Below are 72,089 nucleotides of genomic sequence, written 5' to 3' on the forward strand. Positions count from 1 at the left end.
GCATAGTATCTTTTTAAGCCTAGAAAAACACCTTTTCTTTTAATTTTTGGTTTTCACTTTGAGAAGAGTGAAGTGCAGTTGTGTCAGGTGGTCCCAGACCCCTTAACTTTTGATAGAGGTGAATATATTTAAAAATATGGCTAGGTATGATATACCATAGAATCACAGAAAGGTTTGGGTTGGAAGAGACCTTAACAATCCCCTAGTTCCAACACCCCCGCCATAGGTAGGCACAGTTTTCACTAGACCACGTTGTTTAGAACCCCATTCAACCTGGCCCTTGAACACTTTACAGGGATGGGGCATTGATATTCATCAACATCAGTACAACACAACGGTTTCTTGGCAGGTGGGACATAATGAAGGATGTCTGCTAGCTTACTGCAGCTGCTTTCCATAGAATAAAACTGATCTGCTACGCCTTTCACATGGAAGTGGCAATACATGGTCAGAAAAATAGATTTTCCAAGAAAAAATTAGCAAACAAGAATGAAAATTCCTTATTCTAAACTTCAAGTGTTCACCTGAAAACCATAAAAAATTGAATGTTCAAAACTTCCTCCTCCCTTACATCTCTAAGTTGTGTTTTCCTAAAACTTGAAATACATTATGCTAGAGACTCACATATTTTTCAGCAGGACCTCCTTGATCACCTTTCACAGAAGACCCACAATAATTCATTTTGACCACACAAGTCAAATGAAACTAACTGCAGGAAGCTTTACTCATCCCCAAATCTGCTTCAGGCTGCAAATTCCTCCTTGAAGGAGCTGGGTAGCAGTGAGAGTCATACAGCCTGCCAGACTCCACAGGAGGTGGGTGCACCATCCTAGGGCAAAGGAAGGAAACTGGAGCAGAGCATTGAATCTGGATCCCTTAGTCCAAAGAGCAACTGTCCGAGTATGTTATTTCACAAAGATCACTCCTGCCATTCTTTTAATATTCAGTCACCCAACAGGAGACTGAGTAGTTTTTATATACCATGGAAACAATGGTATATTTATCTCATACTTAATCAACAAAGGCAAAGAAGGATGCTACAAGGGCAGGCTATTCAAACATAAGTGTAATGTTGGATGTCAAACAATAGCATATTGTAAGTAATACCAAAAAGGGTTTACTCCTATAACAACATTTAGGGAAAACATATGATAACAATAAAAACTATTTCCACAACCTTTTCACCACTTGTTCCATGTGGGAATGATAAGTGATACTCCTGCTCTCCATTTTTAAAGAAATATTCCTCATGAATTATATATTACAAGCTTTGTGCACTAAGCCTCTGTTATGTGTGTGTTCACAGTTACTATTTTTCTGAAACAAAAATTATGTTACGAATATCAGTGTGTAAACCCCACTTGAGCTCATTTAAAGCCATTTCAAGGGGCTGTTTCTAGCCTAGAGATCTACTAGAACTAAGGGAACAGTTAGTTTTGAGTCATCTTCCCCTAGCTGCCATCTGGGCACAAATATTGCAATTTGTTTTTTTCTAAATCAACATCGGATGGATCATTAAATAACATACATTCATTAAACAGATCGTGGTCATGATCTGCATGAAGAAACTGCCAAGAACATATATTTGAGTAGTGTTGCTCAGTTCTGTGCTCTGGCTTATACTGTTAAGCCTGCGTCAATTCACAGCAATAGTTTTGCAAAGTGGATGAGGAATGGATTTTGTTTTATTAAAAGATTCCTCCAGCGGCAAGACACATGCCTCTACTGGTAGGTTCAATGAGCAGAAATATTCAGCATCTTGCATTTCCATGCTTTTCATCAGTAGTCCACAAAAGCTTTTGCAAACTTGGATTACGTCAGTCGTTTCCACAGACCTTAAAAGAGGTAAAAATGTATCATGGCTCTGTTACAGATGGCTAAACTGATGCAAAGAGTGCTCGAGGGCATGATTATATGAGCTGCAATCACACCTTTGATGGCAGCATGGTCATAAAGACTTGCTCCAGCTCATACAGTCAAACTGTGGCAAAGCTTGACACAAAATCAACAGCAATCCCTTTGTTCTAGTCTGGCCTCCTTGGGCTGGGTTTCATTATGCTGCTTTCCTCATATCCCTTTCTCTTAAATACTGAACTAGATCAGACAATGAGATTTTTATGAAATGTAAAGTCTTCTTCTCAACTCCCTAAATAATTTTTAAAAGATGGATGGTTCAGTGACGGTATGTTGTGTTACTACTCTGCCTTCACATTTCAATTAACAAGGCTGCTGTTTCTTTCTGCTTGTCCCTGTATTTCATGTTCCTGAAAATAGCTTTTAAATATGATATTTTTGCCTGCACAAAAAGCAGCAATTTCAGCAGGGCAGAAAAACACAGACGGAAGCAGTATTTTCCTGCTCCACTTTTCTTTCCTCTTCACCAGTCTCAGGGTTATACTCAATTTTATCTGGAGTTGAGAAATGTAAGGAAGACTGGGCTTTGTTGTTGTAACATTGCTTTCTATATTCCTTGTTTTATTTAAGATTTTGAGCTTCAAATCAAAGCCACACATTTGCAAGTGGCCAGACCTAAGTGCCCCTTAGCCTTTCCTAGCCTGGGGCAATCTGGCAAAAGGTTCTTCTTCACACCAGATTATATTTTTACTGGTTTATATTTAAATTCAGAGTTGATAAAGGGTCACTTTTTTTTTTTCCCCCACTATAAATCAAGATACCTTGATTTTTGGAATTAACTCCAAATTGTTGGTCTGGATGTGAACTTCACAGTGACTATCTCTTCTATCCTGGCTGACATTTTCCCATTTATTTCTTTTTCTGTTTCATCCATTCATTGGCTGATGAGCTTATAAATACATTTCATCTGCTTTTACTTTGCCTTTTAAGCATACACCAATACTGAACATGTTGACTTGATTATGTCCAGAGGCAAAATCCATGCATGTTTTTTAAGTCACATCAATAGCTTGAAACTTGACTTTCTGCTCCTTTGGTCCATCAGAATAATCAGTGGGTCACCTCCTCCTACACTCAGAGTAAATAGTGTCATGTAGAATAAATGCCATCTTTGAAAAGCAATTAACACCATCACTATTCACAGCCAAATGGAGCAGAGGGCAGAACAGTGCGGGAAAGCGGTAAAAAGTGACCAAGTGCTCTCCTGCTCCCTCCCCTTGTGTATTTCACAGGCTGCAGGATCTTCCTTCCCTCACCCTCCCAGAAGACCTCTGTCCTTCCCAATTTCTACTGCTGCATAGCAACTTATTCTTTCTGTGAGGTGCTTCAGTTTTACTCACAGCCTGTCCAGGCACTGACATCTCCTACCTAAATTAAGACTTCCTTCCTCTAACTTCAGTTTCCAGGCACCCTTCTTGAATAGAGCCACTTGGCTCAACTCATGCAGAGCTTTAAAACCCCTGCAAGGATTGCAAGATATTTTTTCAAATCTCTGGTGGCAGTGGTTAGATATCTCAGTGATTTTTAAAAGGTGCACTTTGTCGGCATCTTTGACCTTTGCCTGGTGAGACCCCCACAGGCTCAAGATCCAAGACGGATAATGCTCTGTGAAGGTAACCCATGGCCAAGGAGTTCATGGGTGTGGAAAAGCATGATGACATGGCACCAAGGTCGTCATCACTTGCAGGAGGCAGCTGCTACTTGGGCAGTGTTCCCAAAGTTGTTCCAGACAAAAATCCCAACTAGCCAGGACCTGGAACTCAAAATTGCTCAAATGAGATACGTGAGTTGGGAAAAAGCTGAGTACACCCATCTGTTGAAGTTTCCCTCTGCAGCAGGGCAGCAGTGAGCTGCAGGAGTCAGACTGGAAAGGTAACTCCTTATCCAGCACAGCTACAGCTGCACTAAAATGATGCACAGAGCTGAATGTGGGAGGCACAGGGAACGTAACACGTCCTGCAGTGTATTATCACAAGCTCTTATTCTTCTTGCCTTCCTCTTGAAGACTTTTTAAAAAGGGAATGATTTGAAAGTATCTGTCCTAAAAGAAGAAATGTAAAAGCTGTAGTACATTATTGGTAAGAATTGCAGATAAGAATCAGATTGTAAAAAGTGGTTAACTTCTGACATAGATTAAAATTACATTTTGCATTATCTTATATTAAAATTACATTTTGGATTATCTTCACTTTCCCAGATGGTTTAGCAGATTTGAATCCTTCAAAGAAGCTAAGTCTCTTGTAGGCAACAAGCTTGTTATTTCAACAAGCTTGGTCAAATGATAACTCTGATTTTAATGCAAGTACCACATTCCTCCTATATCAGCAATTGCAGACAGAGAAATTGATCCACATCCCAGAGAAAGCACAGAAAGTTTACCATTGGTGACAGAGGGCTTTGTATTAGGCATTCATTTTGTATAAGGTCCCAGCCCCGTTTAATGTATGTACCAGAAAAGATGATTATAAATGTTCTCCAAATGAAGTTTCCTATGAAAAGCATCAATTCAGCCTCCATGATATCCACAATGCTGCATGCTGCTGGAATAACAGGATGCAAAACATCCTCTTGAAAGTGTATGAGTGCTCCTTCTCTGCTGTGAGTTTGGCAGTGTGTGTTTAAGCTGCTGCTGAGAGCTTTCCTGCAACTTTCATCAAAGGAGAGATTGGGTCCTAGTTCAAAGAAAAAAATCTAAATCGGGCCCCTTTGCAGACTAGAAAACCATAGTTGGTTTTACTTTGTTTACATTTAATTACATGATCTGTTGCATTCTGGTCATGAATGGCATTAAAATAGTCTATCAGTAATAATAAGCAAACAGATCAAAAGAGTGAAAGAAAATGAAAAATGGGCCTAAACTGCTAGAATTCCCAGATGAAATGATAAATAAATCCCTTGTCGTTCCTTACAAGTTTTTGCAGATTTCAGCAGCAAAGGCATATAGAGCTGAGGCTCTGACAGGGAGCTTGGCCCATCTTCCCACTGGCCTCCATGGTACTAGATGTTGGTTTTTCCAGCTGCTTGTCAGTATCTGTAGTACAGTGGCTTCCTTAAAAGAACCTTTCCAAGGGAAGAAGTACTAGACTTGTGCTATATATATATATTTTATTATGTGTGAAGATAACTTTGAAAGCTCCATAACTTCTATTGTTCCCCCCCCACACACACACATTCATGCAATCAGTAAAAGTTGCATTTAACTCAATCCCAGCAAAGCATAAGGGGCACTGATGCCTTTCCCAGATAAAAACAGACCAGATGCTTTGTGGTACAAAATTTCTATTCCCAGATTTTCCCCCGGCACCCTCTTCTCACAGCATAGAGCATGTGCTTTCACCATCACATTTAAGCATAACTGCACCTTCATCCCCATCATCACTTTAGCAGTTCCCCAGAGAGAGGTCCCAGAAGGGACCTTCAGCTGTTTCTTTCATACAGCTGTTGTTTGCTACCTCCTTCCTCCTCTTCTTCCTCCTTCCTTGTCCGTTCTACACCTGCCCTCTTTTTCCTGCCCTATTCCCCAAAGTGCCCTTTCTTTTCCATGTATCTGCTCCCTTTCTAAGTAGGCTTCCCAGGTCCACAACAAGAGGAGACACCAGTGTGGGTTTTGACACCGTCCTTACCCGAGCAGACGCTGCCTGCAGATCCCATTGCATCTTGCAAGCTTGAGTGACATGTCAGTGCAAGTACAGTGCCTTGACATGATGGCACAGTGCTCTCTGCAGTGTGGGCTCCAAGATCTCACTGACAGGCATGGATCTGGATGCCAAGACAACCCATCAGCAAAGGGTGCGATGTTGGCTGCTAGTAAGTAGCATGGCCATGTCATGATGGTGGGTTCCTGCGTTTCCCAAAATGCATGATCTGAACAGGACTCTGCATGAAAGCAGCTCATCTTTAAATCCAGCACTCAAACAGCAACACAGTTACAGGCACAGAGGCCAGGATGTAACAGAGCATCCCTCTGGAAGAGCTCGGCTCATGCGATTTGAGAGCAAGCATGTCTCTCTACCCAACTCTATGCTTACCTCTGTGTCCTCAATGGGGACAGTTTGGCTTTATATATCTACAGAGCACTGGCAGGCCAATAGTGTGGCTTACCACAGTGCTGTTCTCCTGCCATGCAATCCCATTGCATTAAAATCCCACGCAGAGAGAACGAGCGAGTGCATTCTCACACCAACCAGAATGCGGCTGGCCTGGGAGGGTGGGTAGATGCCAAGTCTACAGGAAGATTAAAAATACACTGTACCCACTATTGATATGTTCTTGCAATATATGTAGTGCAGCAGTATGTCACCTGGCCCGGCTGCTTCATATTATTTATATCTGTCTACGTGGCTGATTCATGGCTCCTGAAAACTTATTGCCACAAACTTGTTTTGAAAGGAATGCAGTGTCCCACTCCCCCAGCAGCTCCTGCTGAACCTCTCCTTGTCTCATTTATTAATTCATTCCCTGCCAAGAACAGCACGGTGATGTAATAACAAAATGTGCTTTGAAATCAACATGATATAAAGGACTTCTGCAAGGCTTCAGGCCGGCAAAGCACTTAAACACATGCGTGACTTTAGGCATGCGAGCAGTAGTTCTGTTGGTTTCAACAATGCTACACGTGCTTAAGTGCTTTCCTGGATCAGGACCCACATTTGACAGACAACTCAGGTTGTGCCTTAAACAAAGAACCTCTTTGACACAAGATTTTTCGCAGCAACCCTTGGAACCATGTGTAGCACCAACGCTGAGTCCACAGGAGCTGACAGAAGGACTCCCATCAATTTTGGTGAGGTAGTGTTTTTGCTCTCTGTTCTGGAGCTGGGTGCATGTTGGCTGTTCTGCCCTTTTGACGAAGTAAAAAAAAAAAAAAAATGACACCATTAGTTTTTGTCAAAAAATCAGAAATAAAAATAGCTGTCTTTTATTGTTTACAGGTTGTGTGTATGTGGTAGCTGTGCAGATTTTAGCTGTGTTATTCTTGCAGGAAAGTCTAAAGAAGTGATTATCTTGTCTAAAAATATAGACTTGTCAAGGTTGAACAGTTATGTTCGATGTCATCGTAAGCAAAACTGACATTTTATTTACTCATTTGTACCACCAGAGTGTCAGCTCACCAATGATTAAAGCTGTCAGTAGAATCAACAAATAGTGTAAAAACAGAGAGCTGCCAGTCCAAGTTTCTGTTTAACTGAACATTTTAGTTTAAGTGAAGCTTTGCCTGGATGTTTTGATGGGTTTGTAGCTTATTTTCACTAATTAATTTCCATCGCTATTATCCTCTGGAGGCAAACGACATAATTGACAAATAAAATGGCCCTCAGTCAGTCAGTCAGTCAGTCAGTCAGTTCTCCAGTGCAACTGGTCATGAACTTCCAACTGATCTGTAATTTTGACCAGAACAATTTTTTTTTTATGCAGTTCAGATTTCATCAAGGAGTGGAAAGTCACCTATCTAAAGAAGAGATTAATCTGGTTTAATCTCAGAAAGGTAACATGCTTGAGCTTGAAAGAAATGACCTGCAGTGTTTACCTGTTGAGAGACGGACACTGCAGAGGCTGTTAGAAGATTTGCCTCAGTCTGTTTATTAAAGAAGAAGGGAGAAGAGGAAAAACAAGGGGAAAACTACACTGGCTTTTAAGATTTCTTCTAAAACCTCAAAGCTTTGTTGTTTCTTTCACACACAAAATTTAGCGCTGGAAGCCCTTAAAGCCAGGTTCTGAAGAATAGTTTGCTCTTCTTGCCAATGAGAGAGAAGATTTTTCTTCTATTACATGGAGTGAAATATCACTAAATCCAAGATGCATGAGAAGATAGATATAGGACTACTGCTGAAAATGGGTTGCCAGCGTGGTGTTCCTAGACAGAGAAATATCACTGCATTCTGTGTATTGTAACATGTGTGACTTTTTGAAAGCCACTTCCATGACAGATATTGACTTCCCTGAAGGAGATCTCCATCAATAGAATTAAATCTGCATGTGCTTTTTAATAGAAGAAAGAGGATGCACTTGTTGCAATATATTTATTGAGCAATTACTCAGGCAAGCATCAAAGCTATCAATAAGGCAATCCTATTTGCATGCAGGCAAGTCTGATTTGGCAGGGGTGTGTGTACCTGTGCCTAAAGGCATGGCTCTACCGAACTGCTTCTAAAAGGAAAACTGTGCAGGACTGCTGTGTGGCACCACCAGCGTTCAGCGTTTGCACTTCACTTCATCTGCCGACCTGTTGGTAGAACCTGCCCTTTTATCACAACACTTACATTATATCTGGTCAAAAATAGATCACAAGTATGTCACTGAATGTTGGATGTTCACAGGCTGGTTTCCACCACAGTAGCAGATAAGATTTTTGTGGCTTCAAGTAGTCACACCATAGGTACTTTATGGTATTCGGAGCTGAAAGTTTATCTCATTCTTCTCAAAAATCCAGAAGCCAGGGAGAACTTAATTTCTTTTAAAAAGTCATCTTAATGCTTTTTACTGTATAAAATGTACTTGCAGTCACTACTTGCCATGCTTATAAAATCTCCTGGAACAAATAAAAGCCATCTGCACATCTAAAACAGAAACCTCTCCTTTTACTAACAGAATATTACATAAAATTATTGAAGAAGGTTAAGACTAAAAATTATTCCATGTTTTCCAATTATGGAGCAGTTTTAATTTAAATTTTAATGTGCACAATTCTGCCTCACTTGTATTCTTGGACCACAAGTTACAGTAACATTCACAACGTGTAAGCAATGTTTTTGTATTTGCAGCTAAGTATGTAAAAAACACCAAGGCATGGCCACCTAAGTGTTTCCAAAGTAAATTTGGGTAAAGTTTGAGTACATTTTTTTTGTTCAAGTTTCTCTTTTTCATGCAAAGTTTCAACTTTTTTCTCTGAGAAAAAATTTGCACAGATAACAACCTGGCAAAATCTGATAACGGTCTGATGGTAATACATATTTGTGTCAGCTATCTACATGCTAATAAAATGCCAGGGATGATCAGCCACCAATACATTTCATTCTCTCATCTGGTGGACACTTCTGTTTGGTTACAGGAACATCTCTAATTTTAACAAAGAAATATCTTCCCAAGTGCCCTTTCAAAGCCTCTGTTGCAATATCTTGTCTTCTTCATTTTGTTTGTCTCATGATTTTGTGCTACTGCAGCGCTTACTGTGCAGTGTGGTCTGTAGTGACATTGTTCAGCAGAATTAAGTCTTCAACAGATTCCTTTAAGCCTCTAAGCCTTCCCTCTACAAAAGATCATGAGCATGGGCCTGCATTCCTCTCAGAAAACAACAGGATCCTATTCAGATTAAACAGCCATGGCTGTTTTCTGCCATGGCCTTTTAATACTTTTTGCTGCAATTTTTCTAAAAAAAAAAAAAAAATCTCAAGGAATTATTTAGTCTGACAAATGCTCTAACTGCACTAACAGGGCACACTTGGCTTTACCCTAGGTGACCACCTACTCAGTAGGTATGTAAGTGTGGGGGGACAACATCTGGCAAAGGCTTGTGAATTACAATTTTCTTTTGCAAGTGGAAAACCATATCCTGCACTAGGTCTCAGTGGGGTTTAATGCTGTCAGAGCATACAAGGTTTGTTTTGATCTGCTATGGAGTAACACACATAGCTTTCAGTTCACACTAATAACATCCCCGTGCCTGGGGTATACACCAATCCAGAGGCTACTAATTAAAGGTTAGAATTAACCAAACACAGTTCCTCTACAAAACATACGAAACTTATTAAAACTTAAAAGTGACAGCTGGTTCTCAGTATAAGGGAAGCAAAGAATGCAAGACTATTGGGGAGGGTTATTTAAGCACATTTTATTTCAGCATATTAAAAATTTCCTTTGTCAGTTCAGCACATAACATTTTAATGTTTCATGTGAAAACACAGCAAACTTTTAAAGAATCAATTATCAATCCTGCATAACATAATATAAATCCTCTTTTCAGTATTACCCATAAATCCTTTTATGTTATTGTGATCTGAAAGAGGTTTTTTCAGAAGTTCATAATTTTAAAAGCAGAGCGGCACAACAGTGTGCTGAGCCACCTTATGTATATTTATTTCATTTACCAGTTGAGCATTTTGGGAATTACCAAAAGGGGTACTCAGACAAATGGGGTATGCAGCAGCTATTTCAAGCCTATGATACTATTTCAATTATTAAGGCACTCTTGTCACTAATAGAACTTTATCTACAAGCAGAACACCCCCTTGAAATAGGGAGAGTGATGTGCATAACCTGCTAACTTTTATTCTCTTCGCTTCCATAAACCAGAATAGAGGGTGTGCCATGAGTGTTACACAATTTATGTGCCCACTAGATCCTCCTATTTACATTTTAAAACTACACTCTCATTAAGCTCTCCAGTGTTATCTATGATCTTTGAAGTAAATGCTTTTGTTGCAGATAGGCTATCTCTGTTGGCAGAGGCTCCTTTCCTCAGCAACGAGTGTCTTCAACATGTTACAGCTTGTACCCGCAGCCTGATAATGTCTTCACGCGGAGCTTAATGAACTCATTACCTTTAATGCTTCTGTAATAAGATACCTTGTAAATTTCTTTAATTTTATTTATTTTTAATTAGGTCTATTCAGCTGTGTGAATTGATTTATATAAAACTAATTAATTAATGTAATTGAAAACTCTGTAAGGATATGGCTTCACAAACTTTTGTCAAGTCCTTCAGTTACCGCAATTAATTAAGAGACCTGGAAACAGCAGCTTCGAAGCTGGTAGAAAAATTTAAAACTTGTTGAGGAATGATAGCTTCTGTAAGGGTTTTTCCCATAACTGACTTTTCTCACTATTTCACCTCAATACAAAGAAAATAAAAGGTAAGACTATAAAATCTGCACTTGTAAGCTGTTTAAAATTGGGTTAGGGTCCTATAGCTTCTGATTAAAAGATAAGAGCTGAAATCACTGAACATAGATGTACCTTATTAAACTGTGCACGTTGGTTTACAGCCAACACAAACCTTACTCCCACGGGCTCCTTTTTTGTTTTGGGGTTTTTAGTGGTTGTTGTGGTTTTTTTTGTTGTTGTTTGTTTGTTTGTTTGTTTGTTTTTTGGATCAAGCTGAAACATTACAAAGACAACACCACCACACACTCATACAGTTCTGAGCACATGGGGGTTCTGCTCCAGGGCTCCTGGGTGCTATGGGAAAAATACTAATTCCCCAATCACAAACGGTCTTAAAGGCAGCAGTGAGTGTTACACCTCTGTTACCAGAGCTGACCCCTGAAATACATAGCTACAGAGACCTGAGACCACTGCATGAGGTTAAACAGATCTTTCTTCTAGCATTTTGGCACAATTTAGGTGGCAATTTATTGAACATGTACAGTAGTGCAGGCTGTGAGTTATCCCTGTTATTCTCCTTAAGAACAGTTGAAGTTTTTTTTGGTTTTTGTTTTTTTTGTGGTTTTTTTAAAAGGTAATTATTTTGTTTGGAAACAAACCCAATAGGAATAGTTAGTGCATGTTAGTAGGAAAGGAAATGTGAGAGGTCTATAGCCATGCCCTTCTAGTCCCTCCTCTTCTCCTTCCCCACTTCCCATTACCAATTCAGCATAGAGGCACACCTGAAGTGCTGTAATCTCATCCTTCAGATCAAGCCCCTGGTCTCCCCTTGGGTAACAAAATGTATCAGACAATGGCATGGTCCATGCTCACAAGGGACATTGTCCAGAGGTACACAAGGCGGGCATCCCCAGCTGATTCCTTGAAGACTGTTGATAGCTACCTGCCAGCTGGACCACAGGCAAATTGTTGTGCTATTTAGAGCAAGTTTAACTGACTAAAAGCGAGGGGCAACATGAGAAGCCGTTTCGGAGTGTGTGTCCTTTAGGAATCAGTAGAGTGCTGAGGCTTTCTGTTTCTGGCTTTTGTGAGGACACAGATAGTATATGTATCATATACCTACCAAAAATTAATACTTAAAGGCTATTATAGCTATTACCTATCACACATTAGTATTGCTTATAAGTAGTGGGATAGAAATGAATGCAAAGCTTTGATGGAAGAATGAATGTTCAGTTTCCTGAGCCCATTTCACCTCTGAGATCCATGACTTCTTCAATCAGAAGACAGACACTGCTTTAGGTTAGGAATTATCAGGAGCCACCCACAGGTACTGTAGCCTTGAGTACTACAGTGAGGAAAGCCTGGTTCCTGGATAAGCTGCTGCAGAGTGCTCACATTTGGCATGCTCTAGACCTGTCACAAAATATTTGGCACAGGAATCCCCTGGGCACCTGATAGCTTTTGGGGGCTTTTCTGATCAAAGTGTCTAAAATAACAAGAACTCTGTATTGCAGCCTGTCAGACTTGTTTTTGTAGCACGGCATAAGGATGTAACCCATCACATCCTGTGGAGCTTGGCGGGAGTGTGTATGGACATGTTTGAGGATTCAGGGTTTCCTTTGATACCATCCATGTGGAGGAAGCTTTTATGGCTAAATAAATTCACTAAGGCTTGGATAGTTGAGAGTCTGACACAGTGAAAAAGTATGCACTAGTATTCAGCTCTGTATTAAGTTCTGCCACTTCCCCAGTTAACAATTTATTATTCCTTTCCATATTAAAAACTGTCTTAGTGGGGCTTAGTATAGACTGTAAGGTTTGTTTTCTTTTCTGTCCTTAGCAAGGAAAAGAGATATTTATACCTGACATATTGGTTATTACATTGCTGCATTTTTTCAATTCAAGAAATTGATCTCCTAGAGGATAAATATTGTAATAGGTAATAAAACCTAAGAGCTCACTCAAAGTCCTTCTGTTAAAGGATCAGTCATCCCCGTGTGCAGTGATTTTCAGGAGGTTCTCTCCATCTGAGACATCAGTTACATACTGGGAAATGAGCAGTGGTGTGTGGTGATGAATTTGTTCTTTATGCACAAAAAAAAAAAAGTGCTAAAGCAACTGGCCTCCTATCCAATACAATCAAAAATTGTTATGCAACAGCATTCTAAGCCACCATAACACAAAACAAACTACAAGGAAAAGAAAGGTAACACTGCCGTCCTCCCTTTCAATCAACACTTCTCTCTGACAAGTATTTCTAAATGTCCCAGGAATGTAGCTCATGTGTTTCATTTGTTTCACAGACTGTAAGCTACTTTTCCCATTGCTTTGATCACCAGACATAGAAGCATCCAAATGCAACACAACAGCAATTCAAACAAGACTGAAGTTCCTATTACATTACAGGTATAACATTAGTATGGGAGAAAAAATAGATCCATGACTCCTGTAGAAGTCCAAAAAATGCCATAATTATTTCTACTATGCAGAAGAAAAGCTAGAGGAAAAAACGTGGTAAGATAAAGGGCTACACAATTAGCATAGCTGAGACTCAAATCCCTTTGATGGATAATTGCTTATCTTCAGGATGAGCTCTGGATGTCCAGGGGATTACACAGTATGAAGGTTGTCTATTATTTTGATTACTTTGCAGATGACTGTCTCAAAACCTTGTACAAATTGCATCTATAGAAAGGATGCTTACAGCAGAAGCTGGCTTTACAGCACAAACCTCACGATATGTCCTCTAAAAAAGTAAAGAGGGAAGAAGTAGGCTACAGACACAGTTTTCCCAAAAAGCTGAAGTACTCTGCTCCTCCATCTTCTAGCCCCAATCCTGGAAGAGAACACGCACAAAGTCTTACCTTATTATTACAATTCCAAAGATGCTCTCTGATCACTCCAGTAATGCAGAAAATAATCTCATCCAGGATTATGGACACAAACATTAAATAGTCACATTGTACCACACAGGCACACAGCTAACTAGTTACAGGAGAGAACATTGTTTACACAATAATGCCTAAGACCATTAACATTATTTTTCCTTCCACATTCTTAATCTGACTGTGAACCTTTCACTCCTAAATGTGAATTTCTTGCCTTTCTGTTTTCTATGAGCAGCGCCTCCAACCAGACCTGGAACTGCAAATACATAAAACTGTTTTTGTCAGAAAGCACTTACCCAAATGTCTCTGGATTTATCATAAGCTTGCCTGCTTAACCTCTCAGAGGTCAAGATGTTTTGTAATAACTAGATTTCACCACAAAGAGGAGGTCAGGTGGTATGGTGAGGACCTTGGGATAAAATTTGGAGGAAGCTTGTGTAATGCCCAAGGGACTGGGAGAAAGAGTAGAAAAAAGACCCTGAGCATTTCCAGGATGAATTCTAAATTTGGCAGCACAGTGACTCATGCAAGCCTATGTTCATAACAAAATGGCAGCTACCGGGAAGCACTGGACAATATCCAAACGCCTAAAGAAAGCTAAATTAAAATCACAGAATGGAAAGCTCTTGTGGTCATTATTCATAGGAAATAGCTCCCATTTCAGTCTGTCTGAACTGCTAAGTTAATTGATACTGTGCAGAAGGTGTACCTGCTGATACCTCAGGTGTTGCCCCCTGCTTACCCTGCATTGCACCATGCACTCCCACCCCTGGTCACTGGCAGTCGCACGCCACAGGAATACCACTAAAGCTTCCAAGGACTCCTCTTCTTTCTAATGTTTCTTTTTGTTCATGTATCCTTTTGTCTGCATTTAACAGATGTTGGGAAGCTCTTTTCCTTCTGATTGTGCCAATTGTGTTTTTCTTGCTAGGTACACTTACCCTATGCAGCAGAGCTGATGATCTGCGATTACAAACCATGCATGAAGGTGTGAAATTAATCTCCATTTGAAGTCAGTACCTACCCTTCTGGTGTGGCCCAGAGTTAATATTTGGCCATGATCTTAGCACACCTCACTGCTCTACCACAGATGTAAGGACCTACTCTCAATTCCTAGGGAGACTTTAGCTAAGAAAAGTTTTCCTGAAGTGTCCAAGGTAGTGCTGAGCCTACTGTGAAGGTATCTTTATCCTCACTGAGGCTGTCTCTGCCTCATTTACCAATGGATTTTTTTTGCTCAGTGTCCTGGGTCTAGTGCCAGGCTCAGGTGAGTAGATGGGATGCAGTGGGAGAGGTGGCAGAAAGACGGGATATCCAAGGCACTGCTTCCTGTGTGGTTTTTGTCTTTATCTACAGATTAAAAGACATTTATAAAGAGGCTTGGAAGTAGGGACCAGACCAACAGTTTTCATGCTTCCAGTCAAGGCCCTTCACTATACAATTAGAGAAACAAGCTCTCTTTAGCAGGATCTTTTCCAGATCCACAAGGTTTGTGTATCTCTGTGCAGTTTCAGTGGGGTGCTTTGTTTCAGAATAGCCTAAGCCTGGTGGCCAAAACACTCAGCTGGCTACAGAAGCTGAAGTTTCAGTCTCTTGAGCCACAGAGTACCTGGAACACACATCTCCCTCCTTTCTGGGCAAGTCACCAAGCCACTCTGTCACTGGGGACAAATAATACCAGTGTTTTCAGAGAAACCCATGGTTATTATTGTGCTTATGTCTAAAAATTGCTTTTATCTTCTGAATCTCACTTTTGCAGATGTGATATTTCCCACATCCATGGTCAGCAGGTTCCTTGGTGAAGATCTGGCCTGGGCAACCACAACCTCCCTCTGTCCCCTGCCTTTGTGACTACTTTGATGTTCACTTCAGCATCCCCAGGGCTTCACCTACACTTCACACATACCACTGCACTGACTTTTCAGCATGATGTTAAACTGGCAGCATCTCCAGCCATGTGCTGGAAATCCCAAACCGGCACCCTGCCAGAAAAATTTGGGGTCTTCAGTGGTCAGTGGAGCTAAAGAGAAGGGAGAGAAACTTAAATTGCTGTCACAGCTGTAATCTGCACTTCAGGTCTCAGACATCCCTTCTAACTTCAGGTGCTTATCTAAGGTGCCTAAATTAAAAGACTGGTCACTTCAGAGTCGCTTGACAGGCCCTGGAAAGAAAGCAGGAGAAAGAGAACAGGAGCTTGAAGGTGTCAGTCTCCTCCTACGAGCTGATAAGGGAGTCACTCTGTTTCCAATTCTAGGAACTACCACAGCCCCATTTAGGGAGGAGCATGACTCTGGCACTGGGAACCCCTCTGAGCCTGGCATCATTGCTCCCAAACTCCTGCAGCACTTCAGGCCTGCAGACCCTTACCACAGAAATAACTTCTCTTTCTTCCAGAGAGACCTTTCTTGGCATAACAGATGTCTCAATATAAACAAAGTTGATCAAATTCTATTCCAGTGAGTAAGGGTCTGCCCTTGCTGGAGGAGCATGGGCTCAGTGCTCTTCCTGCCAACCCATCGGTGCACAAACAGGCTTTCCTGCTACACCTTGTACTCTGCATAACCCCCACTGACGAGGACCGAAACTTCCATCACCCACAACATTCAGGTAATTATTCAGGGTTTTCACCAAGGCCCTACAGGGTGGCAGCCCACCACAATTTCATTTTTCATCCTTGCACATTTCCTTTCTGGGAAGCCTCCACCCACCATTACCTTCATCTTAGATAATTCCAAAAGAAACAAAGTTGTCTTTAAATATATATATATAGGACATTCAAGCTTCCACCACAGAAACCACCTGATGGCTCAATTTTCACTCTTTAAAAATCCTGCATTCCTTTTATGGTAAACACAAAGGCAAAAATTACTGATTGCTATATGCAGGGGTTGCAAAACCTGCAACTTTGCCTTGAATCGACTGGTTTCTGTCACTACTATTTTTCAAAGAAAACATGATGGAACAGAGTAAATAGTTTTAAACAAGGGAGGTCTTGATGGTGATAGAAATGTCTAGTGGAGGATGAGCCAGCTCCTCATTTCCTACCAGCTACTGGAAATAAGTGAAGCTTTCTCAGCTCTGGCTTTGTGTGGGGAGCGGATGTAAGTGTCAGACTGAGGGCGAGAGTGTAATTACAGGGAATGTATTAGTAATATGTACTTAGAAATCACAGTAAGGCTGAATCACAAGTTACTCAGCACTTTCTCCATTTATAACCTTGAAAACTTGTTATGACTAATTCAACAGGCACTGACCTGGCTCAAGCACAAACACACACAGACACTGCAGGACCAAGTCACCACGTGCCATGACTTGCACCACCTAATTTGACATGCCTGTTACAGATACAGGAGTCTAGATCTTTTCTCTGAATGCTGAGCTCCAGGAAGAGGGGGGAGTTAGTGGTCTTTGGAGATGCTCCAGAAAAACCCACACTGAGGAGAAAGATGGTTTAAGAGGTGCATGCCACAGCTCCCTCGCCCCTGAGCTCAGTGGCTAACCTTTCCCCTTCAAAAGCAGAGCCTTTTTACGCCCTTAATAGCCAGCTGACAGGGGCAGCTATGTTTCTTCATGCAGTAATGCAGTGGCAGGAGTGTTCATCCAGCATGCGGGAGATCAAAATGCAATTTCCCTGTTTGCCTGCAGCAGCCTAGGGTCCTGCCCTCCTTGTGGATGGAGGTAAGATGTATAAGATGAAGCTGGAGCAAATGCCTGTATTCCTCCCTCCTGAGGAGCACAAAGATGTACCAGCTTATTCCTCCTGACCAAGTATTTTCTACTTCTTTTAAGCAAAAGGGGTTGCCCCAGCAAGGGCACAGTGCATGGAAAACTGGTCAGCAGCTTAGTCCCACCTTACGTGCATGGGATGACCATAGGAGAGCCAGCACAGAGCAGCACATCGCTCCCCCCCCCCCCCCCCCCCCCCCCCCCCCCCCCCCCCCGCTTCTCTTGGGCATTAAAAGAGCTATTGCTGGCTTAGTGAGCAGAGTCTTTGAAGAAGGATATTACAGGCCATAAACTAGGAAAATGCTTCAGTGTCAATCTAATTTGTAAGTATGTGGGAAGATATATAAGCTCTAAAATTGCTAAGCTTTTGCTTAAAATAAGTAAGGTTTAATTAGTGTTTATGGGGAAAAAGGAACTTCTTACAGTTTTCTGTATCACAATATTATAAAATATTGTAATTTTCATCTGGTTTAAGCAATTCACTCATATTTAATCAGAAACTAATTCTCTTTTAGTTGGGGGTCTCAGAGAAAACATCAATTTTTAAATTTTACTTTGTATTTACTTAAGAGCTAAAATGCATTTAAATAATCAAGAAAGGAAGTGGAGTCTGATCTTGTTAGAACATATTTCCACTTAGAGCAAACAAACAATATTTTAAAATATTCCACTTGTTTTCCAGTTGGAACTGACCCATCCTATTTTGTGCAATGATTCAGTTATAGCTCAACAAAACATACTGGTAAATTCAGATTTTACTTTTAAATGGAATGGTTTCTGCTTCACTGTACCTTAAATTACTTGCTTTTAAGGTTTTCCCCTTCCCTTTCTTTCGCAATTCTCTTGGAGTTTCTTAAAATACCTATGTAAAATCTTCCCTGCACAAAGAAGAAGAACCCAAAAGAGGTGGTTATATCTTTAAGATCAGGAAATGCGTGCAGTAAGAACATAAGAAGTAATAAAATCAGTGTTGATAGTAAAATAAATATAGCACTTTTGCTTGGGTTAAATGTCAGATGTAAGGAAGTGTTGAGCATCCTAACTTCCTATAGAATCACTCATCCTTCCTCTACTAAGGCTGTTTCCAAAAAGGCTGTTATTAAGTCTGGGAAAGGATGTGGCAACAAAAGATGGTAAAACACTTGAACACATGTGTATTGTAGACCTTTCTACCATGAGCAACATTTGATTCAAAAGAGAGCAAACACAATGTCTGACAAATAAAACGAACACACTGATTTCCATAATTGTAGCAGGGCTTAGGTAATGCACTATGCAGTATTTGATTTAAAATGTTAAAATATTAAAAGAAGTTTTCTATAGCAGAGTGTTCCTATCAAAGTGGAATGACTCATAAGAATGCTAAATTCAAACCAGATGGGCATAAACACTCACTGAAAAAAATCAGATATTTAGAGGTCAGTATGGGTCTTCATAAAAATGAAGACATTGTCTGAGTAACTGAAAAATGAACTTCAGTGATAATAAAAAAAACAAGAGAAAGTATTAGTGATTTTATTTTAATTATACAAGCCACTACCAATTAGAAGAACTAACATTTACAAAACTTTACATTGCCATTTTAATTTGAAAAAGATGGCTGTAGCAGCCTTTAGACTTCAGGCAAACAGCAGCATAGTATCTCCTGTGAAGGAAGGGAGTAAGGGATGGGGGAGTTCAGAAACGCCACGCTAATATTCTGAACAATCCCTGTGCTTCCCACTGAGGAGTAACCCTGATTACGGATTTGTATGGGACAGAAATCTTCTGACCCAGCTCAGAGGCATGATGCCAGTCTTCACTTTCCTGTGAATCAGACCACAAAAAGGGAGAGAAAAACCTCTTGTTCCTGCTATCATATAAAAAAAAGTTAATAACCCCCAAAATTGCTGCTGCTCTGTTGTTAAATGTGTTTGTTGTTTTGTTTTTTCTTTCCTTGTCTCATCCATTGCACTCTACCATTTACAGATTGTCTGGAGGGTGTACTTATTTTAAACTTTTATACCCTACCAGAAGAAAAATATGTGGGCTCAAAATTAATATTGTTTTTGACTTATGGTGAAATTCCAGTAATGTTTAACTTGGATCACTAGACCTGCATATTTTACAGAGAGCAGAAAAGAATTTTTTGAGCCAAAATGTGTAATGGGAGTTCCCTACTGTTTTGTTGCTGACATCTTGGACAACAAGAGAAATGATGAGCATATAACTTATTCCTTTTAAAACATACAGACTAACCAAGTGGAGAAAATAGGGGTTCTACCCATGCCATAAGCTATAAAGGCATATGTTTTTATCCTTCTTCCCTGATTAATTTGTAAACTGCTACCATTCAACCTCCTAATAAAAAATTACTGTCAATGATTTTACATTGCAAACCATAATCTCTTGGGGCACAAGTCAGCAAAAGATACTGTGGCTTCCATCATGCAGAAGCCCACACAATGCCATAGAAAATTATTTTTCTGAGTCCTCCTCCGAGAGGACCATAATTTTATTTCGCAAGAGAAATTGCCTGTACTTTTGGCCTACATGTTACTGCCATTAGGAGCATTCTAAGGCTAAAGGTAAGGGGTGAAACTTGGCCCTAGCAATGTCCCTCAAAGGTTTGCTGGTGGGGTTACAGAAGTGAGCGTTGTCTGCAGTGTGCAGTATGATGCTTTGTAGGGCAGGCTCCAGACCTCTCATTACAATATCCTTAGGGCTGCATGATGCAAATATGAAGCGTCTTCCCTTTGGTGGTTCTTTATGATTGATCCTTTGTCATGCTGTAGCTAAAAACATTTCTTGGCAATCAGACACCTTTACCAGACATTGCTGCACTCATCTAATTAGGGAACTCAGTTTTGAAGTGCTTTGGGTCCCAGCAGATCTCTCCAGATTGTACACGACTGTCACTAGTGGGATAATTGCAGCATTCATTCTTAAAAATGTTTTAAATTGTTTTAGTTTCTAAGACATTGATAATTGCTTGCATTCTCTCACTGCAAAATTAAGGGAGATGATCCTTGTTCATCAACTTCCACCACTACTATTATTTATTTATTTCCTAAGGCTCACTTTATCTTCATGCTGCTTAGAGTTGAACACTATTATCCATTTAGTATTAATATTATTTCTATGGTTTAGAACAATTATTGGCAAATGCTTTGCTAGCCTCCAGTCCAAATTTCCTCTTCACAGCCTCAGGTCCACCAAACCACCACCAGACCACCAAAACCTCTCCCTGCTAAAGGGTATAAACTGTCAAAAAGACAACTAAATTGCCTCCACTCTGAGCAACTGTAGTGGTAAATGAAACCGTAGGAGTCTTTGCACTTCCAAAAAATCAAACAGTGCACTTATAATCACTGTACCCCACTGCTGACATCCAGTCTAGCACAAGGAGTTCACATACACACATAAACACATGTATATGTATACGTGCACATACATATGCACTCTTCTGCAATGAACACTTCTCCTTTGGCATCCTCATGGATGCCTCCTTGAAAGAGCCCAGAGGTTTTTAAAAAAATCCACAGGATAACCCAGGACAGGCATTAACAAAAGTCTCTATATTCCAAATCTCAGATGCCTAAAGTCTCATGTGATGATTTATAAAATTTGGGCTTGCCTCTCTCTGAAGGGTAGGAAGGTAAGAGTTCAAATGCAAGGAAGTAGCTGGGTAGGCAAAGGAGGGACTGAGATGATGGGGCAAGGACCCAGTATGACAGACAGGAAGAAAAGGTAACAACTGTGATGGCTGAGGAGAAACACTGAAAACTTCAGAACAAAGGGAGAATCATGCCTGAGAGAACATCAGAGTGAGTCTGCTCACCAGGTGTGACAGGGAGTTCGCACAGCACAGTGGAAGTTTTCAGCGCATACAGTGACCAACAGCGACGGGAAAGTCCGCTATATCATCAAATCCCAACCCAGCCAGGGGAAGAAGCTGGAAGAGCACTCCCTGGTCACCAGGGACTATTTCCTCCATTTTTGTGTGGAGGGAGAACAGGGGAGTTTCCTGGAGGGCACTGAGACAAGCACTGTGAGCTGCAAGTTCAGGAACATTTTGTAGGATTTGGCATACCTGGGCATTGCCAAGGATATAAAGTAATTGCTGCCCCTAATGAGAAACTGAGCACACAAGGCATCTTCTCTGAGACACCCTATGAGCAAAGCTGATCACAACATTCAAAAGCCTGCTGGTGTGGGAAGAGCATGACAGGGAAGAGCTGTTGAAGCCAGTCTACCACAGCCCACCCTAGCAGGACTATCAGGAGAGGCCAAACACAGGCTCTGACAGACTGAAAAACCAAAGCACACCTTCAAGGAGGTAGACTTCTGTGTCCCCAAAATTATGGGCAGGTCATGCAAGCAGTTGGAAAGACGCGAAACTCATCAGTCAGATATAGCAAAGGACTAATGAGATCACTGCACACCGAGGACCTGCCAGGGGGCTGTCAGGGTGACGTGGGGGCGGGGGGCACTCATCCTTTCTGCTCCCTGAAATGACCCAGCAAAACAAATGCTGATGAAAGATGCAACAACCTGGCAGAAAAAAGAAGGTTGTGGGAGGGAGGAGACATCAGGAAATCAGTCTTGCAGGTCAACTGTGCTGGCAGCATCTTCACAAATATTTTTCTTAATGCACAAACAGTTTAGTTTTATAAGCATGGTTATCTCTCATGTGGTTACTGAGCATGAATCAAAGATGTTGTTGTACTGCCCTATTTTATACTGGCTTTCTTGAACATCCTGGGGTTGCACAGCCCCAGCGAGCACAGCAGAGGTGGAGGACCACTGCTTTCCTTCTGCTCACCAGTGAAGGGGACAAAGGATGGGCAGCCTTGGGTCAGAGAAATCCCAGAGAAAGGGGGATTTGAGGAGGAGTGTGAGGCCAAGCCACCAAGTTGGGGATGCTGGTAGGGGAAATGGGTGGAAAAAGGTGCTGGGCTGCACTAAGCTGTGGTAACTTGGGTGCAGCACAGGGAACTGCTGCTGTTCCATCACTCTGCTCATGCAGCAAGTCCTCCATAGGTACAGCCCTCCCGTTTCACACCAGTTGACCTCTCATTTCTCTTTACCATCGTACTCATGTTCCCAAATCTCAGGAGCATCACTGCAAAAGGGAAGGTAGGCAGATGTGAAAAGCCAACAAGAGCAGAGTATTCTCAAACAGTAGGGACAAAGCCTGAGCAAAGAGTGTCAGCTCTAGGACAAGCTGAGAAGAGAGAACATCTCCTCCATCTGAAATTGAAGGAAAAATAATGAGAGCAGGCCATTCATCTTTCTTAAGTATCTGTCTGGTTTTGCTTTCTAGTTTTTCTGCCACAATTTTTGAGCTAAACCTAACAGGATAATAATCCAAACAAAACAAGCAAACCAAACTCAACAGCCCTATGGGATTACTGGGATGGGTGAAGGGGAGAGGCAGGTTTGTGAGAAGGGAAGAGTGAGACTGCAAGTGCAGTGCTCTTATCTATGTTTGGTTTTGTTAAATGTTTTTTCTTTCTTTCCCTTTTTTTTTTTTTTTTTTTTTTTTTTTTTTTTTTTTTTTTTTTTTTTTTTTTTTTTTTTTTTTTTTTTTTTTTTTTTTTTTTTTTTTTTTTTTTTTTTTTTTTTTTTTTTTTTTTTTTTTTTTTTTTTTTTTTTTGGTGAGGGTAGCAAGTAGGATAAACTGTTTTGAGCAGGGGCTATGCCTAAGCTTATTTCTCAGTTCTGGCTGATCAAATGCATCCAACCAACAACTCTGGTTGCCCAGTTACTCCAACCAGTGTGCCACTTGCTGTAACCACCTCAGGGCATGGTTATGGAGACTTCAGGACCCCCATGGTAGGAAGTGCTCCCCCTTGTCCCAGGACAGCTATCCTCTGAGATGTATAGCTGTATGCTGTGCTCATGCATGACCAGGTGGAATAGCAGGCAGAGCTGGATCCTCAGGAGGATGCTGTCCCATTCCCTGGGAGGCAGTGAAGAAACACCTCCTCTGGGTCCAGCTATGTGGTGGTAAAGACAGTCACCCCTTACTGCCTCCTGCTGCTTGTCCTGATCCCTCTCTCCCTCTGTGCTCTGGGCCTGCAGCAGAGCCTCTCATGCAAGAGCCAATTCCATTAGCAGACACCCATGGTTCTGCTGTGGCACCATGGTCTTCCCCAAAGCCAAGGTGAAGAGGGATGTCCTCTCTGGAGAGCTCCAGGTAATACAGCCTCCTTCATGGTGAAACCCTGGCCCCGTTGAAGCTAGTGGTAGGACTGCACTGGATGTCATTCAGACCAAGGTTTCAGCCTAGCAGCTGAATATCAACACATTTTGTAAAAACTGACTTGGATAAGGTTCAATAAATGTCTTTGAGTGATTTCAGATTGTTTTTCCTCCATTTTAGGAAAGCAATTTTTCTCTGAAAAATGCCTGCACAAGTTTCACACCTTTTTTTTTTTTTCTCCGCATCATCTGCTGTTATTCATAGACTCTACAGATGGAAAAGACCCATTAAGTCACCCAGCACTCCCTGCCAGCACAGGACTGTTCTCCAGCAAACATTTGTTATAGTTTTGTTTATACTAGTTTCACATGCTCCAAACAATGACATTGCTGCCACTTCCCCAGGGAGAGCAGTCAGCAAGTTCGTATTGCTGACCTGCAGGAAGGCTTCTCATATTCTTCAGCCTGTATCTTCTGTCTTCATATGTGTGTTTCAGTTTTATAACCTAATATCAATTTATCATGGGGTCTTCCCCTTGATTTTGTCTATCATTCTAGTCCCCCTTGCTCTATGGTGCACAGAACTTTTAAAATTGTGCATGATCCCAGTATGGCCCCTAAACCACCCACTATGATGTACCCCTCCAGTACGTTAATGAGCATCCATTTCTCCTGAGCTGTTCCTGCTCTGGTGCTTTCTCCAGTTTGCACTATACTGTTCCAGTTTGAGATAATTTGGTGGAGCGGAGACCTCAGGCAGAAGTCTCCTCCCTCAGATTCAATACCTCTGATTTCTCCAATAGAGAGAGAGACCAAATACACCTAGGTGTAAGTGAAAAAATAACTTTTTACCAAGAAGAATGCCAATAACAATACTGATAAACCTGGGTTAAACCAACTGATGAGGACAAACTTCCCAAGCCCCACCCACGGGACAAAATCGAGATGGCAGCTGGCCTCCCTGACCTGGAAAAAACGCACATGGCCACAGGACAAAGACAACATGGGCACCCTTCCATTTCGTTCCCCTCCCCCATGTCTGGAAAACAGCTCAGGAATGGGGTGGAGAGTCAGCGCTGGCAGGAAACACCCATTAGCTGGCATTCAGTACTGGCAGATGCTGGAGTGAGGCTGTGATGCTGGTACAGGCAGCAAGAGCAGGGCTGCGGACCCCCCAGGTGACTGGAAGGACCTGCAAGACACCCGCTGGATCCAGCAATGAGACTTGGTTGTTGCAATTTCGATGTTCCTTGGCCAAAGTGGTGGTTGTAGTCTGTTGAAGTGGTGGTCACAGTCCAGATCTCTTGAGGTGGTGGTGGGAGAAGCCCAAAAACTTAGTTATATATTCTCAGGTTCAGGTGGGAACACCTCCAGTATCTCCAGTTTTACACTGAATGATGTAAGATTGTGAGTCACAGGATACTTCGGGAGACTTTGACACCTTCTAAGATATTGCAGCTGCCCCTTATGTCTGTGCAGCTGAGTCCATTATGGCCCATTATGGCTCAACAACAAGAGATGAAAACCTTCAGGCTGAGTGTGAATGTTCCAGGGGAGTTATCACAGCTGAGTCATCTGTGTAAGGAAAAAGAAATACTACCTCACCTCCCAAGGTTTGTCTCTCTCCTTATCCTGTTTTAACACCCATCTTGTGGTCTGAGGTGTCAGATGTGCACACCTTCAGCCCCTGGCCTGGGTGGCCACTCAGCACATTGTTAGCAAAGCACACTGCTGATTGAGCCATGAGCAGGAATAGTCCAGTCTCTTAAAGCACCTGGGCAGTCACTGCAGGTGGTCGAATTTTTGAGCCGTTAATCGCTAGCAGTTTAGTCTCTTTAAAGAAGGTAAAACACCAAAAAACCAAAAAGGCATATTTGGAGAAAAAAGGTGGATACCAGAATTTTTGTGTAACCCAGGACAGATACTTTCTGTCAATCCCTAGCCTGCAGTACAAAAGTGACATAGCAGTTCAATCATACAAGGAAGAATTACTTTCTGCACTCGTCTGTGTCCTGCCTCTCGGAACACAAGTCCAAATTGCAAAGGGAGCTTTGTCAGCAGAAGGCACAAGAGATTCACATCTTATTTACTTCCAGCTACCTCCACAAAACGTCCCATAGACTTTCTAGGGGCTTTCTAACTCACTGGAGCTTATAACTTTTACATTTTAAAAATAGAAAGCAGGTTGCCTTGTAATTGTTTTCTCTGTTCTTTGTAATAAACAGTGAACTGGGAAGCAAATGTGCCTTATACAGATAAAACATATGGTATGATATACATTGATACATAACCACAGGCATAACAGAGTAAGTTCCTCTTTGGAAGACTATTTGGGATTTGTCGACAGTAAACAAATCAGATTGTATTAATAAAGTAATTCTAAGTCTCAAATTACAGAAGTTAGCCTTCTTCATTGATGTTACAGAAAGCAGCATCAGCTGTTGCAAAAGAAAATGTAGAGGTAAGTGTCAAGTATTAAGCATTCCTCCATCAAACTAAAATAGAAGTGCAAAGTCAGTGCTCCATAACAGATTCTTTTGCATGAAACATATTGCATATGTTCATACAAAAAAAAAAAAAAAAACCAGAAGAAAAACATAAATTGTTTTCTTTCTGTTTCAAAGCAAAGTCTGTGGAGCCCCCCAGTTTGCTAGTACCACTTATAAAAGAAAGTAACACAGTGCCATAAGCAGCAAATTGAAAATACAGGGAAATCAAGACAAAAGCTAGCCCAATAACCACAAATTAAAGGGCTCATCTTGTCAATTGAGTAGAAACATGAGGAATATGAATACCAGTTTCTTCCCTAAACCCTGAATCCTGATGGCTCCATCATGCTTTAATTTTCTACCCCTACATATGTCCTGTTCTGCAAACTTCCCACATACTTTCACTCAATTTCAAAGTGGAGTCCTTCTCTGAAATGGCACTGTAAACATTGCATTGTGGGGTCCCATGTTTGACGTCTGTCTGTGATTTTCAAATCAAAACTGCTCAGCTAACAAGTAAAAACCAGATTTCTTTTTGTTTATTTCTCAGCATTGTAGTCTATGGTATGAAAAGCAAATTTGGTGCTTTCCAATTCATGTATTAACAACATGAAAAAACAGCATTTGGGGGAGAACACACCAATGGAGGAAGAGCTGGATTAGGATAGAGCTGGTTTGTCCTCCTGCTGCAGAATTGCTATGGTTGAGAAGGCTAAAATGCTGCCAGGGCAACCTCAGACAGTTGTTTGCAGTCCTCTTCATTGAGTTCATCTATGGTGTTTTGCTGGCAAAGCGATGGTTTCAGCCCTTGCTAATCCACTTTCCTGCAAAATCTACCAGGTTAGTGTAGATGGTTTAAATTGAATTAGCCCTGCTGCTGTTGTCTAAAGTAGATTAGGAACTGAGAGATCCAGAAATCATCCCTGCAGTCTTAGCCCTTGGCATGCCAGAATACAATACCCAGCCAGATGGCCCATCTCTACTTGTCTCTTTTTCTCTATATCATCACTGTTCTCTAACTGCCATTTCCAAAGCTTTAGTGACTATTCCAGGCTTCAGTGACCAGAAGAGATTTGCTGAAGAATCAGGATACCAATTCTTGGAGGAAGAAGTGGCCATCTAGTTAAGAGCTGCAGAAGACCTCTATGCAAATTAGTGACATTTTCCATCATAAAAATACCATTCTCTAGGCTGGCCAGGTCAAATACAGATAATTTGCATTTTCACTTCTCTTCAAGGCGAATAATTATTCTGAATGGAGAGAGGAAAGAGAGAAGATAATTCACAATGTGGAGAAAATGGGAGTTATTAGTACAGAAAGAAGGGGTTCAGAGAGCCCTTCTGCAAAAGCTTCTTATTGGATTTTTGCTAAAGTTGTTTGCCAGGCAGAAAGACTCAGTCCCAGCTCAGCCACTAAAGCATTTGCTCCTGTGATCTCAGTTTAAACACATACTTGTCTCACCAAATGAAGTCCCAAACCTGCAAGTACTAGTTACTATAGAAAATAAAGTGCATTCCCAAACATTATAGGGTCAGGACTTGGCCTTGTGATGAGGTACTTTGCTGAACTAGGCAATAATAGCACTGCAATTAATAGCACTGCAATTAATAGCATCTAATAATGAGACATTTTGTAATGTGATGCAGATATTAAAGATGAGATGGGAACAGAAAAACTTACCTAATAAGGAGTTTTCCTACTAGTATTCAGGTAGATGCTTCCACCTAGTGACTTACAGCAGTAGTTTAGAGATTTTTACTTTAGAAAGCTGGATGGCAGCTGCAGCAGAAAATGAAATTATAGAAAAACATCATTCATCATCTGTAGTCAAGAAGAGACACAGAAACTTACCTTCCAAAAGGAGTCTATACATTCAGGCATCAGCAATACTCAGAGTACCCCTTCCACAGACAATGCTGGCCCAGTGCATGCACTCTGATTCACCTCTGGATAAACAGCCACCCTACTGTATCTGGCTCTGCTACTGATAATCCTGGCCCTTCCAAGGCAACATATGGCAGAGCAGGAAGGATAACTCCTGGTGAGAGGAGGTGTTTCTGACATCCTAGCAGTAGGGAGGTCACCAGAATGGTGACTGCATCAAAGATATTGCCAAACTTTTCCTTCAGTTTAAAAATGCAAGAGCTGTAGCTTTGCGTTCCTTAGTAGTGCAAATGCACATGTGCTTGGTCTGGCCTCCAGTACATTTTAGCAGCAGCCTCAGAGCCCAATACTGTCATCCTCCTCTAAGCTATATTCTTCCTCTCAAACTCCTGAGACTTTATACATACCTCCATGTGCAAAAGTTACCGACTTGAGCCCTCACAGCAACACTTAACAAATGACGTAAACTCCACAAAAAAGAGAAGGGCTCAATGTTAAGCTTCAAGATCACAGATTGAGTCAAGATCCATATGCTTGGATGCCTAATGATTCTTTACAATAAATGGGAAGCAATAAGTGGCTCCGCAAAAGACTTGAGAGTGTTGAATGGGTAGCTGTCTAAAATCAATCTCATCCACTTCAAAGATGTATTTTGAATCTTGTCCCTTTCTGGAAGTGCCACAGCCAGACATAAAGAAGAGAAGAAGCCCCACTAATGCAACAGTTTCAAGGTTGACGCAAGGCACAAATTCTACTTGCAAGTAGTCAAGCCCTGCCATTCTGTCACCCTGTGGCTTCAGCTACAGGTTGTGGGTTTATTGGTTGGGAAGGGAGTGTGGAAAGCAAAGAGGAAACTTTGGGAGAAAGACATCGGGTATCCCTATGCTAAAGGTCTAATCTAAGTAATTTACCCAAAGCTTTCACTGTAGTGCGTGGACAGAAGCAGGTAGAGGAGAACAGATTAGTATATGCAGGAGTAGTCAACAAAAAATAAGACTGATGGAAAATGTAGCTAAGGGTAACCAGCTATGATTAAAGTCTCTAACATAAACAACCTAACGCTGAAGTAAATGAATGCTGCTCTTATTTCCCAGCTGTGCTCAGGGATGTGCTATCAATCTGCAACAGTCTTGGAGATGAGCAGAGACATTATTATAGGCACTAAGTGAACACAAGAATCCAACAGAGAAGAGCAGAGGAAGTTTTGGAGTCAGTTAGTGGGCCTTTTTGCTTCACAGTTTTAAAGTTAGGACTCCCGATTCTGTACATTTCCTCCTCTGTGTTCCTGGTTTCCATCAAACCTCACTTTTCTTTGTCTCTGGCTTTACTCCCTATGGTCATTAAGGACTGCCCTGTAAGGCAGTAAGCTATCTACCATGAGCAGTTAAGTACCAACCTTTTCTTGAATCCATTGTTTACCCTTTTGAAGCCAATATCTGTGTGTTTTGCTGACCTGGGGACTTGAGCCAGCAAATATATAGCATTGACAGTAGAACTCAATGACCTCAGCTTCCCTGGGCAAGAAATCAAGAGACAGTGGAAAGAAAAAACACTTGAACATTGTTAAAAAAATAAAATAATTAAAGCTCAAAATTAGTGGTGTGCCCAAAAGCTTTTAAGAGAGATTTACTCAATTTGGCAGATGCTGTGTAATCTGTACATAGCTTCACTTCTTATGAAATCATGTAACCAAGTTAATTCCCTTGTTAAAAGACTTCCTGCATTCACATCATCTTAATGTGTTCCTATTTTCTTCTTGTATAGCTGTGGTCATTGCAATATTAATGGTTTTGTTAGCATGTACTCTCTCATTTATTCTTTACTGAACTGACATATATACTTTAACCTTTCTCTAGTTAATGAACTTCAGCTAAGACATGGCTCTAGATCTAGTTGAGGTCAGAAAGGAGTAAAAGCACATTATCATCTGGCAACTTCTAACTATTTCATGTAAAGAAACTGTACTCCAATAATAGTGTCAAGGCATCTCAAAATCTAAAAAAACCCAAACACATTATCACGAAGCACAGAGAACTTGTCAAAATGGTATATCATTAAAACTCTGGCTGATAATTTTAATTACAGCAGGGAAACAACCTTTTTCTATCAATCCTGTAGGTGAACAAGAGCTTTGGTCATCATGTCCTCATCACATTTAAAGATCATCACCTTTAATAATCACAACCCTCTGAGCTACTTGCCAGCTGCAAAATGAAGCAGGACTATGTTTTTCACCCCATTAAAAGTACTTCAGATCACTGAGTCAATTCCTGAGGAAAACATAAGGCACTTCTTCAAAGCTTTTGTTCTAGATTTATACTGTATTCTAATTTTATCTATAGTCACTGAAATCTCTGTATTTTATTAAAGTAAAATATTTGGATTTAAAACTTTTGAATGTTTAAGTTAATACTACCGTCGGGTATACACACATACATGTATGCACACATATATAGCCATATATATGTTGAGTTTTAATTTTTTATGCTATAATCTATAAAAACAGTTTATAATTTATTGAAGCACAGAAGATCTATTTTCCCTTCCCTTCTTCTGACAGTTTCTCTCTAGCCCACATGGTTTATATGAATGATATTTATAACAGAGCTGTTTTGATCTGATAGAGCCTCAGTGAATTTACTGCTGTTTCTGTCCCATTGTAACTGAACCTGACAAGAACCAGAAGAATCCACAGTTTTATTTTGGGCTTTATAGGTTTTTCCTCACTCCCTTTTCTCATGCCTGGTTCGAGTTGGCAGCTAAAGGTGACCCACACATTCTGCAACAACAGATAGCTGTTAGGCTGCAGGAACTGCAGGATGAGATGAATTGCTCCTTTGATTGAAAACAGGGTCAATTTCCCCTGACTAATAATTGGTTTGTCAAGAGGGGGGGTGGAAGGGGGAAGGAAGGCAAAACAAAAAAGCTGAACAACAGATTTTTTTTTTCTTTACAAAAGAAATGCAATCTTTCACTGCATGCAATTAATAGTTGTAGTGTTCACAAGTAACATAAGCTGCATACAACCCTTGGTCTTACTATTTTAAATGTACTGCTGTATTTTCCAAGAATTTATAGGATTTTGAAAAGGGGTGAGCATTTCCTATTTGTTTGGACAAACATTTGTTTCTTTTCCTCTTCAGATTTTCTTTCTAACACTGCATATAAAAATGAAACCGTTTGCTTATTGCTCTGGATGGTGCATAAGAAGGATAAACATGACTTAGATTTCATCCTGCTATGGAGAGAAGCTGTTTAGGCACTCATTTGATAGTTAAAATTGTTATTTTAGGTAAAGCACTTGGTAGCTACAATCAAATAAAAAATTGCTTTAAATGAATGGGTTTGCTTTGGATTTTCTCGTAAGTGTTTTTTCATAATAATACATTTTCACTAATCGCAAACATAATTCTATTGCAAAAATAATTGCTGTAGAACAACAACATAAAAAAATTAACCAGAGGCTGTTATCATGTTCTTTTTTGTCAAATTTTAAAGTAGTCCTTTACTTCATTCATACTAGTATGTAATTCATACAGTATTCATAATTCATACTAGAATCCAATACAAGCTCATTTTTTTCAGAACGTATCCACATTTATTAGCAATCACCAGATGGGATCCCAGTGTAACCTCAGGGAAGAAAACTAATGGCTTTCCCATCAAGTCATATTTGGATATATTCCAGTCATTGTTAACATATCCAAATTCATTAGGAACCACTGAAGGAATCCTGAATCCAAACACTGTTTAACACAAAAAGAAAGTTGGGAAAGATTATTTTGGAAATTATTTAATTTTCTTCCACAGCAAATCAATTTCTAAAAATATCAGGGCAGGCATTCATCGGTTTAAACTTTTGTATTAGTGAAGTTTCTGACAGAAAGAAGATCCTAAAATGTAGAGACTGTGAATCAAAGATAATGTAATACTAATAACAAGTTTTAAAAAATTGTTTCAGATGTATTTAGAACTTTAATTTACATTTGAAAAGGGTTTGCAAAAACCTTTTCTGCAAATTTCATTTTCATTTGTTGTTCTTCAGTGAAAGCTGGAATTTAGCTTCTCTGGTTTTCTGGGTTTTTTTTTAAGTTTAACCTTTGTTTCCAGACAAACGAGTAGCAAAATTCTCCTTCACTGGAACTGACAGGTTTAGTTACAACATAAATTTAGTTTATTTGTACAGATTTATGCAAACTAATTTCTTACCAATTTTTTTGAAGTATGACCTTATTTCTACAAATTAGGCAACACTGATTTTCCTGCAACTTAAAAAATATTTTTCAGTTTTAAATATTATTCCATAAATATGCTCAACTGTAGCACTGTATGCCTGACTCTTAAATTCCCATTTAAATAAAGAAATCTTGTTTTCTGTGTTTTTATTGCAGAGCGAATCTTGTATTTAAAAAACAATTTTTCTAATTTTATATTATTTTACATTACCTTACCCTTGAAATGCTTAAGATTATTTTTCTCAGCTTCAATGACAGTTGCAGGAATGGATGCATTTGTTCTAACAGTGTTTGTTGGTGTAAGAAAAAAGTTTTTTTCTATGCATTCCTAAAAATAAAAACATTTTTTGTTTTGTGAATGCACAGAAAACAATTTTTGTAGTTTCAAAACTAATTCTACCCTAACACAAACAGTTGTCCTTTTTGATGTCTCTGAGGTTACTTTTAGAATTTTATAAATCCAATTCATTTTTAACCATGTGAAACTGCTGGTTTAAATCATTGCACATCATTACATTTAGACAATGAAAACAACACAGGCATTTTTACTTGTCTCTGGTCAACTTCACTTCTGGATTTCCCTGACACAGAACCTTAGTTGAAATCACCACGTGGAGATTTTAAAATTCAAATAAAACAAGCAAATATAAACCAACTCTCTTTGCACTAAGTTTCTGACATTTTCATTAAAACAGTTCAGTTGACTGATAGGAGGTTTTTTAAGAATCTTCTTTTTAAAACCAGGAAAAGTCATGGATCCCATTGTGCCCTTTTCTGGAAAAATAACATGTTTAAGGATAAAAAAACATAGATTGGGGATCATATTTGCATGAAGTAGGATTTTTAGTATATTTTTAGAGAAGAACTGCAATCAGTTATAAACACGGCAGTAAAAACGTGGGTTTACACATTTAAATTTCACTCCTTACTAGAACAGGATATCTGACAGTAATTCCAGTTCTTCAGGCAGTTAGGGAAGCGATGAACCCAAGAGGGTTAGGAACAGCCACAGCAAACCAACCTCGCCAGACCATGGCAGTGTTCTGCAACGCACAGGGCATTGCGCGTTTTCCTGCAGTTAACACACGCCTGCCTGAGCGGAAACTAAGGATATTTCTTAAACGAAAAAATATTGTACAGGGTGTCGGCGATGCGATTTACCGATTTCCCACATGGTCCGTGAGCTGGGGACACGTTCCGGGGCTGTTCCGGCTCGCTCCCTCCCTCCGTCCCTGTGCCCGCCGGGCGGAGCGGGGCTGGCCAGGGCCAGGGGCTGCCGCGCCCTCGCCCGCCGGGAATCGGCTGCGCCCTGCAGGCTCCCCCGGGGATCGCCCCCGGAGAGAGTCGCCTTTCTCAGAATATCCAGAGACGGTCCCGTTAGTCACGGCAGTGATGAACCTGAGGGAAAATGGACCGAGGGCACCAACTTATGTCATCCGTGTGACTGTTGAATTTCAGGGGAAAACTGACATGTTAGGACCTGATGCTACTGAGCACGACAACAGATAATCGAGTCTCTCTTGCTGCTGAGGTTGGATAACGCTGTTGTGGACACTGAAATGCAGAGGTGGCAACATGATGCCTTTGTCCTCCTCCCATCACCATTACAGGGCAATCACTGGATGTGGAAGTACAGATTCAGTTCCCACTGCCAAGGGTTTCTGTCAGGAGCTTATTAAGTAGTTCAACAAAAAGCTTTTCTTCCATAGGTAAAAAACAAAAAATAAAACAATAACAACAAAAAAACCCCACCCACCCACCCACAAAACCCCCAACCAAACCAAACCAAACCAAACCAAACCAAACCAAACCAAACCAAACCAAACCAAACCAAACCAAACCAAACCAAACCACCCCCCACAAAAACCCACAACGTCCTCAAATTCCAATCTCTCTACAACTAGCAGGGGATAATATTCTGGAGATGAATTTTGATAGCATGTGTTAAGGATATGTATTGGTCGTTAGCATCTTACTGGTTGCCTAAGGAAACAGAACCGCAATTTTTAAAAATTTTATAACAATCCTTCTAAAATACTCGACACATAGAGCGCTTAGCAGATTAGTATTTATTTTAAACAGCAAGACAAATGACAAGAAATCCCTATGCAATCTTGTCCCACATAAGAAAATGAGAAGGTCTAATGCTTGACGTGCACTTTGTTACCTCTTTAAAAGGGACTGATAAAAACATCTATATGTCTATATATATGTCTATATATAAAGACACCGTACCCTACACTGAAGCAATAGTTCCTAAATTTATTACATCAACATACAAACTGGTAATCATCATTTCCCATGGATGATCTTATACCCTGGTCTCACACTCAAGGAATTAAACATTTTTTCTCTTGAGCACAGTAGCGCAGCCAAGTCTATAACAACCAGTCCAGGCAACCACAAGTATACGGATCACACTATGGCTGCATTTGCTCTGGCATAAGCATGGCTAACTTTGTGGTGTTATCACAGGAACTCAGGCAGCCTTAAGAATATTTAGGAGAGAATAAAACAATCAAAGTCTCTGACGGAACACAGCTGGGGTTCGGATGGGTAGTTTGCAGCTCCACCACCGGCTTTGAACAGAACCTGGTGCACTTCAGTCTCTGGCTTCTTTCTTTGATGTCCTCTAACAATACCACATTGCAAGGGAGCTCAAGGACTTTAGAAAAAGCAATGTATTTTATCTTTCTTAGTTCTCACAAAAAAATTTAGATTTAAATATCTTTTTTTGTTGTTGTTGCTGTTTTTTCGTGGGTTTTTTGTTTTGTTTTGTTTTTTTAATTAAGGGAACTAACCTGAATTTTGGATTTGGTGTGAGGCTATTCAGTAGCAGTAGTGACCATGAGCTAAACCGGAGACCATACAAGCAAGAAGCTGTTGTCTCAAAACCCTTCCTCTAATCCCTCATAGACATGTTTTGTATTCATTTGCAAGACAAACTGCAGCTCTGATCTGATCTGCACCAAGTTTTGACATTTTGCATAAGCAAGATGGACAGAAGTAGTCGATAGATACAAAAAGTTCTTGTTTCATACACAGACATCACAATCCACCAAAGCCTAATTAACAGAACATCTATTGTCAAAGTAATTTAGAGACCCAAGGTAGCAAGCTGCACCATAGAATAGTTTATGATGGAATACCTATAGATTATGAATTTGTCAGTTTTCAAAAAAGAGACATTATGCATTTTTCAAATAATATGAATGTATGAATAGATCAGCTGGGCTGAGTCAGATAAGCTGTCCTGAGGCAACAAATGCACCTTTGTTTCCTGAAATACTATCCACAAACCCAATTTCTGGATAAAGGCAAAGATGTTGAAAAGAGCCTCTTCCAAACAAGTGAGTTGTCAGATGGTTCAGTCAGTCCTCCCTTGAAACCTCACCCTTAGGTAAGTTAAAATGGACGGCAAAACACTGGCTTAAGAGAGTGATGATGCTTAGCTATGGCTTCTGACTGTCATCCTCCTGACAACTGCCATAGATGACTATGCCACCCTGAGGAGCAGATTGCTTTGCACCACTTGGATTTCTGCACACTAAGGGTGTAGTCCCATAATCTTTGATACCAGAAGAGTTCACACTACAAATCACGTACAGATCAGATATCTGGTTTCCATCAAATTCAGAACTTAGGCGATTGTTTAGGCAGCAAGAGGAAAAGGTAGCATAATAGAAACAGACATACACTATAAAGCCTTTGTAAAGGACTCCTTTTGTTGCTTAAAAAAATTGACTTGTGACCACATATCAGGAGAACGCTTTGCAGCATGTAGTCGTAACATTCTTCCTCCAGTGCTAGGTAACCCCAAACTATATTTAGCTTCCTCTATAACCATAATGTCAGCTGTAGATAAAGCAGACTGAAACAATCTGTAAAAGCTCACATCTGACTTTATGCACCAGTGGAACCCATGCATTACAGCAAAACTTAACAGGGACTATAAGAAAAAACACAGATCTGAATTATTCTAATACTCTACCATTTACTGAAAAACACTTTCAAAACCACCCGTCAATACATTTGCTTGACCTAGTCTCCAGAATTTCCTCCTCCTTAAAAACGCTGTAACTGCATGGTGGCTGCACTGAGAGTTGCTAATGCCACAGGAGGAGAGGTGGCTGATGAGATCATCACTTCAGCAACAGGACCATCTGACACAGCCTCGCCTTCACCAGCCACTTGTTCCTGGTCTTCTATTGCCTCCTACTGACACTGCTTTTCGTCCCGTACAGCTGTAAACCAATCCAGCTGAAAAAAATGGTGGAAATAGGAATATTTTCAGTGTATCTTAGCTAACTGGTCCCCCAACCCACTTGACTACACAGTGCAGAGGTGTCCGAGAGCACCGAGTTACCAGAAAAGCCCAGGAACTGCACCACCACATCTGCCACTAGTTATTTTGGGCATCTGAAATAATTCACTTTGAAAACCAAGTCCTGCATTATGGGTCAAAAAAGGGTAGACCTTGTCATCTTCTCAGGAAATTGCTGACAGTGTGCAGGACGTTTAGCAATTTGCTAATGCATTTTTAATACTGTATACACACACACACACACACACACACATCTTATACACAAACATTTCAGCAAAATGACAGTATTTAATTATTTCAGTGCTGGCTTTTATGCTTGTACTTCTAAAGTGTCTGCATTATTTCCCCTACATTTTGTACACAGCTCCTTGAAATACAGCTACTACAGCACTTTGCAGGTAGGTGGCAGAGTTACAGCGGTGGGAAGTTTCAACTAAGCAGTTTCATAATACCACAATTACAGAATTAAAAAACCCCAAAACAAACCACAACTCTGACAGTGCCATTTAAGTTCTACAATTAGATCTCCATCAGTTTGTTTAATCAACTGCAACCTTTTCTCAATCACAACCTAAAGAAATTTTTTACAAAGACTAATGAAATATGGTATTATTAGAATGCTGTTTAAAAGATCAATTACTGCTTTGAAGATCTAAGGGCTTTTAAAATATGTATTTCAGCCAAAATCAAGTACATTTAACTTTCTATTGTAAAGAAACATGAATTTCTATCAACTTAAACAGAAACGTGTTTTAGATTCAGCAGTATGAATCAAATGTTCAATGACAACTAAAAGTTTGATATTTTCATTTAAAAAACAGAGTTGCTCAAAGCAGATCTAAAGCAAATTACATATACAAACTTACAGCACCCATATATAGTATGTGTTCAAAACCCCAGAAGGTAGAACTTCCCTGCTGTATCCATGAGGTTACATCCATGCTGCACATTCAGCCAGGTTCCTGTTCTCTGTCTACAAGCAAGCTTTTAACCTGGATTACAGATCCCACCCAACCAGACTCTCAAAAATCTTTTGTGGCCCATTGAGAGCTTTGCCTCACCCAAGTGAGTTGTGACATTGTACACAATACACTGGTACTTGACTAAGAGCTACCTTCCCGTAAAGACTGGGGTTTATTCCTTCCTTATCCTCCGTTTCACCTCAAAATCAAACAGGATGTCTTAAAATATCTGTAGTTTAAGTGAACATTTGACTTTATCCTGGACACCATGAAGGAAATACCTCACACAGCCAGTATTATTTCAGGAAGGAAGCAACTGCTAAATAAAAGATCGGTGCGGCATCTATCGTCTCTCGAGATTCAAATTTTTAATCTGGTCACAAAAGCAAGAGATTAATAAATATGCACAACAAAGATGAGGGCTAGGTCATAAAAGCACAAATAATAGACTATATAGTTGTGAAAATCATATTCTCTTATGGCAGAAGGAGCAGAGGCAGAACTGAAACAGAGTGAGGAGAGGGTATGGCAAGTGCAGCAGGCTTGATGAATGAGGCAGAGTATGGCTGAGAACCTAAAGAATAAGCTGACTCTGAAGCTGGATCTTTAAACAGGAGTTAGTTTGCCAGTTTGGTTATCTCCACTCAGGACAATCAGCCTGCCTTCCCACTGGCAGCTGCTTGAAAGTTATCTGGTTTACAAACAAGCATGTTAAAAATAGCACTGTGCTTACTCTACAGAAAAAAACAAACAATTGTTTTTTCACATTTAAACCCAAGAAACTCCCCTCCACAATTACCCACAATACTTATTAAGCAAAATAAAGCCTACATCATTAAATTAGTAAAGAAATAAAACCTGACTGTTCATTCCATTCCATTCCTGGTTAAACACATCCATGAACACTTTCCTCTACATGAATCAATTTTAAAGTAGTCCTAATCTAAATGCTAATATTTAGACAAGTTTGATACCAAAATCTAAACCCATTTGTCTAATAAAACAAAAAAAACTGAGTGTAGCAGCTGTTTTTTACCAGGGCTATTACCAATTTAATGGAAATATTTTTCAAGTACAAAGATATTAATGGCATGTAATTTGGCAATATGTGATCTATACATCTTACCAAGTCTCATTAACTGTCAATGTATGTGAAAACAGAAGATGCGTTGGTATTTCCTCCAACACCTGTATAGTTCTTTACCTGAACAACAGAGTACCTTTCCCGTAACAGTAATAATAATAATAATAATAATAATAAACACTGTATTTTTCCAGAAAAACTAAATTTTCTCTCACGTTGGGTTCTTCTTATTTGATTTTAGCACACTACAGCCTACTGTAATTACTTTGAAAAGGTCTCCTTTCCTATGTCCAAGTTATCACAACAGACACGTATCACAATTTGTGGGCAATTACAGAATGTGGATCCCATCTTGGAGGAAGCTGGGCAAAGGTTATGCCCTGTATTGATGACTGCTACTTAAAAAGACTACACACTGCAGGACCAGTACTGTAACTATTTCCATCCTTGAAAGGAGAGACATTTATGTGAATGACATAAATGTGTTTTAAAAACACAAAGCTTTCAGGGCAACTAATTCTTCCATCTGTCATCACATGTTATTTCCAAGTAATACACACCCAACTGTAGCTGATCACATAAATGGCATTTGATAGGCAATCATGAAGGATTTTAACCTATGCACACATCATAATGCATGATAGATGAGTACCATTTTAAGAGGCATAAAAGGCTGCTGAAAGTACATATGGGAAAGAAGATTCTTGTTTATTTTACTAAACTTGGAAAAGATCTTAAAACAAAATTATTTTATTTCCATTTTGTGCATTTGCGTTCTCTAATTTTAATAATAAAAAAATCAGTCTTACTTTCAATTATTTATGTCCTACAATATTTCTGTTGCAAACAGCAGTGAAATATTTTTTGTTCTCTTTGTGAATTAAAGTCAGACTGGTACTCTTTTTACTTGCAGAAGTTTCATGAAGGCTTGTTGTTGACTCCAGCACATAAAATTCTTGAAGTTACATGTGCAAAGTCCATTGTCGCTAATTATCAGATGTTAAAAGCAACACGAATCAGAGCAACAAAAGTAATTTTACAGAAGGATTTAAAGGATACAGCAAGCTTACAGAATCCTTTGGTTATGTTTACTAAAAGAGAAGTTACACCGACAAAGACCACCGTACAAAAAACATTTGGTTTAATTATTTTCAGGATTTCCTTTAGTGTTTTCGGTGTTCACAATATAAAAGATGAAGACCCTCCCCCCTTAAGAAAATAGATATTGACAGACAATTAGTCTACTCAAAGGCACTCATCTTGCTTTTTAAGTACAGGAGACACCAAGCTGATACTTGTTTCATCATTTGCTGGCCTAAGAGTCTCTTCACATTCCATTTGACACAATAAATTATACTCAGTGACCAAGCACAAAATATGTGGGAAATTTATTAAGTAAAATATTCATGATCTTACAAAACTGATTTTACCAGACAAGGCCTTTGGCCAATTTTGATTTTTTTTTCCCTTTTACACGTTGTGCCTTAAGCTTCTTTCTTTGCCTGGAATTCATCCATATCGGGTACTGCCCATGCTGGTCTAGAAGAGTTTTTTTGTTCCGTTTATTATCCAGGTCCATTTTGCAGTCATCTAAAAATGAAAGGTATTTATAGTGAGTAAAATATGAATCAGCTTCATAGATGCTCTTTTGTTATTAGATTCCCCAAAATATCCCCTAGACATAACAGTATTTGTACATAGAAAGCTGAAGGGTTTATATACAGAAATCACTTTCCAAACCAATACAACTGCAACCCAGGGACTTCAACAGTTGATAGTGAATGTGCAGAATTTTCCCTAAAGGTCCTTCCGGGCAAAGCACCTTATTCTTTAGTCTGCTGTCTGTTCCAATACTGTGTTTAAAAATATTGTGCGTGGTCTCCACCACAGAGACACGCAACCATATAGGAAGCCATAGGCTTACTGAAACATATGCACAATCACATACCTTTTATGATGTAATGTTTAGGATCTGTTCTAAAAAAATAAATTAATCTGAGTGGAAGACGAAGACAGGTACAGAGAACAATAAAGAAAGAGAAAAGCTGAAATACAATGACAGAACAAAGAATGAGACAGGGATGGCACCACGTGCCTCAGGGAGCAAGTATGACACCAAGTCTAACACATTTACAGACAGAAAAAGGCTTAATCTCTAGGATCAGGAAGACTGCCCATGACCTGCTCACTCTCAAAAACAGCATCCCTAGCTAGCTAACACCCCACGAACATCGTGTCTTGGGGAAACAACAAGGCTCCAAGAGGAACATCTTGCTAAGTACTGGTTGGAACTGTGCTCTGTAATTTTATTTCAACCTTGTTTCCAAGCCACCCATATGCAACTCAAAGTTTTATCACATTGTGCCTGTTAGGAGATAAAGCTCATGAGGAAAAGGCCAATGTGCTGCTTCTACGGTTGTAGCATCGCTGATAGTCTACACCATAAGAATCTGCACCACAGATGTGCTTAGGGAGCCCTAAGATGGGATATAAATACTTGTAGTCAACAGAGAATCAGCCCAGGGCCCTACTGCTTAGTACCTGATGGCAGAATCAAAGGCTGATCCAGCATGGGACAGGCAGCAAAAACGTTCTAGCTCCAGAAACCTCACAAGGTATCAGAGAAACATGAGGCCTTCACAATGTGTTTTTCCAAATGACAGAGGAGATACAGCCTCCAATAATACAACAAAAACCCAGCAGCATGTACATAAGATGCTTCTCCAATTCCTGTCCTATCACATGCCAGGTTAATCTGTTATACAGATTAAAAGCAAATCCACAGTAATGTCTGCTGCAACATAAACTAAATGAATACTCATGGACAAAAAATACCAGTTGTTCACACAGCACAATGTTTTCATTGTATTTTGCAACCTCAGGGATGCTGTAGGAATCAATAACAGAAAGAAACCCACTGAGCAGAAGTTGTCCAGGGACATAGAGAAAATCTATCAAGAGGGTTAAAGACAGAGAGAAGGACCAAGAAAAAACACTATAAAGGTTAGTTATTGAAGCAGACTCAATAGATACGACTATCTTGAAAACTACGTACATCCCCACAAAGTTTAAACTACAGCTACAAAACCACTATTGACCAAAGGCTAACCAGACCTTCCATTATTTATTTTCTAACAACAAAAACCGGGAAAAAAAAATCACAGTGTGCTGTGAATAATTCCTTAGACTAACACAGTAAAATATCTATAATATATACTTATATACTTCCTTGGGCTGGAAAACTATTTACCTGTCTGTGGAAAGTACATATTCTAGATAAAGTTTTTATATACTTCAATCCTTGTAACACTTGGTGATGCAAACTCCCTCGTGCCCACACTTAGTGCTGAAAAGTCCTCTCAAAGAAGACACCATTATTTTCACAAAACTTGTAGTTGCTTGTGAAAGACATATATTCTTAGGTATTTCTGAGGCTGTTACCTCTCTGGAAAAGCCAAGTGACAATGGCCACTTGTAGAGAAGTTGACAGCAGAGTTGGAAGGAGATGCAGGAATGACAGACAGCCATGCATTTGCTTCAGAAAGAAGGTTTAAGGCAATGATTTTTCTTACAGATTCACCATTAGAAGGCTGACAACGTTTAAAAAACAACTTTTACCTGGTTTATAGGACAAATCAGAACCATAGATAAAAATTCAAATTAAACTATCCTTAACTGGGAAGGTGTTTGTATACAGCATTCTCTTTCCATTTTCAACATCAGAACATCTTAAGTGCCAGAAACTGGAGAAGAGAAAAGGACTATTATTTAGTTTGGACTTCAGTTTTGGGAAAAGAAAGTGTCTTTATGACTCCTGTTCAGTATGCAGGTATTTAAAACATTTGTTTCCACTTCCTGGGTAATTGCCCACTTTCTTTATAGCTTGCTTCCTATTTAAGGCACAAAGAGGAAAATGGCATTATCCGTAGACACCTAATACCACCCATTCGTGCACCACGTGCACTGCAGCATTAATTAGTAAACCGAAACTGGCTCCCTACTTCCCCTACCTTGAGACGGTACATTTAAACTGCAAAACACCACTATATTCTTGGTAAAAAATTCTATAAAATTACCTTAGATTTAGTTTGTATGTGTCGTGTCCTTCTTAAGTTAGGACAGAAATTATATCCTACCTCTTGTTTAGCAGCAAATATAATGCTGTGACTGGAACAACTGCTAAGCGATGAACCTTCGCTCACCTGATGTTTTCAGAGAGATGTCTCTCTATAAGGTACTACACGGTACATCTCCATAAAATACATTACGTATTTTATATACTTAAAATCAGATGTTAATAACCTTGTTCCACAAGCGACCGGACACAATATGGATGTCAACGTTGCGAAATGACCAGATTCGGTGCTTTAACAGCATCTTTTAGCTTTAAAAGATAAGTTTTCCAACCCACTGTCCTCAGCCTGGAATACTCAACGCCTGAAGTCCCAGGAACAGCAACAACGCTGCAGGACGTCCCTGAACCCGGGTGACTCCAGGGAAAACCACCCAGAGCCCAACTCACCCCTCTGCTCCAGGACTTTCTCGGGGGGCAGCACGGTCGCCACCTCCTTGACCTCCTCCATGACAACGTCCGCGTTGGCTCCCAGGATCTTCTTCAGCCTCTCCAGCTCCTTGGGCGCGTTCTTCTTCCTCTTCTCCGCCCTCATCTTCCTCCTCCATTTGCTCCTGAGGCTCTTGGCCATGGCCTGCGGGGGAAGGAAGCGAGTGCTGTGAGCGCGTGGGGCCGGGGGGGATGGGGGGGTGGGGGGGGGCGCGGTCACTGCGCGCACACGCGGCCTCCCCCACTCACCCGCCAGGCACGAGGCCGCCGCCAGCCACCGCGCAAGGCCGCACAGCCCGCGCGCGCATGCGCAGGATGACGCGCAAGCCCCGCCCCTGGGCGCGGCCCCGATCGCACGCCGGCCGGGGCTGGCGGGCCCTACCGTAAATCTCCGAGCAAGCGCGCAGCACCCCCATCGCGGGATCGCGTCCAACCACCGCGGCGTGTCGAGGGCGGGGGGATGGATGAACAAATAAACACCTGCTTCGTGGCAGGGGAAAAAAGCGAGGGTTTATTCTTCGCTACTGCCACGCATTTCTAAATGAGGCAGAAAGAGAGAGAGCATCACAGTCGCTAAAACCAATCCGCAGTTGCACTCCAATAACGTCAGTCCAGTTCCAGCACGGAAAACACACCTCGGCACAGCTTGTGGCAGGACATGGATGATTTCCCACTTACTGCGTTGCCTCGTCACTAAGACTCACTGACAGGCCAGGTGAGCAGTAACAACACTGCATAGGAAGTGAGAAAGCCTTTCAAAATTGGTTTTACCCTGACTGCCCTTCCAGGATATCCAGAGTTTGGGAAGCAGCGACAGTCACGGCACCTCTCCCCGGCCAGAAAGGGTCTGCAAAGTTCATTCTCGGTACCCTGAAGTTCTCCAGTCTTGGCTGCAAGAACAGACTAAAGGTTTTTCGATTTTTATTGACACAATTAACACACAGAAGTTGATAAAATCCCAGAATCTATCTCCAAATTATTTTTCAGGATACTGAAAGATAGGCCATAAATAATACTGAAAGGAAGAACATTCCCTTTACTGGTTTTAACACCGTCACAGCTTCCATAGTGACAGCCCTTAACAAGAACAGACTATCTGTCAGAGACAGATAACAAAAATTAAACAAAACAAATAACAATAATCAACAACTAGAAAAAATTTAGCTTAGTAAAATTTAGTAGCACAATGGTAAACTCAGGCTATCCTTATGTGATATACACAATTATGATCAATCCCAAAGGAAACATTACCAGCAGCTACAGAACAGCAGAGAAGCATACTCTGGAGCAATAAGAAGTTGACAAACTTTTTCATCATTATGTCAAGTGCAAATTAAGTGATTGAAAAAGTGACTGTAATGATGACAGCATGTTAACTGCATAAAATACATGGTCTAGAGAAGAACTGTAGCTACATAAAAAGCCTTTTGTGTCCCCTAAGGAGGGATCAATATTCATGGAATGAAAAAATAATACAGATACAGTGTATAAAGACAGAACTATTGAGTTTGCAGATCATCCAAATTGCTCTATAGTCAAACCACGCCACTTTTGGCTATTTTTTATTAAATGTTTCCAGTAAACGCAGCATGTGTAAGAACAGATTGATGATGTCCAAGTAGAGATTGATTGCAGCCAGTATGTACTCTTCGGGGGACAATTTGTGCATCAGCAAATGAGTGTCATAAATAATAAATCCACAGAACAGAAGAGCTCCAGCAGCAGCAAACACCAACTCTATTGTCTCACTATAGAAAAACAGCTGGAGGCAGATAAAATATGAAAAAAATATTTGTAAATTTCATTTTCTTTTTAATATTAAAACTATGCATAACGATATGCCACACTTAAAACACAGTCTTTCTACTGTTATGTACACACAAACACGGTATTACGATGGCATTTCAATGTCCTTATTCCCCAGTCACTGTCTCTTTAACTGAGTAAAAGTGCCTCCACATTTAAGAGGGAGGAAACTCTGGTTTCCAGAGTATTAACAACAATTAGAAAAACAAAAGACAGTTAAAACCCAAATGATCTCCTTCCCATTCTCTCAGTCAAGTAGTGGGTCTCAATTGACAATTTTTGTCAATCAACACAGAGACCCCTTTAACTTTGGCAAGAACAGCACCCAAAAAAATCCAAATTGCAAATGAGTGGTTAAAAGACCATCAGTGCAATCTAGAATGGTCATGGATCTGCTTAGGAATTTTAAGTTACACTGAGCTGTCCAACCCTTTTTGCACTACTAGAAGTTAGTAAGAGCTCAGGCTCTGAGCAACCTGGTCTAGTGGAAGGTGTCCCTGCCCATGGCAGGGGTGGTTGTAACAAGATGATCTTTAAGGTCCCTTCCAACCCAAATCATTCTGTGATTCTGTGAATATCTTGTAACCATGAACACAAGGTATCTTACCCTCAAGAAACCTGAGAAGATTAAAATCCACAAACAAGCGAAGAGGCTGAAAAAAAACATTATAAACTGTCAGCAACAATATACTGTCCTTTAAATTTAAAATATCCTCCTTTCTTACAAAACCTCTTCTTAGATGCTAACTTTCATTGGTGTCAGAAGTAAGTTTTATAAAGTTGTCAAAAGTTACATTTTAACTTTAATTTTTTTTTTATATATTTGAAACAGCTGCTTTCTGTCTCAGTGAAAACTCCAGGTAAACTAGTTTTCTAGTGGTTTAAGAATCATAATCACAGAAAAGAATTTACCAGAAAAGCAGAACTGTGTAAAATTAATAATTTAGGAAATAAAACCACTCCCCTGAAGCAGGTTCTATTGACCTGTATTCCTTGTAATAGCTGCAAAGCTTGCTTTAAGAAAGAAAAAACAGTCTTAACAAAAATTAGTTTTCTAAAAATCAACAATATGGGAACATACCCTGCTCCAAACTTGCTGAAGTCTCTCTTTGATTGCAAGGTATATGCAGTCAACCCAAGAAAGACAGCAGTAGTAAGAATAAAGGCTTGCAAGACGATGGAGACATCGTAGAAACTAACTATAAACAGAAAAAGTAATATGTCAATTAAAGAACACTGCACCACATATTTGCTACATTATCTTTTGAGGAAACAGAAGTTTAAACTTTCACAGACAGGAAAAAAAAATCTTAACTGTGAACAAAAAAAAGTAAATTATAGCTGAACTCGTCTTTGCACTACAAATTCATGACCATAGGATTCAGGGGCCTTGCTCCAAGTTTGACAGTTACTTTACAGCTGTAGCTTCTTATACGGAAATAACAGGTTTTCCCTACTCACACTTAAAAAAAACACCGCCAAAACAAAACAATAATATTTTAAGCATAGGTGAGATCTTAAGGGAAAAGCTATCTGAATTTTTCATGATACTCAAGTAAGGGGAAAAAACCAAAATTCTCTCTATAGTACAAAGTGATGCCATGATTTGTCCACACACCACCCCATTTCACAACCCTGACCATGAAGTACAGAACTCTCCAAACTCAAATTCCCTTTGAGGGGAAAGATAGGGATATCTCAACTTTAAGATCAGCTCTGCTAAACGCTGCCTTGTAGGAAAGAACATTGATAACTATACTTGAGGAATGGATGGCACAACTCATTTCTCACTTCAGGCTTGTACAGTTTCAGTTCTTGATCAGAATCCAGTTTTCTCCCTTGATTCCATGTTTTTTTGCTAAACTCATATCACTGTAATTAAAATTTTCAAACAGGATTCCTGATCATTTTAGTCACAACTAAAAAACTCTAATGGCAATTCATACAACAGATTGTATTCCTTTTCCAAATTCTTTATGGAATCAGACAATAGGATGGCAACCATTTACCTGTAATGGCAACTGTCAGTGCTTCCAGCAGCGTCTACAAAAAGGAAAATCAAAAAATTACATGGATTAAAAAAACCAGACAACAAAACACATGGAGACTTCACATGCAATGAGTCCCACTCTGCTACAAAATCCCAGCACATGTTACATTAGGTCTCCTATTAAATCTTTGTATATGAAAACGTGTTTAGTTTTCAACAAGAAAATGGCAATCGCACTGCCTTACTGTGTGGAACTTGTGTTACATAAAAAGTAACTTCTGTTATTTGTTTACATACAAACTGAAAATGAGTGAGAGACTGCCCCTAAGAAAAATGCCATTTACATTTTCTACTCAAAGCACACAGCATTCTTATTACATTTCTTACAAATTATTCAAGAAGCTATAAAATTAATACATTCTTAATATCTTGTTAGACAGCTATCTAACACTAACGTAAAGTGTCTGCATCAGATTCTTTTCCCCACTCATCCTTGTTTGGAAACAGCTAATTTTAAAACACATTCTGAATGCCTGGGATGAAGGCTAGTACAGACCCCGAGTTTTTCTAAATGGTAATTTCAAATTGAGTTTCAACACAATAGAACATGAGAAAACTCTCTTATGTCATGAACCGAGGGGTCAGAAATTTAACATTTAACCCATATTTTGTTTAAACCAATTTATCACACAGAGATTTGAATTCTTCCATTCCTATATAATGTAATACTCAAACTGTTATTTTACAGTCTCCCACACCACATTTGGCCAAACTGTTACATCACTTCTTGTTACAGCTTCACTTGTTAAAAGTTTTTAAACATTTTATTCACCTGCAAGAGTTCAGAAGTCAGGAAGAATATAACTGTGTCACCATTTAAGCAATCCATTACTTATACAGCAAAGCTGTCTTTCTGTTTTATCACAAATACAAATTTAGGAAATTTCTAAAGCATCAAATTCTAATTGAGCTGCTGTGACTCTTCAAAAGATTGATTTCTACATTATCCAAAATATCCAAGGGCAGTCATTAGCCTATACCTAAAAACTCACAACTTCAGGTAGGAGACTGAAATTTAAGGACAGCTCGGACTCACCAGCCTGTGCTGGAAACATGCTCAGAATGTACCATCAAAAAGACAACAACTGAAGAAATAAACACATAAGGCTGCTTTGGGCCTCTCTGCAGGAGGCCATCCATTAAGCAAATAAGGTAACAGGAATGCCTCCTCGTTTTCTAGTGAGCAATTTCATAGCAAAATGCCTGATTATCAACAGAGCAACAAGAGCAGATAGACAAATTTCTACACACACAGAGAACCCTGACCTAGAGGCTATCCAGGAACAAGCTGTGGACAAAATCAGACCTTCATAAGCACATCAGATATCTTTCAAGGAAGACAAGAAAAACAAATTACCTACCACTAGTTTCAAGGAGTTCATCAGGATGCAAAATATTCTAGAGACTATTAAAATTGAATTTATAAATACTTACAAATCCAAACAGCAGGTATAAATTAACAGGGTGCTGGTGTCTGTAGAGGGTTAGTGCCACAATTACAGCCAAAGATCCAAACCCAGATATCAAAAGCAAGGCAGGCCTGTAAAGTTCCATTAAAAAAAAGAAAAAGTCAAAATTAAACTCAAATATTTGGAAGACTAAAAAACAGATAATATAAAGCCAAGTTTTTAAGTGATCACCTAGATACAGATATCCAATATAAATGTAATGCAAGTCTATAATACGACTGTTCTAAAACATGTAATTACAAATAATCAGTTAAAAATAGTCACAAAAAAAGACATCTTTTTCATACTGAAACTAGGGACTACCCAGGAATCCATTACCTGGAAATGAACCCACATAAAGAAGAAAATCCATCTGTATGAAACTAAAAGTATTAAAGTATTTATCATATTTTGCCTATTATGAGCTCCACATTCAGGGAAGTGTTTTTTATAAGCACCTGAGTGCAACAAAGACAGGCACTAACTGCACCAAAGAAAAATCAGTACTGACCAGAAAGTATCATTAAATCGTTTAAGCAGCCCTCCATGAAAAAAATGAACCAACATCAAACAAAAAATCACAACAGTTCTAAGTGAGAAGGTTAATTTTATATTATCAGATTTAAGCAGAAAACTGTAGTTTTACAACATCTGTTGCATATACTATAGCTTACACAGAAACTGAAATTTTCAAATAATGTTTGAGCCTCCTTTTTCATTTGGGCTTTGAAGTGAAAGTAAAAGCCAAGTCTGCAAGTGCACTTGGAGAAAAACAGAAACTGGATTCCTTTCCCAGCTGTTCCTTTCCCTGGCCTGTTCACCACAGTCTGGATATCGAGACTTGTTTTTTTAACATGAAAATTTGAGATGCAAAAAGAAGCAAGCCCTTGGGAAATTTAGCAGACTAGTTTTCAGGGAAACAACCAACCAGCACCACCTCCAACAAAAACCAAAAGATGGGGGGAGGGAGGAAGAGGAACAAGATATGATTCTGCTTTTTGGGACAGGTACCTATAAGCAAGAGCATTCCAAAGAGATTCTGAAAGTACTTAGACCTTAAAACAAGAAATATCAGTAACTGGGATGTTCTGCAACTCACACATAAGTTTGCATAGCATAAATACTAAAATAAGTACTATTAATAAAGCACTGAATAAAATAAACTTTAACTATAATAAAATTTTCATAATGAACCAAGCAGAAAAATGTCAGAGAAGAAAGATTATTTCCTAATCAAGTTACAAAATTTCTATTACAGAATCAAAACATGGGGTATAAAAATTATTAGGAAGACTGAAGTGTTCCAGAGCAACAAATTACATAAACTATACTTAACACATGGTAAACATCTCCATTTCATTTTAGTATTTACCTTTCATGAACAAATGCCTGCACTCCAGCAGAATACAGAAAAATTGCAGATGTGACTGTGGTCAATAGAACTTGAATGGAAACAATGCTGTAGACTTTCCGCAGAAAAGCTAGAATAAGGAAAATAAAAATGCAATCACTTTTGAGTTACACTTAGAAAGTTCAACAGTAATCAGATACAAGTTTTCATTTTCATAAGGAACCATTAGAAAGTCATAGTGAAAAAGCACAGAAAAAAGTTGAAAAAGCCATTTTTCCTTAAAAAAAATTGACACAATTTTTATTATCACAAGATTAATTAACCAATAACAAGATAACAAAAAGAAATATTAAGAAAAAACCACATTTGCAAGGAATTTACTTTGGATTATTTAAAAACCTCCATATGCCTATGTCTCACTATATACTAGCAGCATACCTTCTCCATCATGTTACTGGTATATAAAGGACCTAAATGCTGAAAGATTAACTTGGTAGTTCTGTGGAAGGCAGAAACTGCCATAAAGTGTAAAAAGGAAAAGTTTTTACGGTGATATCTATTTGATTGCCCTTCTGCCATGTTGAATGTTGTTTATCATCATTTGTGACTTGCACTGTACTGAATGGGTACCTACAGACACAGACTGCAGGAAAAAATAAAAACATCCCAGAACTAACCTAACAGGCTTCTTAATTCTAGAATTATGGAAAGCAGAGAGTAGTTCAGGACATACAGATATATCATACAGAGATTCTCTGTCGGGAATGCAAGGAGATCAAACCCATTGGGCAAAATGCTGTGAAAGGAAGAATGAGCCTACAGGGAGAAACGACTCAGTCATTGATAGCACAGCCTAAACAAGCTTAAGAGTGCATACTACAAGGAGCTGAATTACCTGCTAGCAGCAGCTACAGCTAAATACACTTGTAAGCCATGATGGACTGGGGCCTACTTGATTGTGATAAACTGAACAAACCTAGAGGTAGCCTCCTAGCTAGCACAGCTTTCTGCCCACATTAAGAGATGCATCAGCAATTTTTCTAATGGCATCATCTCTTTCATATCTCCTATTGCCCTTTTAATTTTTCAGACAAGGAAAAACTGTATGTTTATAGGAAAAGGCTTCCTGATTCTCAGAAATATCTGATGAAAAATTTCACAACACGCAGCTGTTTTTATTCCAAAATGCATCCACTAACACTGTAGCTATTTCAGTAAAGATTAATGATTAGGCACATTCTACGAGATTATTCAATGCATTTGAGACCTGCACATGAAGAGTAAAGCAGTATTTCATGGGCATTAATATGACCTCAGAGTATGCCAAGTGCTTCAGCAGAAGAGACAGTATTTCATCACTCATAGAAGGAATCCAAGTCCTTCAGTCTCATGGTTAAACTTCCGTAACTAGAGACGCGGATTCTAGCATTTATGAGTCACAGAATCAATTCGGTTGGAGGAGACCTCTGAGATCATCGAGTCCAACCTGTGACCAAACACCACCGTGTCAAACAGACCATGGCACCAAGTGCCACGTACAGTCCTTCCCTGAACACCTCCAGGGAGGTGCATCTTTCCAGGGTCTATGCACCTCATGTGTTATGTCTGGGCTTCAAAATCCGTCACTCTGAGCGAAGTCAAGTCTGAATCTATACCGGGTTAACCACTTCTCATAAGAAGACCTACCCCCCTTCACGGTTAAACGAGAAAACCTTTCGCCGGCCGCCGTCCCTCACCCTTGATGCTTAACCTGGACTAAGTAACGCCCTGGCTCTGCACTCACAACCTGTACCCCGGTTAAAACACCGCGCAGAACTTCCTTTCAGCCCAAGGCCGGAGGCGATGGGGTAACACAGAGGCACCTGCTGGGAGCGCGGGGCGCGGCACCCCCCGACTGCCCAGCCGGGGGAGCAGCGGGGACTGTGGCGGGAGCCCTGCGCAGCCCGTACCCATGCGGATGTGGATGCTGGCCGAGGCCACGCTGCTGCCGTAGTTGAAGTCATCCTCGATGGAGCTCCGCGGGTACCGCAGCTCCGCCGCCATCGCCGCCCCCGCCGCTTCCGGGAGGCGCGGCCGCAGCGCCGAGCAGGGCGCCCCGCCGAGGGCCGAGCGCGTCGATCGGCGCCGCCCGCCCTCACCTCGGGCACCGCGTCCGGCGGCCGCTTTGGGTCTGGAAAGGAACTTCCAGGGACTGAAACGAACCCCCCTTTGGCCGGGTTTCACCTCTGACTCGCCTCTCTCTGCTGCGCGGAAAGAGTGCTCCGGCGAGCTGGGGTTGCCCACGGCTACAAACACGTACCCGCGTTCAGCAGTGCCTGATACAAAGGTGCCTCGGGCGGTGCTGCCCCGTCAGTGGGTACCCCACGAGAGAGCAGTGTCACTTCATAAACCTGTAATGCGAAGCAGGCTTTTGTCGCGGCTCTCTCCGAGTTCCGTGTCCCACCCTTCAGACTCGGTGTAATTCAGCAGAACCCGAAGGTTTCTCAGGCGTCACACGGCGCTTGGCACAAGCGGGCCTTGCACTTGTGGAATTGCCCCTCAAGAGCTGGCGAAGGTGGTGGCTCAGGAAGGAAGCTGAGGAATCCACGTCAAAACCTGGGGTTGTGGGACGTGGGATGGGGAGCTCAGTATGTTACTTTTTTTAACTTGAGTATTATCTAAAGTGTGCCAAGACACTGCAGCGATGGACACTTCAGAAATGTATGTATTAGATTAGACTGGAAGTGCTTTTAAAAATTGGAAAATAGAGGCCTCAACTGTACTCAGCTTCTCAAGGGAGAAGTAAATAAATTATATGATTGTGTGATGAAATAATTTTGAGCAGTTTTTCTGCTGAGTTGACATGTCATTTGCAGAGACAAAAAATATGAACATGAATTTATATTCTGGGAAGTATTTATGGTTTTCCTAACATAATTTTGCATTTTTAGTTGCTGCAAAGAAGGATCTTTCAACTTTAATCCTGAATTTGGAGACTGATGTATTGTTTGCATTGCTGAATAGTAACTGTTTTGAAATAATTTTGCTGTCTGCTTTGTTTTGTGTGCCTCTGCAGAAGAACGACACTGATATTCTCCCAGAAGAAGCATTCAGAGTTCTGGTCAAGCATCTGGTATTGCCTTCTCCTAATCCGTGCAGCACAGTTTTCTTTAAAATGCCTCTTAGAGGTGGCCTCACTTCTGTGTGAGAAACCAAAAATTTCAGAGCATTGCCACAGGTTGACTCCCGCAAATAGTTTAAGGCTAGAGACAATTGAAGGACGGACATAATGAATATTTTCTAAAAGGCTATCGCAGTTCTCCAGCTGTGGAGAAAGTATCACATAAGAGGCAATATGGCTTAAACTCCATTAGGGAAGAAACTTGGGAACTTTTAATTTTAAGAGTTATCAGGGTAAAGCTGTGGAATAGCTAGCCTGGGGTTGAGGCACAGGCTGGGAGATAGGAGATGGCAGGAAACAGGCATGTGAGCCTTTGCACTTTCACACCCCCATCTCCTGCGCAGAAGATGTTAGTCTGATATAAGCCACCGAGAATCAGTAATGAGCTTATTCAGAAAGGCAGGAGACAAAGCAGCAAAAAAATAACTCATCGACACCACCAAGAAGCACAGTCTGCCAAAGTTGCTGCAGGTGGGAATGGAAAATTATTTGCATCTGTGATACTGATAAAGCCTGTGTTTTTCATGCCCAAAGAGAGCATCATTCTTGTCTTGAGATCTTTTCTTGTTACTTGCAGACGCATACAGAATGCACTGCGCTGTGAGCAGTTCTTTGCAGTGACTGTACTGAATGAAGGTTTAATAACACTGAGCCTGGCTGAGTGTTTTCGATGTCTGCAATTTTCCATTCCTCACTTGGGAAAGTATAGTTTGTGAATTGCTAAATATGCCTTATAAAAAGCAAAGTATGTTTTACATTGCCTTTCTTTTCTGTATTTGATGCTTTCATAAACATACCTCCATCACACTATTTTTATTTGAAACCACTGCAGTCCCACAGTGACTTGCTTAGGACTGTCTAGACACTTCCCCTCTGAGTGCATGTGTGCAGGGGTGAAAGAGCTTTCTGTTCTACCAGGTTCTGGTTTGGGCTCCAGTATGGGGAAAGGAAGCTCCCTCTCACTAGAGGCCTGCTTAAGGACCATGAACTCCTCTGTGCCTTTTGTCTACGTTACACATCATCAGTGGCTTGGATGGAAAAAGTCCATCTTTTGCTCAGAGGTACTTGGGAAAGGTACTTGGAGCATTGCCAGGATTCTGCTTCTTTCCAGAGGTTTGTTTTTAAATCATTGTACCAGAGCCCCTTCGTTTGCTGCAGCTTTGAGCAGTGTTCCCAGAGTGACCCCTCTCAGCATGGCTTTGATATGCATCTGTGTATCTTCACATTATCGTGCCTGTTGTTGAGGCAGGACTAAGTGGTCTCTTCTTCCCAGACTGGAAAGTCTGTGACCTCTGCATGGCTCCATACAGAGTGCACAAGGCACAACCACTGTAGTATTGCTGGAGCGCGAGGTGTGCAGGAGTAGAGTCACACATGGGGCCCTGTGGCTGCCTGCCAGCCTTCCCGCAAGGAGGTGACATCCAGGCAATTTGCGTTCAGGACGGCACAGCGCCCGCGGTTCAGATGGAAAGCAACATGGGAAAACAGAGGAGAGAAGTTTGATTATATAGGTGCATCCACATGGCCATTAACCATTAATTTATCCCCAGGTGAACTTTGTTCTTTCAATTTCAGAATAGCTGGCTAGTTAAGTTAGAGGGATCGTTTTATTGTGTGACCCTGAGGAATTTTAATTTGAAGAAATGTGAGTTATAGCAGCTTTCCAGTATCTAAGGGGGGGCCTATCAAGAGAGCCAGAGAGGGACTTTTTGCAAGGGCATGTAGTGATAGGACAAGGGGTGACGGCTTTGAACTGAGAGTAGGTTTAGATTAGATATTGGAGAGAAATTCTTTACTGTGAGGATGTGAGGCACTGGCACAAGTTGCCCAGAGACGCTGTGGCTGCCCCATCCCTGGAAGTGTACATGCCAGGTCGGATGGGGCTCTGAGCAACCTAGTCTAGGGGAAGGTATTGCTTCCTGTGGCATGAGGGTTGGAACTAGATGATCTTTAAGGTCCTTCCAACCCAAACCATTCCATGATTCCATGAGTTACTGTGAAATTATCCTCACACTCAAAAATATGAAGTTTTCCATAGGAAGTGGAGACAATCTCATAATTGTGAAGTTATTCCAAATTATCTTTCAAAGTGTACAGTACATAGCTGCAAAACCATCATGAGGGCAGGAAAACAACAAAGAAACTCAGACAGATGCACCATCTGTTGCTGTAAAATCCCTGATGGTGAATTTTCAAATCCACTGATCCAGGGAAGAGATTTTATCTTCTTTAGTACTTACAGTTTCATGAGAACAACTCTGCCCTTTAGAAAGCAGGTCACAAAGCAAAGCTATCATTATTCCAGAATGAAAAAATTCTTTCAATGTTCCTTTGGTTTCCTCGAGTCCACATCTTTCATCTGCATTATATAATTTTTTTCATTATACCTCACCATAATGTAGCTCAATTGGGCTCTTTCTTTCCCCCCCCTGTGCATTGTTGATAAGACATGCCAGGATAGTTTTGGTTCTTGTACTCACTGGGGGTCTCAGATGCAATAAGAAAAGGATTGTGCCTAGGAACAGAGCTATCTGGTGGCAATAGGTACTAGTCCATTGATGTGGGTGGTACAAGCTTATCTGGCAGGGAGCACAATGTGGAAGTCAACTGCTTGAACCTTTTATTTTAAGGATTATGAACAGCTCTTTAACAGACATGTTGGTTTGATTCATGCAATTTTGAATAGGGTCAGGGTGAGTACGTTTCTTTTTGGAAACAGGACTTCAGGATAAATATATCTCTGCAGTTAATCGAGTATTGCTCATAGTTAATAAATTAATCCTAGCGTTGAAAGTCTTCTTTCGAGGTGTTTGTCCATTTATACAAGTCTTACGTCTTTCAAAGGTGCAATCTTATTTTGACAAGCTGAAGTATTTTATATTTTAAAGTCAGGATCAGTCTGAAATCTGTCTTTGCTTATAATGACCCTTTGTTAGTTTAAAAAAAGAGCATTACCATTTTATTCAATACGTAAGACTGAATCTTAGGAAAATACAGAGTGCTACACTGACAGCCCAGATATGGGTAATTTTTCCTTTCTTTATATATGAAGAGGTTTTTCTTCTTTTTTCACGCAGGTAATGTTGCAAACTGGACCAATTTAATAGCTGCACTGCCTTGTGAAATAGCAGATGGATCATTCTTGAATTTGTTTCTCTGAACAAAACATCAAAGCATACTCTGTTTTGAGTTTGCTATTATTTTGTTCCGTTTCAATTTAGCAGTAAGAGCTGCTTGAATTTTGGGAGTGCCATATGGAGTTTTCTTATAAAATCCCTAACTACCCTTTCTGTACAAATTCCAGTGTGCTTTAATTATTTTCAATTGTCTTCACTGGACAGCCTACATTACCTGTAATGGCTAACCATTTTCTCACTTGAAACCTGAATGTACTCGTAAATTAGTTTATCTCGACATTTGAATTCATTTTGTTGTGACCACTTTTAATTCTGAACCTTTTATTTCCTGGCATTTTGAAAAGTTGAGGTCAGATTTGCTTATTTCTGTTAGAGTGTTTAATTCAATCTGGTCCTGATAAGAACTCCGATGTGTAACATTAATTGTATGCTGTTAAAGGAAAAAAAAAATCCTGCGTTTAAAATAGCAATGCCTTTTCACCTCTTGGTTGGGTCTATTCTGCAGAGATTGAGGAGCAGGATTCAGCTCCAGATGAAAACAACTGCATTTAGGTATATGTGTACTATGTGCCTAAGCAACAATTACTGTCAGCAGAAGTAAGGGTGGCATGCAGGTGCCTAAACATAAGTGTCTGGTGCTATTTTATGGCCCGTGGGGTATGTTTATTGTTGTTTTGGTAGTTTTTGTTTTGTTTTGTTGTTTGTTTGTTTGTTTTGATTTTGTTTTGGTTTTGGTTTACTTCTAGGAAACAGTTAGTGTAGATGCATTCCTAAATCTCAATATTAAGGTAGAAAATACTGAAATGTGCTTTGATTGACAGTTTCTAGAAGCACTAATGTGGGAAAAGATGCTTTTCATCAGCCCCACATATAATTGTAATTCCCATTGAAATTCTTTCTGTAAATAGGTTGATGCTGGGAATATAGTTCGAGAAACTCACAGGCTTTCCTGAAAGTTATGATTCCCATGATGGCAATAAATTACAAAACTCATGTTAAGTGCCTTTGAGTTCTCAGAATACAAATGCAGATTTTTCCTTCAGATGTTTACTGACATTCTGCATATGCAAAGTTTGTTACTTCTGCACAGAACAGAAAGCAAATGTAAAACTGCTGCATTTTTGTGATTTTATACTTGTTTTAATTCATCAGCAATCTAGCAACATGTAGAGACCATTTATGGTATCATTGATGGTATTTCTAAATAGAGATTAACTTTAGCACAGTTCTATTTTGATGTTAAACTGCAGTTTTGTCTCTTAGGTTCCATCAGCCTAAGCACTAGATGTGTATCTGACCGATGGGACACAGTTTCCAGTATTCTGAAGTAACAAAGGATAAATCTTCTACTTTAATTAGTAAAAATTAACACTGGGACTGTGTTTTTCTGCAGCATTAATGTCTTTTTATGTGAAAAGCTCTTGATTAAGAAAACCCCAATCAGGTTTCTGACAATAGAGAGAGTGGATTTATGTATCAAAATATATATTGCTTTTTAAATGTAAAATGTTTAAAAATTAATATTTAAAAATCACATCAATTTTAAATGTCAAAAAAAGAAAATTTTTGTCTTTCCTGATAAGTATATTACCAACTCAGCAAGATTACTCATGTGACACAGTTGAATATAAGGCTTTGTGAAATATTACGGTTCCACATCCGAAGAACAGAAAATCATCCACTGTACCTCTGGCATGAACATGAACAGCAATAATACTATGTTTTTACATTGCTTTATTACTTGACAATTGGTTCTTTCTAAAAAAATGCATTACCACTTCATTCTTCTTATCTATTTTTATTGCAAACCTTGTTCGGAGAGATTGAAGAAGGGGAGATTGAAGAGCTCCAAAATTTGGAGAATACAAAAGAGACTTAGAGTTTCCCATGTGTCTCCAGCTGTGTTCTTGCCTTCAGCAGCTGTAGGTGGTGAGTGCCTAGCACCTGCCAGCAGTGTTGGTGCTTCATCATCGCATCACTGCTCTGAACTGTGGTATCTGGAAAGAGGGAAAATCCCATGTGAGAGAGCCTCACTTTTCTCTCTGCATCATAGTTCCAGAGCCCAGCTTCAGCATCCTCATACCACTCTCTTTTCATTTACTAATTTTAATGATGTGGACACAGCAGTGAAAAAAGTGTGTAACAGTGGTGACAAAAAGGGGGAAAGAACCAGGAAGCTGTTACAATTCCATAACTGGATGATAAATAATGCTCAGCTTTCTGAGCATTTTCATGACCATATCTACTTAAAGCCAGCACACGAACAGAAGACATAATTGAATACTTGCTGGTTGGAGAGAAGTTCTTTGAAGTCCACAAATCAGGTATTAAGAATCAAAATATACCATAATGTTTTTGGAACAGGTGTAGGGTAGAAACAATGCTGCTTTATGAACATAAGATTGCTACTTACCTAAGATCTTGCCCAATATTTCCTTTTCTTTGCAGCTGAAACAGTCTTAAATTTCCTGGGCAATGAATGTTGCACGTGGATAAGTGAGAGCTTCCAAAGAATGGGTTGGTGCAAAAGATATTGAGATATTCTGTTATTTCTGTCAGTGGTTTTGATCTGCACTATCTTTAAGATTATTACCTGTGCAACTTCAAAGATTTCACGTGGAAATGTTGCACTGGATCTAACTGTGGGTTATGGCAAAGTAACCCAAAATGTGTGAAGGAATGCAAATAGAAATATCAGAAATTACTTTAAAATAAAGCTGAATTTTTGTTTAATATTGACAGTTGCATGTTTTAATAATGTGTACTCCTTTATGTCCAAAGCTTTCAATTTTTGTGCAATTCCATTCAGGTTTTTTGAATGTAGTGCATGTTTTTTCTAGTTTTTCTTTATTTGTCAGCGCTTAAGAAACCCAGAGGCTGACTTTGCTCATAATTCAATGTATGTTCAGGAGCAGCTTGAACATCTTAGAAACAGTGCATGTTTCAGTTCTACTGTTTCAAAATTCCTGGTAGTGTTGAGATTTGATTTCAGTATACTTTAGGTAATAATAGTTTTCCTGCAGGTCTGACTGAAAAGAAACATCGTAAACAATACAACATTAAATAATAGAGGTTTCTTGAAATTTGGGAAGTTTATATTAATAATAAATACAAATTCGTAAGTGGACTTTGAAGCTACCCTGTACTGATGAAGGCAGAGATAATTAAGCAGGAATCAGTTGAGACACGCCCTCGTGTTCTACCGTGTGTATGTGGAGCCTTTGGAGAGGGTAGTGGCCATCCTTTGAGCTGGCAGGCCAGGCAGGCAGTGCAGTATGTAATCTGAGTCTTTTAAGTGTTTATTTTATTTATGTGTATTTTGGTGAAGTTTTCTGAAGAATGTGAGCTGGTTTTAATAGGAGCAAAATCTGAACTGAATGACTTGAAATTCCAATCCCTTGGTTAAATGTTCAGAATAGAACAAAAGAAGGGAAAATTAACTTGCCTTTTGCTGTCAAGAATGTTACAAATAACTCATTGACTAGTGTTATTGAGACATAAGAGGAAGTATCTGCACATGATTTTATTTAATTTATGTACATATGGAAACACTGTAATAATTTTCTTGGGTTTTGTGATGCGATGTTGTCTTGCAAATTTTACATCCATGACAAAATCCAAGCTCCCTACCATTTCATCTGAAGAAGCAGAGGCTTTTTTGTGTGCTTGTTTTGGGGGGACTTGCTATCAGTCTTTTTTCTGTTTAAGATTGTTTAATTAAAATACAAATGCAGAAGAAATGGTGCTAATTAGTATACATTTGGTCCCACAAAATGTAGCTTATTCCCATTCACTGTGGGCAAGAGTGTGAACTGGATCTCTTACATCTGTCCTGGAAACCCTCCGAATGCAAGAGTGCTCCTGGGACATTGTGCCCATCTGCAAGCAGAGGAAAAGTCTTTGGTATTTACCCTGGTATGTGTTTGTTCTTACCTTTTATTCTGGGAAACACACACACCTCTTGCATGTTCCCCCACGGCCTGAACATTGTACGTAAGTGAGGTAAATGACTTTGCATTTTCCTTTTATGGTGGAGGAGTTGCATCCCACATTAATAAGTCTTGCATCTGTGCACTCTAACTCACATACTGATTACATATGTTTCCTGGCTTATATATAGCCAAAACATTTGAAGAAACAGTTGAAACTCTTTTATTCAGAAGTCCAAGCTTTGCAGTTGTAAGTTGATTTTTTGTTTTAGTTTTTCCTTTTCACATTAACTTCTTGCCAAGCTGCATGTAAACCTCCTTTGTCTAGAAAATGCAACCTTTTCAAGAGTAAAATATTCCAGGGGTTAGCTGAAACCGGTCTTAACAGTGCTATTCTTCTGGCTTCATGCCTATGGAAGTGATTAATGGTTGGAATTTATGTCACGGAACACATAATAATTTGTTAGAAGAAACTGGATTCTGTCACAGCACAGGCATTTTTCTCTTCCTGTCATTATATTTTGTGAGGACTTACTTATTTCCTGCAATCTCAGCCCATGTGAAGAAGAGAATGATAAAATTTCTGCATAATTTTTCTGAGAATACATTTATACTCCAGATGACCTTTGGAGTAAATTTGAACTATTAGATTTTCCCACATATTTATAGCTCTGACTGTGCATCTGTGCCAGCAAATCTTACAGACTTTATCCACCAAATATTTGTTTATGGTTAAAAAACAATTTGCACTTGGAACACTACAGGAAAAGTTCAAAGCCATTACATTCAAAGTTAAGCTTTCATTTATGGTCTTATTTTTTCTGTATTGTCATCAGCCAATGCTACATTCGAACTCATAATACATTTACCTAAGATGACTCTGTACTTCATGTAATGCCATTCTGTGCTGGTAACTATTGTCAGTGAAAGGGGTTCTCCTGAGAACACACTGGCATATATAAAATACTGGTCCTTTTCTTCCTGCTGAGCGATCAAGGATTCTAAAGCTACCCTATGCCTAAGTTTCTTCACCCAAGCTTACTTGAACTAGATATTCTCATAGAATGGGCTGTTCTGCTTTGTAGCAAGAAAAATAATGCACAATTCTTAATTTACAAATAAATATTGGCGCTTCCATTTTGTGTCAGACTTTACAATATTATTTGCTTATGCTATACAAGGTATCCTGATGTTGACTACATTAAAATATATTCCCAAAGGAAAAAATGTTTGCTAGGGAGCACTTTTGGTTTGAGAATTTTACCTGGGTTTGTGTTTAGGATTTTCTGCTTCCACATGTGACTACTCAGTGCTCTGGGCATCTCTCCACACCATGGTATACTGAATCTGTTATGTTACTTCCACCCTGGAGAATACCTGTGTAAGCTGATTTCTGCCTGTGAAACCTCAAAGGTAGGTGTGTGTGTGATTGAGCAAAGGCCCCCATGGAGCAATACCTGGATATAGAGAGTCCAGGGGCAATACAGCTGTGTTACTGGCGTGAGGCAGGGAAGAAGTGCCGCTTCCCAAAGATTTACATTAACTCATGGTTTCCTTGAGCAATGGCCATGAAGGTCTGTTAAGGCCTCAGTTTACCACTGCCATTAAGAACTGGTTCTTTTTAAAAATACCTTTAAATCTGGTCTCAAAATATACATTTAAGTGCTCTGCTGAACTGGGGATTTAAGTGTAACACTTGCGTTATCTTACAGATTGGGTTTATACACCACGGGAATTGAAGAGGGTCAAATAAGAGTTAATTTATCTTAATTACTCTGATGTAAGAGGAACAGCAGGGGGCAGACAGGCAAAAATATATTTAAACCTGCCATGTACGGAAGAAAAGCATTTTCAGCACCCTTTCAAGACATATGATGGCACATAATCTCCCATTTCTCTGCCAATACTTTTATAATTGCACTGAAAATGGATTTTCCCTGTCAACATTAGTTGAGAAACCCTTGTTGCCAGTAAGTGAAATCTGAAATAGCAATAAATTTTCCTTAAGATTAAATGGACTTCGAAAACTTCCAGTACAACTCGATGTAAAACACTGTTACTGCTGGTGTTTATACTAATCCAATATCTTCAATGTGTATTTTAACCATTTCTTCTATGTAAAGGTAAGAAAAGAAGCCATTAAGGGTCTTGATATTGCAAATACTTTTGTACTTCTTTAGCAGTAGCCTCATTATTTTCTACTGAAAAAGAGTAGTATGAGCTTCAGCCCCTATGAAAATGTTGAAAGGTTATTTTGTAATTTTGATGACAAAAAATGTGGAATTTAATGAAGAAAACCAAATTAGACCGTTCAGATGGAGGGAATGCAGAGTAGACTGTGTATCAAAGCCCTTCAGTGAATATCCAGTCTACATTCAAAACCAGAAGGGCAGCAATTATCATATGGTGCTTTTTTTTAAGGTTGACATCTATTGTGCTTGCTGAAGTGGAATTTTTGTATTATACAGAGTACCTACTTACTTAGTGCCTCTGTTTTTATAATGAGAGTTTATATGAGCAAACATGTTTGAATATGTTAATAGGAATAGCCAAAGCTTTTCAGTATTTGCTTACTATCCAGATTTACACTGTGATTTATGACAGAATTGCAAGGTGTGTCATAGAAATGACATTTTCATACATGCTGTGTAGTATTCATATACAAGCAGAACAGTAGGAATCAGCATGGCATGACATGTATTTAGAAAGAAATGGCTCCAAAGAGTATAACTGTTCAATTCTCTTAAAAATTTTTAGTTTGTAAATGTTTGGATAATAAATCCCGTGCTTAATGTTGTCCAGTTGCCTAGTTTTGTGAAGAAATCTTTGCAGAATGAAAGGAATTAAAGTGGACCCCATTTCAGCTCAGCCAGGGGCCAGCAGTCCATCCACAGCCAAGTTGAAAGTGACCTGTCTCCAGCCTTGTCCCATCCCTACCTGGCTGTGGACCTTGTTCTCCCAGACCCTGACTTGCAGACTGACTTTCCAGCTTGTCCCCAGACCTGGTGTGTTACAACAAACATGTCTGGCAGTGGGGCTGGGGATGCTCCTGGCTGTCCCCACAGCCTGCCTGTTCCCTTGCTGGGTTGGTGGGATGAGCCCTGGCTTGTTCATCTTCATGAAGATCACCCGTGGGTCTTCCCATGGCTTCTTGCCCCTGGCAGAGACTGTGGATGTTCTGTCCTTCCCTAAACATCATACAGGTGAAACCTCAGTCCTCCTCAAATTTCTGTTGAGTTCAATGAACTTGTGAGTGTGAGACATAGTGCATCTGCAGAAGTTTTGTTGTAAAATGAGAGGCTGAATTTTGCAATTTTAAATATGCTTGAAACTTCATGGCTATTCTCAGTTATATGAATGAAAAAATTGAGCTACAGTTCATGGTAATCACGTCTGTCTTATCCACATAATGTGAATTCAGATGGATGGATTTTACAGGAACCAATATACAAAGACTGGCTTTTTGCATGAGGCCAAGTATTTATAATTTAAGGTCTAAAAGGAATTTGGTTAGGGAAGTTATGAACAGCTGAAGAGAGAATTTAGAATGGAAGGAACTATTTCATTAGCCACACACTACTACTTATAAATACCAAGCAGTGCAGTTGGGCACTGACCCAGTGTACGCTTATTTCAAGCATTTGCTCAACTTGAAAATATTTAAGGAATCTCACTGAAAGTGATAAACTTTTTGTCTTCTTCTTCCACCACATACATAAATGGGATTGCTTCAGTGGAGCTAAAATGCACAATGATGAAAAGTTGGTCACAGGTGATAGCATGGTCTTTCCCAATTAAGATCAGATATCAGTGATAGATGATGGGAAGATGATGAAATATATAGCATTAAATCCAGTTTTTTATATTTACTGGTCTTTTCAAAAACCCCATTCATTTTCCCTGTCGCATGCTCTATCAGGATGTAGTGGCTGGATGCCACTGGCATCCAGTGACCCTGGCTGGATGCCAAGGTACTCACTGCAGCCACTCTCTGACTCCCCTCTGCAACTGGGCAGAGGGGAGAAAAAAAAGCAACGAAGGATTCATGAGTTAAGAGTTGGCAGAGGTCACTTACTGATCCCCATCACGGGCAAAGCAGACTCAAAATGGGGCTATTAATTGAATTTATTACTAACAGGGTCAGAGCAAAAGAGGGAGAAGTAAAATAATCTTTAAAACACCTTCCCACCACTCCTCCTTCCTTCCATGTTCTCCCTCCTTCCCCCCCCAGCGGTGCAGGGAGACGAGGAATGGGGGTTACAGTCAGTTGTTGTTTCTGCTGTTGTTCAGGGAGAGGTCAAGGTAGAAGCAGATAAAAATATGAAGTTGAAACATCACACAGCTACAAAGTTCTATGAAGACGCAACTAACTGGCTTAAGGACCATAGGATCACAGGACAGATCAGCTGGTGGAGACCTCTGGAGGTCTCTAGTCCTACTGCCGGCTCAGCTGGAAGATCAGACTGGGTTGCTCAGGGCTTTGTCTAGACTGGCTTTGGACACCTCCAAGGACGGCAACTGTGCAACTTTTTTGGACAATCTTACCCCTGCCTGACTGTCCCTCATTCTGAAAATTGTTTTCCATACAGCCAGTCTGAACCTGTTCTTTCAACTTACACCCCTTCTCTCTTGTCCTTTCACTGTAAGCTGCAGGGAAAAGCCTCCCTCTGTCTCCTTGATAACCTTTGCATAGGTACTGGGCAGCTGCTATAAGGTCTCACCACAGCCATCTCTCTCTCAGGATGAAGCAGCCCTGGTCTTTCAGACTCTTTTCATGGGGCAAGGCTTAACCATTGTGATGACCCTTTGCTAAGCTTACTGTGGTTCATTGGTACATTCTTCTCGTGTTGAGGAGCCCAGATCTGGGTGCAGTAGTCTAGATTCAGTCCAGAAAATATTAGATTTTAGTTGGATCGTATCTGATCTGTCTTAGTGCAAAAGCACTGGTGGCAGCACACAGCAAGGAGGGGACCCAGGCTGGCAGGAGCAGTGAGGAATGCAGGCTGCCTGTGCTGGCAGCTGTGTATGCACTCAGAATTGCTTATACAGCTCTTGGGTGGTGTTGGGAAAGGTGTAAGCTTGGGGCTGCCTACGAGGACAGTCTCTTCTTACACTGGCAAGGCCCTCCTGGCACCAATGAACTTCAGATTCCCTCTTCCACTTATGCCCCAATTTTTGTGCAACATGTGCCACACAAGGATTGTATTTCCAGAAGAAAACCTCAGGTGGCAGCAGCACTATAGCTTTTGGAACCGGTCCTGGTCTTCGTGCAGTTCTTCCTCCTTTTATCAGTCATTAGGACTCATTCACGCTTGTGTTTAATATCATTAGCAAATCATCAGTCGATGGAAGAGTTAAAGTGTTTCTTCCTGACTGATTTAGTGATGTGCAGATCTCATTTGGAAGCCCTGCATCCATGTTTTATATATTCAAGCAAACTGCATATTTTCACATGATCATGTAAGATGAATTTGGGTTACTTGGGGTTGATAATGTGTTTGATGTGTTTGATTTGAGTTAAACCTGTTAAGGAACTCAAAGATTTTCTGTCTCCTTTAAGCTAGATGGTCATCCACTTTCTGGTTTCTTGTATGTGAGCGTATGTGACCAAAAATGAGGGAGGAAGTTATTCAAAGGTAACTAAAAGGACAGTAGGGAATACAGATGTGAGAAATTTGGAAGTAGAACAAGCAAAAAAAAGTTAAAAGGAAATATGGTGAGAAATGGAGGAAATCAGATGGGAAATGCACAAGGGAGGAAAAGGTTTGACCCTAGTTGGAATAAGAGTTGTTTCTTAGAGCTCTGCTTTTGGAGGTCTTGAACACCTGTAGTTCTCTCACAGTGTTTCAAGACATGGTGTCATAGAGATCAGCAGTGGGATTTCAGGCTATTCTCACTTGCAATGACTCTGTCTCTCCATCTAGGTGGGTATTTTAGGCACAGGACACTAGTAAATTCTTGCTATACACTTAGATTCACTGCCAGTCAGCTGTGATGTTTGAAGGCTTCCACACTGTTTCATCTTTCAGGCTCCTGCTATTGAAGTATATCTGTAGAAAACAGTACAGCACCAAAACTTTCCGTTCTCTCCTCCCAAAACAGAGCAAAGAACAAGTGAGCAAAGAACATTCCTCTTGAGCAGCGTGGTTCTGATGTCACATTCCTTCAACTGGACAAAAAAAGAAAACAGTTAAAAGAATTAGCAGAGAAATTGCCACTAAAAGGATACTGGTGATGGGCCATTTCTCCATCCTAGCCCTGAAATGACTATGTTTCCTGATATGCTCAGGAGTTTGCAACTTTCTTTCACCTGGCTGCAGCATTTGAAAAAGACTTTCATGGTATTATAGGAGTGAAAAATGAACACCAAATGACATTATCTCCTTCTGCACTGGAAAATAAAGAAAATAGTAATTTTCTTCAGTTTTAATAGACTCTGGCATATTTTTGATGCATCCACTACATTTGATAGTGATTACATCATGGACTTTGATGCTACAGTGACAGTCTGTTTATGTCACCTTGGCCTGGTTTTGGCACAGTTTAAGTCATTATTTGGAGAAGTGCATGGGTATAACCTCACTGGAGGTCTGAGAAAGGGCAGTCCCACACTCTGCTGCTACTTTAACTATGCCTCAATGCAGCACTAGAGGGTGAACTAGAGAACTACAGCCCTGGCTGGGATTTTCTCTGCCCAGGACTATGATGAGAAATGGGAGTACTTTGCATCCACATGTACCATCTCATGCTATATGGGATTCATGACAGAAAGGAACTTGTGGAAGGCTGCATGCATGTCCTTGCTGTTTTAGGAACTGCTGCCAAGTGGAGGTAATGTCACAACCCACAATAGTTTGCAGAATGCCTCCAGGAAGCAGATAAATTAGGATGCTGTGTAGTGTTAAGATCTGGTGGCATCTCAAACCTGGTACTTTATTTCAGAGTGGTGGGTGATGTCAGTAGGCTAGTATTCCAGGTCAGCATCCTACAAATCTCACATCTCATCATGCAGCAGGTGTGTAGGTGAGCAAGCCCACATGTCTAAGACGGTGCCTTGAAACAAAAAGGATGCCTATAGAGCACGCCAGACTGAACACTGTGTTGTGCACTTCTGCTCACTCAGCAGAAGTACCGGAACATTCTCACATTCTGTCTAGATTGATGTCATACCTGAGCAGATCCTCCTTGAGTCCCTGTTCCTCAGATCAGCCACACTCTGATGTGTGAGAGGTCCTACAGGGAGTGGGAGCAAGGCTACTCAACTTGTGGCACAGCTGAGGACAGTCACAAAACTTGTCTCCTGGACCAGTGCTCCTGAGTCTCAGTACTGGGTGGAGCAGGGTTCTAACTCCAGTGCCAGATGCTGAGCCCATCCTCCTCCAGCACCCCAGCACTCACTCCAGAGCCTTCTTGCCTGAACCCCCAGAGGTAGTGTATAATAGATAGTTTATTTGGGCAAGATAGTAGGCAATTTTGTATCTCAGATGAAGTATATAAGGCTCCAGTTGCTTCAATACTGGAAGGATTTGGGACGAAAAGTAAAAGAAACTCACAGTAGTACTTCCTCCCATAGTAACAGTTTTCTAAAATCTTCAGTTATTTCTAAGTAATATACATATAAATGCACTTTTAAAATTAATTGTTCAGTGGAGATCATTTAACGTCATTTTATAAATGCACAGCCAAATTAAAATACAATTGCCAGCCTATTAAATACCTGATTTGCTAATTTTTCTTTATGATTATTATGATGAAGCACTGTATTTTAAATCATGAGTTGACTTCAGCATGGGGTTTATATTAATGTATAATTGCTGGTTTTTCCTTTTATTTGTGAGGAAAATGGTGAGATTTCCCTGGACAACCTAATGAATGTTTTGCATAAACTGATTGTATGCCATTTTAAGCTTGCATAACTTCTTCCAGTTTTGGAAGAAATAATTGCAAAGCTTCTAGAACTGTATGCATTCATTTCATATCAGTGGGTACTTTTATTGAATTTGTGTCTTTTACAAGGTGGCCTGTCCTCCCATACACTGTATCTTGTTCTTGTATATTTTGAGGGAAGTTTCTATAAAGCATTGATGAAGTCACTGTAAAATGAGGCCATCTGCACAGGTTTGAGGATAAGAAAGCTAAATTGATTAGAAAATTGAAGGGAGAAATATTTGGATTAGCCTGGAGTGTACAAAGTAACTAAAATTGGGTTCTGGCATGTTTGGGGGTTTTTTCAGTTGCAGTGGGAGGACTACAGAGTCACAAACAGATGCAAAAATAGGACCCCAGGCAAAGTTTGTTTCTCTGGAGTGTGTGATAGGGAAGATGGATGGGGAAACCCAATGTCCCCTGTATCCTCTGCAGTGGGTAGAGCTGTTTCATCAATGTGGAAATAGTGTTGCTGCTTAAAATGGAGCAAACGCTGCTGCAGACAGGCTTTGAGTAGTTTTACAATGTGTTATGGTAATCTATCTAGATCAGATTCCCATGTTCCAGCAGTCAAAATCCACCCGCTCTGCTGCTGGGCTCCGCTGGCAGGGTGCAATGGTGGGAACTTCAAACAGGAAACATCTCAGCAAATTCTTCCTGTTTCCTGCAGGGATCATGGGCCCTGAGACACTGAAGGAGCTGCCAGGAGTCTGTGTATGACCAGCATATGTTTAAAACAACAGCCATGGTGCAAAGGCACCTTGAGGCTAATGTGCCCCAAGGAATCACATAGACAGTCTCAGGTACATAATTACTCTTTCCAACTTCAGCAAGACTTCTCAAATGCTTGATATTTTGAACATGTTTTAAGTGTGGGCCAGCATCACAAAGCTGTGACAGCTTGACATCTCATGTGTAAGTGATTTGTGACAGAGGTGGAAGAATGGCCAAGTGCTTTAAAAGGCTCTGTTTTTCTATCCCCTCTTCCCTGGAGGAAGGGGGAGCATCTTTCTCCAGAAAAACATGGGCTTATATTGGTTATTTTACAAATTACTCAGATGCAGTAATAATAAGTCCACACAGATATATATGCACTTTTCTCATTTTTTATATCCATAGTTACAGAGGAACAGGAAAGTCACAGAAATGCAGCACAGAGAAATAAATGAGTCAAGAAGGACTGTGGTCCAAAGCCTGCAATTAGAAGATGCAACCAGTACTTCACTGATTTCATTCAGATGACACATACATTCTTTGCAAATCAGAATTTTAAACAGAGCGGGAGAGGATACAGTAAAAGAAAAGACAAAAGGAAAACACAGAATCAGTACAACATAGAGAGGAGGGAGCTAAGGGAGAGAAGAGCCATCATATGCAGAAGGCCCTACCCAAAGGATCTAGATTTCTGCCGAAATTGTATATGTTGATGTGTTGTTGACATATTAGCTAATGACTCAGGCTAGTCATGTTCTGGACACAGTTTGTGAGCACAGCACCCAACTGTCACAAAGGTACTGGCCCTCATTTTTGTTGTAAGTTTCTAGATTGTGTTGGAAGCAGGTTAAAAATACCCTTAATTGTTACTTTCCTTTGTAATGTGTGTAGCATGGGAGTCAGTTTAGGTCCTGGTAGCTGGCTATGCTGGGATCTTCGATCTGGAAGCAAGCAGAGGCCTTTCAGGTAAAAAGCCTTTGGTGATGCATGTGAAGAAGTTATAGTGCTCCTTACAGTGCTTCCCAGTGCAGATCCAGGAACACAAGAACATTCTTATGTAAAAGGCAAAGGATTTGAAGGAAAATGGTGAAGTGGCAGAATGTCTGAAGGTCTTGTTTGATGGTTTTGAGTACAACTTAAATGATATAGAGGACAGAGAAAGGCAAACAAGGATATGTGTGGTAAAAGGGAAGAGAAACGTGGAGGTTTTTTCCTTGAGCTTTTGTTTTGTTTGGGTTTTTTTTAGCAAAGGTCACACTGAAACAAGAGTTGACCTAAAATTTCTATCAAGACAATGGCGAAGGGTAGGAAATCATACATGAACCACACTAGGAGTTAGACTAAGGATTTGGTAACACTTCCGAGACCACAAATCAGACCTCTGTGAATGTATATTCCTTCTAATAGTAATCCTACAGGTAGGATCCTGAGCTGGGATGTCAACACTGAACTGAGTATTCCCATGGGCAGCAGTGAGGGCCATAGAAGTAGGGCAGATACCAGGATCTATGGTGCTGTGAGGTGCAGACCTTACCCGTACAACAAAATCTTCCCTACAACAAAAATTCTCCATGAACATGGAGAATGAAAACAGAGTCTGGAAAGCCAGAATGGGATTTATCTGTCCTGACAGGCCCAAGGAGCAGGAGCTATTTTCTCTCTTGTGGCATCTTACACAGAACAAGAGAAACAAGCATATAGGTATTATTAAGAGACTGGAAGGCAGACACAGTGTTTACCACATTCCAGGGAGCTGATGCCTTTGCCCAGTTGAGAGGGATTTCTATGGCTTTGCTCCTTGGCCAGAATGGTGACTGTGCTGGAAGGGATGGAGTAGTATTGTTTCTAGCACTATTTTTCTGTGTATATAAATATTCTCTGCCTGCAGCTGGCTCATCACACAAGATGTCAATCCATGCTTCCCTTCCCCTTGCCTTCTCTCCTCCCTCCTCACATCTCTAACAGCACAGCAGATTCCAATAATAAACCCATCACTGTGAAAGCCAGGTGTCATCCAAATTCATTTGCTGCAGCATTTGATCTATCCTCTGCTTCAAGATACAGGTTTCAGAGTATTTTATGAGATGCACTTCACAGCTTTGTACCATACAAGCCATTCTGCAGCATTTTATGAGCTGCACTTTATAAAATTTTATCAAATATTATGTAGAATATTTTAGCAATAAGCCCTTTTTCAGGAAATCAATTCCAGTACAAGCTTGCATACACATGAAAGTGCAGAGAGAAAATGTGAACCTCTTCAAAACACTATTAACACTTAACTTTCCAGAAGATCTTGCTGGGCTATTTATTTTGTAATAGAGCTTTTACAGCTCACAAGGAAACTAAAATGGGATAGAAGGCATAGCCACTGCTATACTAGGGCTTTTTAGCTTTACAAAGCAGAGATGCCTCAGTTGATCCAGTGTCTTCCACACTGTAGAGTAGCCCAGGAGGGATGATGGGCTGAATAGCGTCACCTTATTCCTCACTGAGCTCCCCTCAGCTTTCTTGAACAAGCAACATCTTTGTTTCCAGGTCTCATCAACAACTGGCACAGCCTCTGTTTGGTGGACTGACTGTACAGGTGCATCTGCAGCTCCAACTATTCTCATTGCAATTGTTTAACTTCCCTAGTGATGGGCAGAGCACATCCTGTGCTGCCAGCCTCCACACACCTGCATTCCACACTCCACCTTTTAGACACCCCCAAATTACCTCGAGACCTCTCTATATCAGAGATATGGGCATCAAACAGTTAATGTCACCCAATGCTGGGAAGGAATTAAGAAGTGGCACCTGAAAACTGTGGGAATCTTTTGTCATGGAAATGGAACAAAAAACCCCAGTCATTTGTTAATTTTCTCAGCTTACATCTGAACCCCTGCACAGGTAAAATCCATCTCAGCTTCTCCAAGGTCTAGGGAGGGAAGAGGAAGATATCTGAAGATCTCCTTGCATGAAAAAAAAGCCAGGTGCTGAGGAGCAGCAGCACTTCTCCAGTCTTCTTATGATAGCAACCTTTTCAAAGGTCCGTGTTTCAGATCTTCGGGGCTACACTCCCTCGGCTTGGCCAGCTGAGAAAAGCTTTGCCTGTGAAGTGCTATGGTGCAGGAGTTCCTGCAGATGGACACGTTGGACATATCACATCTCTGCCTGCCACAAGAAGTCACTTTCTCTGGAAGAGAAAGACCAGTCCCATTTAGCAAAGTCGCTATGAAATGTTCAACTTTGTGTTCAATTTTTTATGTCTTTTCCCATTTGTTTAATGGAAGCTGAAACACTGCCATCACTGTCAGGTCCCGAAGTGGTGTTGCCTGGCCAGATCTTTTTGGGTTTACAGAAAATGGCAATATTCATACTTGCATTACACCAGCAGAAAGCAAAATTGAACATGGCATTTACATTTGCAGTGTGAAAATTCAGATGCCTGAACACAACATGAGAGTTATTTAAGGTCCTAATAATCTATACATGCACACTGCTGGTGT

At 40.2% G+C, this 72,089-nt stretch overlaps 2 protein-coding genes and 1 long non-coding RNA gene across 3 annotated transcripts; 1 reads left to right on the forward strand and 2 right to left on the reverse strand.

Moving 5' to 3' along the window:
• Positions 1-2,021: 2,021 nt before the first annotated feature.
• LOC114057895 lies at positions 2,022-25,048 on the forward strand. Its single transcript, XR_003571330.1, has 3 exons — positions 2,022-2,047; positions 16,611-16,614; positions 24,921-25,048. It is a non-coding gene; the product is annotated as an uncharacterized LOC114057895 (long non-coding RNA).
• Positions 25,049-39,661: 14,613 nt separating this feature from the next.
• LLPH (LLP homolog, long-term synaptic facilitation factor) lies at positions 39,662-43,369 on the reverse strand. Its single transcript, XM_027884697.1, has 3 exons — positions 43,327-43,369; positions 43,039-43,226; positions 39,662-40,106 (listed from the first exon to the last, which is right to left on the reverse strand). Exons 2-3 carry the CDS (start codon positions 43,217-43,219, stop codon positions 39,943-39,945), a joined length of 345 nt encoding a protein of 114 aa, XP_027740498.1. The 5' UTR covers positions 43,220-43,226; positions 43,327-43,369; the 3' UTR covers positions 39,662-39,942.
• Positions 43,370-43,981: 612 nt separating this feature from the next.
• On the reverse strand, positions 43,982-51,862 carry TMBIM4 (transmembrane BAX inhibitor motif containing 4). The gene is made up of 7 exons (XM_027884696.1): positions 51,682-51,862; positions 49,754-49,862; positions 48,368-48,473; positions 46,893-46,926; positions 45,965-46,082; positions 45,491-45,536; positions 43,982-44,839 (listed from the first exon to the last, which is right to left on the reverse strand). Exons 1-7 carry the CDS (start codon positions 51,773-51,775, stop codon positions 44,633-44,635), a joined length of 714 nt encoding a protein of 237 aa, XP_027740497.1. The 5' UTR covers positions 51,776-51,862; the 3' UTR covers positions 43,982-44,632.
• Between the last annotated feature and the right edge of the window lie 20,227 nt (positions 51,863-72,089).

This window comes from Empidonax traillii, unplaced genomic scaffold, assembly GCF_003031625.1.
Source record: "Empidonax traillii isolate 1590-97213 ecotype Southwest subspecies unplaced genomic scaffold, ASM303162v1 scaffold153:size895095, whole genome shotgun sequence".
In the NCBI taxonomy this organism is placed as follows: Eukaryota; Metazoa; Chordata; class Aves; order Passeriformes; family Tyrannidae; genus Empidonax; species Empidonax traillii.

Bases quoted from the DNA above. Each gene is read 5' to 3' on its own strand.
- LLPH (XM_027884697.1), bottom strand. From the start codon at position 43,219: ATGGCCAAGAGCCTCAGGAGCAAATGGAGGAGGAAGATGAGGGCGGAG. The intron at 40,107-43,038 runs GTGAGTTGGGCT...TTTCATTTTTAG, and splicing joins GAAAGTCCTGGAGCAGAGGG to ATGACTGCAAAATGGACCTG.
- TMBIM4 (XM_027884696.1), bottom strand. From the start codon at position 51,775: ATGGCGGCGGAGCTGCGGTACCCGCGGAGCTCCATCGAGGATGACTTC. The intron at 48,474-49,753 runs GTAAATACTAAA...GGAACTTTACAG, and splicing joins CAGGCATTTGTTCATGAAAG to GCCTGCCTTGCTTTTGATAT. The intron at 44,840-45,490 runs GTAAGATACCTT...ATCTGCCTCCAG, and splicing joins TCTTCTCAGGTTTCTTGAGG to CTGTTTTTCTATAGTGAGAC.